Source organism: Periophthalmus magnuspinnatus, chromosome 8 (genome assembly GCF_009829125.3).
Source record: "Periophthalmus magnuspinnatus isolate fPerMag1 chromosome 8, fPerMag1.2.pri, whole genome shotgun sequence".
NCBI classification, from domain to species: domain Eukaryota; kingdom Metazoa; phylum Chordata; class Actinopteri; order Gobiiformes; family Gobiidae; genus Periophthalmus; species Periophthalmus magnuspinnatus.
The window spans coordinates 3,182,023-3,254,111 of NC_047133.1; the positions used below are offsets into that span (position 1 = coordinate 3,182,023).

The 72,089-nt window shown below is 39.7% G+C and overlaps 3 protein-coding genes across 5 annotated transcripts; all 3 read left to right on the top strand.

Annotated features, from left to right (window-relative positions):
- Window positions 1–6,939: 6,939 nt before the first annotated feature.
- emp2 (epithelial membrane protein 2) lies at window positions 6,940–25,794 on the top strand. 2 transcript variants are annotated; one of them, XM_033971872.2, is made up of 5 exons: window positions 6,940–7,122; window positions 20,841–20,991; window positions 21,119–21,227; window positions 21,977–22,117; window positions 23,847–25,794. In XM_033971872.2, exons 2-5 carry the CDS (start codon window positions 20,914–20,916, stop codon window positions 24,014–24,016), a joined length of 498 nt encoding a protein of 165 aa, XP_033827763.1. In that variant the 5' UTR covers window positions 6,940–7,122; window positions 20,841–20,913; the 3' UTR covers window positions 24,017–25,794. The 2 variants fall into 2 exon arrangements, with proteins under 2 accessions (XP_033827763.1, XP_055079369.1); XM_055223394.1 differs by lacking the exon at window positions 6,940–7,122 and adding an exon at window positions 19,554–19,576.
- Window positions 25,795–27,048: 1,254 nt separating this feature from the next.
- LOC117374653 (activating transcription factor 7-interacting protein 1-like) lies at window positions 27,049–31,632 on the top strand. 2 transcript variants are annotated; one of them, XM_033970830.2, is made up of 12 exons: window positions 27,049–27,122; window positions 27,337–27,459; window positions 27,660–27,794; window positions 27,868–27,924; window positions 28,003–28,040; window positions 28,107–28,147; window positions 28,254–28,294; window positions 28,778–28,823; window positions 28,912–28,988; window positions 29,101–29,253; window positions 29,765–29,955; window positions 30,931–31,632. In XM_033970830.2, exons 2-12 carry the CDS (start codon window positions 27,385–27,387, stop codon window positions 31,133–31,135), a joined length of 1,059 nt encoding a protein of 352 aa, XP_033826721.2. In that variant the 5' UTR covers window positions 27,049–27,122; window positions 27,337–27,384; the 3' UTR covers window positions 31,136–31,632. The 2 variants fall into 2 exon arrangements, with proteins under 2 accessions (XP_033826721.2, XP_055079367.1); XM_055223392.1 differs by having other exon boundaries at window positions 27,055–27,122; window positions 27,384–27,459.
- A 118-nt stretch (window positions 31,633–31,750) lies between these two features.
- LOC117374654 (activating transcription factor 7-interacting protein 1-like) lies at window positions 31,751–36,685 on the top strand. Its single transcript, XM_055223393.1, has 11 exons — window positions 31,751–31,955; window positions 32,066–32,138; window positions 32,444–32,578; window positions 32,662–32,718; window positions 32,800–32,837; window positions 32,912–32,972; window positions 33,058–33,103; window positions 33,210–33,286; window positions 33,394–33,528; window positions 34,834–35,024; window positions 36,359–36,685. The coding sequence occupies exons 2-11, from the start codon at window positions 32,067–32,069 to the stop codon at window positions 36,561–36,563; spliced, it is 1,017 nt and encodes a 338-aa protein (XP_055079368.1). The 5' UTR covers window positions 31,751–31,955; window position 32,066; the 3' UTR covers window positions 36,564–36,685.
- The last annotated feature ends 35,404 nt before the right edge of the window (window positions 36,686–72,089 follow it).

The following is a 72,089-nucleotide window of genomic DNA, read 5'->3' on the forward strand; positions in this document are numbered from 1 at the left end:
TAGACTCTCTTAGACTCTCTTAGACTCTGTTAGACTCTCTTAGACTTTGTTAGACTCTGTTAGACTCTCTTAGACTCTGTTAGACTCTGTTAGACTCTCTTAGACTCTCTTAGACTCTCTTAGACTCTGTTAGACTCTGTTAGACTCTCTTAGACTCTGTTAGACTCTGTTAGACTCTGTTAGACTTTGTTAGACTCTCTTAGACTCTGTTAGACTCTGTTAGACTCTGTTAGACTTTGTTAGACTCTGTTAGACTCTGTTAGACTCTGTTAGACTCTGTTAGACTCTGTTAGACTCTGTTAGTACCGACCATCTCAACCTGTGCTGCCTTTAACTCGCCTGTTTTGCTGTAATAATAAAACTCTACAGAACGATCCCTGAGCCTCTGTGTCTGTTCTTCTTGCAGCAGAACAGAAACCGACAATATCTATTTTTTGCAAACCTGACATCTCCACTTAGAATGGTGGCAAAACATCTTCAGTCTAAAACCTTCATCCTTGCAGCTGACCGAATACAATTTTCTTTTACTATGAAACTTGAAGTAAAAACTGCAGTCCAAAGGCGACCACAGTTACACAGTATAGCATTAAACAGTATATACACGTGGACACAGTAAGAATACATGACTTTGAGTGTATTTTTATCAATAAAATCCAATCCAATCCACTTTATTTATATGGCACATTTCACAAACAAATGCTGTTTCCAAAGTGCTGCACAAATACATTATAAATAAAAACAACTAATTAAGTAAATCAACATTTAGACTAAAATTAAATAGCAAAATTAAAATAATAAATATGTATATAAAAGCAATAAAACAATTACCATAAATAAAAACACTTGTCCACCTTAGACCATAGACAGTTCGGAACCTGCCTGGACACTGAGGGAGGACACAGATATAACAACACATGGTAAAAGAAAATACTACGATTTACTGTTGAAAATTTGATTCCTTAATATCGAAATCGAGTGTGAAATTTTAGTATCGTGACAAAACAAACTGATGGCATTACTGTTAAACGAAACACTTTTATACAGCTGATTGTTTCCACGGCTGATAAAACTTTCCTGTCCATTAGTCTACATAAATACTACACTCCCTACTTCCCTGATACTATTGTTCTAGCCGCTGTCAGTCTCTTATAACCGTCGTCTTCTCCGGCACCACCTTGTATCTCTCGAGTGGATGTAGAGTTTTCCTGTGTTGTTTCCATGTTCCTCTCGCTGATCGGCCACGAAAAGAAACAGGAAGTCGGGGATTGGGGGCGTTTTTTGTTTTTTTTTCCTGTCCAGTGCAAGTGAAATATTCCTAGAAGTTAATGCAAGTCACACTAATGAACATAAGCAGACAAATTGTAATGTTACTGATAATTACTCACGCCTCACAGCAGGGAGGTTCTAGGTTTGAGTCCTGGGTCTTTCTAAAAACATGCTCTGATGTCAGGGTTGGCGGTTTGTTGTCTGCGTACCCCAGCGTGAGTGAATAAGTGAGCGGTTTCTTGATGTAAAAGCACTTTGAGAGTCTTGAAGGTGATCATTTACTAAGATAGTCCTGATCAAAACTCGTACTCGTCCCGGAGAAACGTCATCTGCACTGGAGTTTCCTTCCGCTTCTGACAGGATACAACAAACGCACGAATGGGTCAAATGCAGATATGGCACATTTCTTTAAAGATACAATGGCTTAATCTTCTCTTTAACCTTCCAACAAACTCTCAAATGTTTTCTCTGGTGGAAGATACACCATGCACTTGTCTCACTGGCTTTAAACACATCTATAGTATATTTATTTGATTATATCCATCCATCCATCCATCCATTTTCTTCTGCTTATCCCGGGGCAGCAGTCTGAGCCGGGACTCCCAGACTTCCCTCACCCCAGACACGTCCTCCAGCTCCTCCTTTGGGACCCCAAGACGTTCCCAGGCCAGATAAGAAACACAGTCCCTCCACCGTGTTCTGGGTCTTATAGGTGTCTTAATGCTCAAATTACCCTTATTTCTTATTGTAAATGAGCTTGCCTCTCCATAGATCTGACCTGTCACTTAGCATTAACGGCATCTGCTGCTTGTCTCCACAGAGATCGAAAAGTTTACCGTACAATTATGAGAAATTAGGACCAATTTTGTCTTTTAAATGGGGAAAAAGTCCTCAAAATGTTGTGTATTGGCCTATGCTAAAACTCGTAAATACCATCCCCACAAAGACAAGCAGGCAGTATTCTCTCCCCTAGAAAAGTTACGGCGTGCACCTTTAAATTAGTCTCAAACCACGGCTCGAAATCACCTATATCGCAGAAACGTCTTGTGTTATCCGTTATTTTACTGTGCCACAGATACAGATCAGGGAAACACTTATTGTATCCATCTTTGTGCGTCCAACAAAAGGCGGTAAATGATCCACGTCTGCTCAAGTGTTTGTGATGCGGTCGGGTTGTCCTTCACGGGGGGACACCTGACACCTGCACAGAGAGGACAAACCTGTTCCTTCTCGCTCGCAGGTTCATGTGTTTTGGTTGACTTGGGATTGGGGCCCGGGGCGATGGATGGAAGTATATGGTTCTTTTGTTTACACAGGCAAAGTGACTGAAGGGGGGATAAGAGGGAGGAGGGAGCTCCGCTGAAGACGAGAATCAGCCATTACAGCATGAGAGCTACTGTTGAAATGAATCTGGCCTAGTCAATCTGGTCATTTTTGCTGTGATGTTGAACTGTTTATATATAACTCAATGTGTGCGTGTGTTTTAAGGAAGAAAACCTCACCAAAAAGGGATTAAAAGTCAAACAACACTCAATATTATCCAGTATTACTAAAGAAAAGTCATCCTGGCGTTAGTGTTTTGCAAAGAAATATAACACAAAACACCCAAAAGTCACTGACAGCTGAAAAAAAAAACCATAACTCTTTTGTTTCGAAATATATTTCTTTCATTTTTTCAGAGCATTTAGAGTGTAAAAAATAAAATGAGAAACAATTGTGCCTCTTGGAACAATGTGTCTCATTTGAAGTGCTGTTGACAGGTGCAGGAAGACATGTGCCTTTAAATAAAAATAAAAATTAAATAAAATAAAAATAAAAAAATAAAAAAATAAAAAATAAAATACATAAATTAAAATTAAATTAAAATTAAAAAAATAAATATTCTAAACCCTTAAAAATATTCAAAATTGAACATGTTCTTGTTGCTGTTCTTCTAAAAATTTGCACTGTGGCCTAAACAACCCAAAATGTGTTGTCCACAGATGAGGACACTAGGTCTCAGGAGGTTAATCTGAGCAAATACAGCACCGAGGAACGAACCCTCATTGTACAGTGGAACTTTGAGTCACATGGGTCAAATACTGGGTTTAATACCAGAGACGCCCCGAGCGTAAACGCCATTAAAGGAATAATAAGTGTTTTTCAAAGACAGGGGGCAGTATGTGATCTCCACAGACCTGACTAGTCCTGATTTCTTCCTGTGGGGCGATCTTAAAGAAAAGGTGTTAGTGAATAAACCTCAGACGACTTAATAAACGACTTAAAACGTGATATTGAGGATCAAATAAGAGACATAAGCCCGGAAATGCTTTAAATGTGACGCAAAGTGTGTTGGATCGGGCGATTCAGGGCGAAAACGAAAAAATGAGGTCAGTTTTACTTCCTCTAGTTTAAAAAGTGATAAGTTCAAGTGTAAGTGAACAATTATAACCGTATATATCGCCAAAAATCTCAGAAGATTCAGTGTATCTACTGCTAAAATTTGGTGAGTTTAACTTAAGAATTAAAGGAGCTACTGAAGATTTAAGTGTCCAAATGTATACGGTTATGAAATAGTCAGGTCTTAATTGACGCACATACAAAATCCAGAGGGTACGTGATGTTGAGTGAAGCAGTTCAAATAATAACTATAGTTTTTTAGATTTTAAGACATGCCTTGAAGTCTTGAGGACAATTTTAGCATCAAAAATGATTCAAACAAGACAAAAGCATCACATAAAGCTTTGGAGAACGAAGAAAAACTACAAACACGGGATTAATTTGCACATCAATGAAACAAAACACATATCTAGGTGCGATTTCGATGAGGATGAGCGATTATAACGTGATTAAAAGCTGAAAAAAAGACCCTTTAAACAGATGATTTAGCTCTAAAGCAGGTGTATTTGAAAGTCTCCCGATAAACCTGACACATTCCTCTGGGCAGCGGTCACGGCACCATCACAGCCACATGTGGACTCGTGGAAAATGCGGAGAACGATGCGGCTCATAAAGCGCTGGACAATACGCTGTTGACCGTCTCATGCCTGTCCACGCTAATGCTGTCCTTATGACCGCACCAGAGAATCCCCGCTCTGTGTGAGGACGGCGGTCAGACTCTGGGCGTCCGTGAAACCATCCATCAAACAGACAACTGCATTTTTCTAACACGGGCTCCACGGTGCCACTCTGTCACGCAGCACATCCGAATGGGAGATACTTTGCGGTCAAATCGATCCAGCGAGGACAAAACTGAGACTGAGGATGCATCATTTGAAGTGGCATGTTGTGGCGACGTCACTGAGGCTCGACGTGTTGAATGACACAAACAACAGAACGTTTGAGTTCACACGGGGCCTGGTCACAACAGTTTGGTTCTGCTGTGGATTTGTGTGTCAGTGTCACATGAAACATCTCACACTCTGAGGACTTCACCGGCCTCCTGCTGGTGCCAGAGTCAGGACTAAACCAGGACTAAACCAGGACTAAACAAGGACTAAACTAGGACTAAACAAGGACTAAACAAGGACTAAACCAGGACGAAACCAGCACTAAACCAGGACTAAACCAGGACTAAACCAGGACTAAACAAGGACTAAACCAGGACTAAACCAGGACTAAACCAGGGCTAAACCAGGACTGAACCGGGACTAAACAAGGACTAAACCAAAACTAAACCAGGACTAAACAAGGACTAAACCGGGACTAAACCAGGACTAAACCAGGACTAAACCAGGACTAAACCAGGACTAAACCAGGACTAAATCAGGACTAAACAAGGACTAAACAAAAACTAAACAAGGACTAAACAAGGACTAAACAAGGACTAAACAAGGACTAAACAAGGACTAAACTAGGACTAAACCAGGACTAAACCAGGACTAAACCAGGACTAAACCAGGACTAAACCAGGACTAAAGCAGGACTAAACCGGGACTAAACCGGGACTAAACCGGGACTAAACCGGGACTAAAGCGGGACTAAACCGGGACTAAACCGGGACTAAACAAGGACTAAACAAGGACTAAACCAGGACTAAACCAGGACTAAACCAGGACTAAACCAGGACTAAACAAGGACTAAACCAGGACTAAACAAGGACTAAACAAGGACTAAACCAGGACTAAACCAGGACTAAACAAGGACTAAACCAGGACTAAACAAGGACTAAACCAGGACTAAACAAGGATTAAACCAGGACTAAACCAGGATTAAACATGGGGAATCAACGTTTCTACGTTGACAAAATTTAAATCCCGGCTCAGACAGTTCTGTTTAGTTGTGACTCAAAGGGTTTTATTCTTCTACTTTTCTTTTAATGTTCATTTTGTTTGTATTGTTATTTTAATGTCTTTCTTATTTTGTAAAGCCCTTTGAGTTTTTTGCGTACAAATTGTGCTATACAAATAAACTTGCTTTTACTTTTTAGACTTTTGGTTTGGGATAACCTCTAGTTCTGGTTTTTGATGTGGTTTATGACCAAGTTTTCCATTATTTTCCATTACAGAATCAGCTCAGAGAAATGGGGAAGAGTGGAGCCGTGTGTCAAAGAACTGCCCATGAGTCAGATTGTCTCTTATTTTTATTATATAATCTTTATTTCAACAAACAGATTAATGCAATCTGTACAATTTGAGTCTAAGATTGAGTCAAACAAATGAAAGATTAACGCTCGAAATGAAGTGTCAGAAAAGGAATTGAAAGAAAATAAGGCTAAAGTTGGAGTAAAACACGTCAGTCAAGGTCTTTGTGGCAGAACTGTAGTTAATGAGTGTTGTATTTACAAAGTATTAGGTTGTTCCAATGTGATTTCAGACCAGATCACATAAATATAAGGTTCACTCTATTGTCTCCATAGGAAAATTTGTCCTCAGCGTTTGACCCACACTTCAATGTCACTATAACAACCTGGAGAAACATGCAAACGCCGCACAGACCTGGGACTGAAACCCGGAAGCGGCGAATCTCCCAACATTACTCAATAAGCGAGTGGATATTGCCTCCTCTTTGACACTACACACCCCCGGGCACTACACATGTCGGTTTACCCAAGAAAAGAATGTGCTCTGAAGAAGACTCAAGAAGAATAACAGGTGGCCATGACAGAAAATGAGACCGGGTCAAAAAAGCAGACATTTGCAAACACGCAGACATCTCACTCATTCCAAACGGGAGAAATATCCGTCGCACGTCCTGCAGCGCAAATAAAAAGGAGTCGGACTTCCCTGGAGACTGTATTTAGGAAGGGAAAACAAATAAAGGAGTCAAGAGTCGTGCAAATATGGGTCTGTTCCTTTATGGCAGCTTTTTAGGCCACTCTTTGTAATTGACATCACAATTTGGAACAGAGTGTTTTCAGTTTGAGAGAAAAACTCAAGTCTAAATATGCAGGATTTGTGTGTTAAACTTGTGTGAATGAAACAAAAACAAACAAAACTCGGGTATGTTCTTGATGAGGAAGCAATATTAGAGCATAAATATGGGCCCTTTATTTTCAGATTAAAGCTTCTTCACGGTTACTTTTATAGACTCTGTTCCCGCCTAAAACGAGCACTCGTATAAACTGCTGTCAGCGAGCTTCTCAAATATCACCATACACATAACACATGGATGAAGGCCCGTATCCTCTCTGCGCTCCCAGCCACGCCTCTTTCCAAACCCCTACACCTCCCTTTCTCCTCCTCTTTCCTCTTTGTCGCTCTGCCTCCACCGCGCGCTCACCACCCGGGCAACTTCCTAACTTTTTTTTTTTTTTTTTTTTTGGCACAAGACTGAGGTAGAGTGAGTGTAGTTTTATCACTTTCCTTGGCATTATATTCATCTTTCAACAATACTCTTCGCAAGATTTGTCCTGGTTTTCTCCTCGGTCTGAACTTGGTGAGTATCCTTCCTTTTTGGCACTGGTTTGCATATGTTTGAATATTCCTCATGCCGACGTTTTACGCACAATACATTTGCTATTTTTGTGTTACTACATTATATTTGTGCACTAGTTTGAGCCATAAACTTTATTATTAGTTATTATTTTTGCTGTGGTTCGCTTTTACGCACAGCGCCTCCGGGTTTTACGCCCAACACAGTTCCCTCGCCTCTGGTTTTACGCACAACACAGCCTCGCCTCCGGGTTTTACGCACAGTAGAGTTCCCTCGCCTCTGGTTTTACGCACAACACAGTTCCCTCGCCTCTGGTTTTACGCACAACACAGTTCCCTCGCCTCTGGTTTTACTCACAACACAGCCTCGCATCCGGGTTTTACGCACAACACAGTCCCCTCGCCTCTGGGTTTACGCACAGCACTTGTGGGTTTTACGCACAGCACAGTACCCTCACCTCTTGGTTTTACGCACAGCACAGTACCCTCACCTCTTGGTTTTACGCACAGCACAGTCTCGCCTCTGGTTTTACGCACAGCTTAGTCCCCTCGCCTCTTGGTTTTACGCACATTACGCACGCTGCTGGTCCAGGTTGAGCCGATGGAAATGAAAGGGGCGTTGTCAGGCTCCGCGCGTGTGAAGTGTCTTAGTACAGTCAGGAAATATATTTGCTCTGTTGAGAGGAAACCCAGAGCTGTTTGCTTTTACGAAGGATGGACACAGGAAATTCGTTCCTAAAATTCTTGTGGCGCGTACACCTGAGCCTCTGTGCGCCGCAGAGCAAACTCAGAGCTCAATTTCCTCCAAGTTCATTGTTTTTTTTCTTACGAGTTCATTAGATTCATTTTTAATTATCACCTCGTAAAATGTTTGACAGGATTAAACTGGTTCAGATCAGCTGCCAAAAGAAAAGAGCTCACAGCAAACACATGATGTAATGATGTAATGACACGTGCACAGGCCCACAAAGTACAACTACTACTACTACTACTACTACTACTGCTACTGCTGTTACTACTACTACTACTGCTACTGCTGTTACTACTACTACTACTGCTACTGCTGTTACTACTACTACTACTGCTACTGCTACTGCTACTGCTACTACTACTACTACTACTACTGCTACTACTACTACTACTACTACTACTACTACTACTACTGCCACTGCTACTACTGCTACTGCTACTACTACTACTACTACTACTACTACTACTACTACTACTGCTGTTACTACTACTACTACTACTACTGCTACTGCTACTGCTGCTACTACTACTACTACTACTACTACTACTGCTACTGCTACTACTGCTACTACTGCTACTACTGCTACTACTACTGCTACTACTACTACTACTACTACTACTACTGCTACTACTACTGCTACTACTACTACTACTACTACTGCTACTACTACTACTACTACTACTACTACTACTACTGCTACTACTGCTACTACTACTGCTACTGCTACTACTACTAGTACTACTTCTACTGTTACTACTACTACTTCCTACTACTATTACTACCTACTACTACTACTACTACTGCTGCTGCTGCTGCTGCTACTATTACTTTCATACTATTACTTCTGGTACTCCTACTTCATACTACTACCTACTACTACTACTACTACTACTACTACTACTACTACTACTACTACTACTTTCATACTACTACTACTTCATACTACTACTACTACTACTACTACTACTACTACTACTGCTGCTGCTGCTGTTACTACTACTACTTTCATAATATTACTTCTGGTACTCCTACTTCATACTAGTACCTACCATTAGGCTACTTTACTCATACTCATACTACTGCTTCACTCATACTACTACCTACTACTACTACCAGGCTATTTTACTACTTCTACTACTACTTTCACACTACTACTACTACTACTACTACTACTACTACTACTACTACTACTACTATTACTACTTTCATATTACTACTGCTACTACTACTACTTTCATATTACTACTGCTAGTACTACTACTTTCATATTACTACTACTACTCCTACTACTTCTAGACCTACTGAAATACACAGTTATCTCTGTCCTACTTGAAATTACATTATAAATATATTAATTTGTCCAAAATGTTCCGTAAAATACTGGGAAACTGCAACTAGACCCCAAAACTCTGATAAATAACTCAGCATAACAAAAGTACTATAACTGCTGATACACAATACACACTCTGATAAGTTATTTTTATTTCCGTGGTGTTGTTTTGTTCGTACTGTCGTTGTGATTTGACATTATTCTCCATTAGTGCACAGAGGTGGAATTCTGCACCTCGACATGAAGCGTCTCAAACTGTGGGTGGCACCAGACAAACACCATGTGCCACTGTAAAACTCCATCTAAACAAATTACTGCAGTAAAACTTTAAAGTACCTCAAATTTAGTAGTGTTACTGAAACGTGATCGACCATAAATCACTGATAAACAGATGTAAAAGTGTCAAACGAGAGACGATCAAACGGACGTCTAAAAATCCAGATGTTTTGATTTATATTTACATCTGTGATTGTGTGACATCTCCAAATACTTACATACGCAAAGACGTGTCTGTAGTACTGTCTAAAAATGAGTATTCTGAGGTTATTGTATATTGGAAATGACTGTTCCAGATTATATAAGATAAAATAGTTTGGACTCATGACGCAAACGCTATTGTTGATTCACAAAGTATAGTAATTGAGTTTGAATACAAGCTGCCACGTGCAATTCTTGAACTTCTAATTTAGATAATAACAAATAGTTCACAAATTTTAGGGATGCCTGCGTGATTATATGGGAAAAAATGTGACTTTTCTGTCGGTAAAATACATAAAACATTAAAAAAAACATGTTTATGGATGTCTATGTACAGATAGTCCAACTAAATTAACAAATATCCATAATTTTTGTACACAGTCACGGTTTTGCTTAGTCTACTTTATTTTTTTGCCCCACTCTATAGTTTATACAATTTAGATTTTTGTCATTTTGTGGTTTATTCTTTGAAAATACAGTGATCAGTACAGTCAATAATTCAGATTTATACTTTAAATAAGACTTGAAATACAACATTAGGTCTGTATGACGATGTAATGCGATGTTATTTAGGTTATATTTGTAGGATTACTCAAGTTTGCCGTAAAAAATACTTATTATGATCAATTTGGCCAGTTCAGCTGAATGCCTGAGGGCCATTAAAAATTGGTCTGAGGGCCACATTTTGCCCCTGGGCCTTAGTTTGGACATCCCTGATCTAATGTTTTCTCGTTACAATTTCACTAACATCAAAATGATAAATCAGATGTTACTTAGTTTTTCCAAATACTTTATACTCTCACTTGAGCAGCTACTGTCTGATCACTATTTTGTACTTCTACTAGTAATATTATTTTGAAGTAATTGTACTGCGTTGAATTTTTGGCTGATTATTGTTTGGTTGATTTGTCATTTCTTTGCGTTTGGTGAGTGGTAACTGACCATAATGTTGAATACACATTTTGTCGTACAGTAATTAATGGAAACACAAGGAGAATTTGTAATAATATACAGAGTTTTTTTTCCCAATTTGGCGACATCTAGTGGTGATTGAGAAAATGCCACACTTGATAATTGTCAAAGAAGAAGACAAAAAGTTGTAATTATTCATTTTTGCCCGGTTTTAATTCAGTACATGTATGCCAGTTATAGAAATTAAACAAATATGAATCATTTAAATCAGCAAATTGTTCAAATATTTCGAAGTTTCACTGCAATTCCGCAACACAAACAAGACTTACAACCATGTACTTCGACGTGTCTCCTTTACGAAACAGGAGTTGGACAGACATGGTGCCCAGATCCAAGGCCTAGTTAAGTCTGCGGCTTAGTGTTTTAAAAAGAAAAGAAAAAAAAGACATTAAAGTCAGCATTTTCCACCAGTGAAGCGGTCGCACACACGTACACATTTAGCCTGAGTACGAGCCCCCAGCCTCCCATTACAGGGCTGAATGGAGAGCAGGAATGAGCGCGTTACAGGCCGCTGTCTTCTCCGTTCTACTCTGCATGTCGTGTGTTTTGTGACGTTTCTTGGATGTAAACTTAATTGTTGACGTAGTTCTGATGTGCAGGACAATGCAGCTCTGTTAATATGTCGCTATAAATGATCAAAATCACAATCTGAACAGGCAGTTAGCGCATTACAAAAGCCGCGATGTATGACGTACAGTGGTCCCTCGTTTATCACGGGAGTCACGTTCTAGAAATAACCCGCAATAGACGAACAATTTACAGTTATTCTATATGTTTTTTTGCTGTAAAACCCCACACCACACACTTTATACACTTTTCTCACACAGGCGTTAACATTTTCTCACATTTCTCTCTCGTTTAAACTCTCTCAAAGTTCAAACCTTCGTAGGCGTCTTTGTCCGTGCAGAACGTTTCATCGACATTGTGGGTTTTGTCGGTGGAGAAAACGAATTGCAAACGTACAGCACTTCAGAGTCACACTGTGATCCAACGTTTATGTAAATTTGTCTGAACACATTCTGTACTGGACAGGAGACACGGCACGGAGGAGACTGATGGACAATGGTCTACAGTCCAACAGCCAATCAGGACGCACGACACAATGGTCTACAGTCCAACAGCCAATCAGGACGCACGACACAATGGTCTACAGTCCAACAGCCAATCAGGGCGCAGGACACAACGCACGATCAGACTATGTAATAAAGCATGTAAAACTGTACTAAAAAATTCCGTCAAACAGCGACACCGCGAAAAGTGAACTGCGATGTAGTGAGGAACAACTGTATTTGGATCATATATTTGATATGTTCTGTATGTAAAATGTAGAAAGTAGTAAGCATAAAGTAAAAAAAAAACATTGAAGGTGTCCAAACCTTTGACTGTAGTGCACATCACAGACAGAACACTGAAAAGTATCTGAACAAAAGACATGGCCCATGATCCTTTGCTTTGCTGCGGCCCAAATGAAGATTTTATTGTTAGAAATACTAAGATTCGTCCTTGAGATGAAAGTAGAGCAGTACAGTCTCTTAGCCAATCAGGACGCAGAACACAATATATGCTCATACTCTGCAAAAAACATATAAAACTGCACTAAAAACCTGCGAAAAAGTGAACCGTGACATAGCGACGGGCAACTGTACCATAATTTCATACACAAACAAAATATTCTGTCTTATTCTACATAAAAAAGCTGTTTAAATCTGCACAAACTTGTTCTTAAATGTGACTCTTTTACTAGTTTCTCAGTTCAGGTTTCAGTCTTTTTGTCAGTTCCTCTGCACAAATTAAACCGTATCCTCTTATTAAAAAAAACATACACAAAATGTTCTTGTAAGAAATATTGCAGTGAGTTGTTTTTCTCAAATAGTTCAGCTCTAGTACCTCGATCAAACAAAAGCCACGTTAAATTATAAAGACTTCAACTATAAACTCTGTACAACTAAACTTTTACTTGTACTTTGAGACCGGGCAGGCAAAAGTGTTTTCTTCAAAAGCAAGTCATATACAAATACCCCCACACCCATTTAAGTGCTATATTTGTTTAATACCTCCGTGTTGATTGATGGTTTTCACATGTTTCCAGCGCGGGGTAATTGCTGCAGCGTATGACACTTGGCAGCTGCGCCCATAATGCGTGTATTAAGTCTGATGAGGCGTGACATGTGTGAAATATCCCCGTTGTGCATACCAGCGCTAACCTGAGCGTACACGGCAAGACTGTGTGCGCGCATCAGCTGTTACCCGGGGTCAAAGGTCAATGCCATGGTTTTCACATGCTGCCATTGTCGTGGAGAGGATTCCCAAGGCGTTGAATTTAGAGCTCGGAAGGAAATATACAGACGGAATATTAACCTCTCTTTTAGGATTTTATTTGCAAAATCTATTAAGTGCTTGAATTTTGTGTAAAAAAATGAGAAACAATTGTGCAGCAAAAATGAACAATGTGTCTGATTTGTGCTGCTGACAGGTGCAGGAGACATATAAATAAAAATAAAAAATAAAAAAATAAAAAAATAAATTAATTAAAATACAATAAAAATACAATAAAAAAAATAAAAAAATAAAGAAAAAATAAAAATAAATCAATATTCTAAACTCTTAGAAATATTCAAAATTGAACATATTCTTGTTGCTGTTCTTCTAAGTATTTGCACTGTGGCCTAAACAACCCAAAATGTGTTGTCCACAGAAGAGGACACCAGGTCTCAGGAGGTTAAAAATGTGTTGTGTTATTGCCTTACCTGGAATCTCCATGGAAAACAACCGAGTGAGGTTCTCAAAAGTATCAAAAATCAGATAATCATATATATTTAAACTGGTATCGAAACTAGATACGAATTTGAGCAGGTTTCAACACTAAAAAGTCACACTGACAGGACAGAAATCAACAAATATAAGACACATAGACGAGTATACGCCAATGGACCACCAGGGAACCTACCTGGACACTGAGGGATTACACAGATATAAGACATGATGATAATATACACCGCCTGGCCAAAAGAAAGGTCACACACTCTAATATTTGGTTGTTCCGCCTTCTCCAACGTCACAGATTTATTTCCATCCAGTGTTGCATTAATGTTTCACCTGTTGCATTGATGCTGGTCGAGTCTGACGCTGCTCAAAGCTTCTCCAGCTCATCCCAAAGATTCTCAATGGGGTTAAGGTCTGGACTCTGTGGTGGACAATCCATGTGTGAAAATGATGCCTCTGTCTCTCCCTCTCTTTCTGTTTCTCCCTCTCTCTGCTTCTCTTTCTCTCTCTGCCTCCCTCTCTCTCTCCCTCTCTGCTTCTCTCACTCTCTCTCTCCCTCCCCCTCTCTCTTTCTCTATCTGTCTCTCTCTGTGCATCTGTCTCTCTGCCTCTGTTTCTCCCTCTTTCTCTCTCTCTCTTTCTCTCTCTCCCCATCTCTGCTTTTATTTCTCCCTCTCCCTCTCTCTCCCCCCTCCCTCTCTCTCTCTGTGCATCTCTCTCTCTCTGCCTCTGTTTCCCCTCTCTCTCTGCTTTCTCTCTCTCTCCCTGTTTCTCTCTCTCCCCCTCTCTGCTTCTATTTCTCTCTCTTCTTTTCTCTCCCTCTCTCTTCCTCCCCTCTTTCTCTCTCTGTGTCACTCTCTCTCTGCCTCTGTTTCTCCCTCTCTCTCTCTCTGCTTTCTCTCTCTCTTTCTCCCCCTCCCTCTCTCTCTTTGTCTCGCTCTGCTTCTCTTTCTCTCTCCCTCTCAGCCTCCCTTTCTCTCCCTTCTCCTCCCTCTCTCTCTCTCTCTCCCTCTCTCTGTGTTCATACTCCTGATCCACTCTTTCAGTTTAATCCTGATGAATCGTGGCATTTTCATCTTGGAATATTCCCAAAAATCCACTGCTGTAATAACCTGGTCATTCAGTATATTCAGGTGTCAGCTGACCTCACTCTGCTGAACCTCGATCGGACCAACTGCAGCAACACCAACAGATTTGCTCAGTTAAATCCCGGTGGTCGTATTGAGTATCAAGTCTTTTCCTTAGTAACGAAATCCGGTTTGAAGTTTTAGTGTCAAGATCACACGACAGCAAAGTGACACCACCAGGACAAGCATTTTCAGCAATAAAAACACCTGCAAATGAATAATAATAACTAATACTGTGGAACTTTCCAGACAGAGCAATAACATCTCCATGGAGACCTGAATTAAAACATGAATGGGCACATCTATTTAGAAAATCAGTGAAATTGGCCGCTTTATACAACATTTATTCTATAATTTTTGGTATTTCATGTGGATATACAACAAATTTAATCTAACTTTACAATGGACAGTGAGCGGCATGAAGTGAGGGTGAAGAGCAGGGACTAGGAGAGACATTCAGTGTGCTGTCCAAGCTGGGGATCGTGCACGTCTTGATACTTAACAGCCTATGTAAATATATTTTCCACCGTATTGTTGCAACTTTGCTTGGAAGATGAATAATTTCTGCAGGAATGACTCAAATAAACATAAAATCCACAGTTTCAATACATCCATTATTCCTGCTACTAGTTTTACAAAACCTACATGTTTTTGCGGTTCGCTAAAAATCCCTAATGTCCGCTGTGGGATTTTCCCACTGACCACAACATCTGCTAAAGTTCTGGCAGCACCAACGTCGTAGAGCCCGACTCAGCGCTCACACATGGGAACTGGGGAAAAGTGTCGTATGGAAAATGCACTTGTATCACAATGGTGTTTTTTTAAGATTACAAGACAACCGGGGTTTTGGCGAGTGGTGTTTTTTTTTCTTTTTAGATTATAAATACTCCAGTTCTTTCCAAACTTTAAGAGGGGGTATTACACTTCAATGAGGTATTAGTGGTTAACACATATTTAGATCATTGTGTTGCCATTTATTGTTTCGAAAATGTCTTTTAACAACAAAATAACAACATATCCAAGTGTTTAATTCATTTCAGATTAGATTTGGCTGTGTATTATTTTGTATCCTGCTCTTGTATGGTTATAAAAATGGGTGACGTTCGTTTGTGGGTTGAATATTGGACAGGAGGGTTCAAAAATGGCCCGGGAGAGATCACTAAATTACTCAAACACGCATAGATGACATATAAAACCTCTACTGGCATGTTTTTAATGAGGAAACAGCATTATAACGGGGCAGAAAGCTCCAAAAAGTCAAAATTTTGCGTAATACCCCTCTGGAAATGTACCGTAATTTTCTAACTATAAGCCGCTACTTTTTTTTCGAAGCTTTGAACCCTCCAGCTTATACAACAGTGCGGCAAAGTTATAGATTTTCACTGGCTGATGGCCACCGGGGGGCGCTCTCTAGCAGTAAACGCAAACGTGAGACAGACGTGGGTAAAGATTATGCGCTGAAGAATACGCTAGTTTTGATTTTGAACTGTCATTTTCTGCGTCTTTTAAGATAAAGGCAATGGATCTGGCGTCAAAGAAGGAAATAGATCCACCGCACATAAGTTTGGCATCAAAGAATCAATGGTGTGACAAAATCTAAAAGCAGATGGCTCGTGTTGGTGCTGTTTTATTTTCTAAACCTGTAGTATGTTTATCGTGTGTTCATGTTGTGTTGGTTGGTGCCAATTTTCAGGGACAGTTTGAAAAAAAAACCCAAAAAATCTCAGTGCACCGTCTTTTTGTGTAAATATCTCGTGTTACAACATATTTGTAACATGCGACTTATATATGTACAACATTTATTTTATTTTCTAATTTAGTGGGTACGGCTTATATTCAGGTGCAAATAATCCAAAATTTACTGTACTTAAAATGCACTGTCAGAAATGTGGAGTTTCCCAGTTTTTGTGTGAAGTTTTGTACTGTTTTACTAAAATTTGGTCTTGTAAAAGTAAATCAACATAAAAAAAAACTATCAGTTATCAACCACAACAAGGCAAATACTGGATATCAGACCATCCCGTTCAGAAATGGCGACTGAATCTTGGCGTAAACTGTCAAATATGTGTCTCTATATTTGATTTTAGTCCCGTGTTTGTGTTCCTTCCCTCCCTCCGCTCCCGACCCGGCTTTAGCCCGTCTTTGCCCCCCGGTCCTGTGCTCTTCCTCTGGGTTGGCAGGAGCAGACACAATGAGAACCAGCTGTGTGTGTGTTTATCTACATGTCTGACAGATTACGGGCTGCCTCCTGCTCTGAAAACTGATGCAGGCTGGAGCCAAATCAAAGATGCATTGTGTAACTGTTTCTGGTATTCGTGAAGAATCTTATCTATGGCGTTTATTTGATTACACGTGTTTTTATTGCTGAAAACAAACATGAATTTTTACTGTGAGTGCGTCTCTTGTCCACAGATCCAAGCTGCAGTTGTTGTAGTCGTGCAACCTGCTTTTTTTTTTGCGTAAAGATAGAAGTTTAAGGCTGTGTTGTGGATCATTTTAGACATAGCAGCATGTATGAAGATGAAGCAAGTGTCAGAAATGTTACATAGTGATTTAAAATTTGCTGTTAGAGATTCTGAAGTCATATTTTTTTTATTTGGCTTCTGTTTTTAGCGAAGTTATGTTGGCATTGTGCGTTTGTTTTAAGGCAGGGGTATCGAACTCATTTTCACAGATGGCCACATCAACAAAATGGGCCAGATGTAACTAACTGTAAAATAAATGTCACTAAACGTAACTAAATTTAATGTAAAATAAATTGAATCTTGTTAATTAACCGTTTCTATATTTACTACTTATTCAAGTTACAAATATTGCATATGGATTTGCATAGATATGAAAAAATGGCTGTTTAACTGTGTATCTAATGATAATCTGACATTTTAAAACAGTCAGACCTTTTAATTTACTTTGTCGCGGGCCACATAAAATGACGTGGCGGGCCGCATTTTGCCCACGGGCCTTGAGTTTGACACGTGTTTTAAGTGTACATTACTTTAAAATATCGGTAACTTCATCATAATGTTATTTTTTCAACTTACTACACCGACATTTAACACAATCGTACGTTCTTGCCCCATTTCTCCTCCACATCTGTGTCCAAACTGTACACAACCCTGGATCTACCTTCTCTTTCATTGTAGATGTAATTATAGTTTACATCCCCCTAGATCCAAAGTCTATAACTGACTTTGATGCCCCCAGCCCCCCAGACCACATGTCCTCTTACACTAACCGTGGCCTGTTTCCTGTCTGCAGACGTGTTTTTACATGGGCTGCGTGTTAGCGGAGGGGGGTAAAAAGCTTTTCTCTCTCTCTCTTTGTTTATAGGTTTCTATACGTCCCAGTCTCCAGTTCACATCTGCTGCCGCTGTGACGTGACGCGCTCTGCCTCTGTCATTTTTGTACAATCTGAGACTATAAGCAAAAACAAACAGTGGATTTGTGGCATCGTAATGTTGCAGATGTTGTAGTAGTAGTTGTTTTTGTGCAGGCTCATTGTAAATCCTGGTTTATACACAGTCCTGTGTGGGGGGCCGGCGCAGTATTATCTCATCTTATCTCTTTAACTTCAGGGAAAAGTCTTGATTCTTTATTCCTCATGGCACAAAAAGAACATGACCTTCATGACTGTATGTTTTTTGGGGACCTGTGTATGCGCTGATTGTAGCTAAATCCTAGTTTTGACCTGGCGTGAATCTTATTTAGTGTCAACGTTGTTCTGTTTTATATTGATTTTATATTGATTATGACCCGAGCTCTTGCAAGACTTTATTTGCTTGAACACATACATTTTGTGTAAAAAACAAAATGAGAAACAATTGTGCCTCTAGGAACAATGTGTCTCATTTCTGCTGCTGACAGGTGCAGGAAGACATATGCCTTTAAATAAAAAAATAAAAAATAAATAAATAAAATAAAAATAAAAATAAAAATAAAAATAAAAATAAAAATAAAAATAAAAATAAAATAAAATAAAACAAATAAAATACAATAAAACAAATTAAATTAAAAATAAATAAATAAAAATATTCTAAACTCTTAGAAATATTAAAAATTGAACATGTTCTTGTTGCTGTTCTTTTAAAAATTTGCACTTTGGCCTAATCAACCCAAAATGTGTTGTCCACAGATGAGGACACCAGGTCTCAGGAGGTTAACGAGTTGCAAAAAGTTAGATCGTTTATTTTAATTTACTTTAAAATGCCTCAAGACCCTCTCCCATGCCCAAAAAAAACAAAGTCACATCAGAAAGGTGGATCTGATGAGCCAAACAGAACAAAAATATGCAGCACTGGACCAACCTCGTACAGCGTGGTAGAAGCTGGTGCCGACATCACTAACCTCAAACCGAAAACGTCCCCAAACGAACCTTATCAAACAAAAGACGAAAACAGGACAGCCGCTCCCACCGGGTCAAACACAAAAGAGCTAACTACAGCTACTGCAGCCTCGCCCTCCACACCTGGGGCACGACGACGAGCACGCGCCCCAGGTGTGGAGGGCGAGGCGGTAACGCAGTGAGCACGAGCAAAAACGCAAAAGAGCACCCCATGGATAGACGACCTATTTATACGGCGACCAGCCACGCCCCAAAACAAGAATAAATATAAAATACATGTAACATAATGGGGCAAAGGGGCGTCAACACGTGACAACTTCAATGAAAACTGGTGCAAAACTTACACTGGTGATGGTAAGAGTAGTAGTAGTAGTATTAATAGTAGTAGTAGTATTAGTAAAAGTAGCATGCTGTAATGGGAATTTGGTCTAATTTATAAGGTAAAGGTTGGATTATCCTTTTTTAGACACTAGATACAAAGAGAAAAAGTCATTTTCTTCACAAGAACAAGTGTCGCTAGAGCATCCTCTCAGGTGATTTTGTGCTGGTCTTGGTCAGAACGACTTTTGCTGGAGGATTTTACCCGTTGAACTTGTTTTATTTTGATGGAGGAAGAGGAAACCTTCACAAACACAGAGAGAAACATAAAAACTTTGCGTAGAAAGACCTGGGACTTGAACCTGGGACCTTCCTGCTGTGAGTGTGAGCGTTAGTCACTGTGTCACTTCTCTTTAAATACCAATTCTATTTATATTTACCAATTCTATTTTCAAATTGTAGCGCATTTGCTGTGTGTACCAAAGAGGAAACTGTACTGAAGTCATACAGTTTACGCCCGATCGTTTAGGAGAAGTTGTGCAACGCTGACTTTTATTTCTTATTCTGAAGTTCACTCCCGTTATAGTTTGAACAGAAACATTTTGGAGCATTTTCCTGCGTGTTTAAGTCCTCCCAGCTCTTTAGTTTATTTAAACAAACCTCCTACACCGTGCGATTGTGCGTACAGACATAACATAAGCGTTTGTGTGCGTTTACTGTCATCCGTGGGACAAATATTTCTGTAACTGTGATTTGCTAATTGGTGACAGATGTCGGTGCTTCTGAGCTCCGTGTCGCAAAATACTATGTGCCATCGTTAAATTATACAGAGTGAGCGATGAGAATAGTGATTACTTTGTGTGTTTTGTCCCTATAAAGTAACAACAGAAGGAAAAAAACATAAGTGTGAGGAGCTTGTCACAAAACTGTACGCACAATATTAACATAAACATTTATATTATATTAAAATATTCAACAGTCAAGGTGAACGTCGCTTTTGTCATCCTGTTTTTATGAAAAGTACCAACTGAGTCAAACCAGGACTAAACTGGACTAAAATGACTAAACTACAAAGATTTGCTAAACACACATCATCCAGTTTGTCGGTATACGCCATATTTTTATTTATTTAACTCTATGTATTAATATAACTTAATAAAATTGTAGTTTTAGGAGGTTAATATTTATCATGTTTACTTTTTTTGTAGTAGTAGTGGAACTTTTTTGTCATTTTTCTGTACCAATGTAAGATTTAAGGCCCGTGTGTCAAACTCAAGGCCCGGGGGCCAAATGCGGCCCGCCATGTCATTTTATGCGGCCCACGACAAGGTAAATTTAAATATATGACTGTTTTAAAATGTCAGTTTATCAGGAGTTACACAGTTACACAGACATTTTTTTTAATATCTTTGCAAATTTGAGATGAACCTTTTTGCTGATGTGGAACTTTTGTTTATTTTTGGGGATAATCCTGCTCTAGGTTTATTGTGACAGCAGCAAAATAACTTAAAATTTGGCTAAAATCTGGCTTTAAGAAAATCATTATGTTTTTTTTTTTTTTCCATGTCACACAATCCTAAAGCAAATTACTTGTTGTTGTAAATAAAAATCTGAACATTTTGTGTATTTTGTGTCTTCACAGGTTTTCATCAGACCACACAAAACTCCCAGATTGTTGCTTTAAAGAAACTTCCGGTCCAAAGTCTCGCTCCACGATGCTGATCATCTTATTCCTCATCATCCTCTTCCATGTGGCTGCAGCTGCTCTGCTCTTTGTGGCCACGATCTACAACGTGAGCTGCACAAACACACTTCAGGATTATTATTATTATTATTATTATTATTATTATTATTATTATTATTATTATTATTATTATTATTATTATTATTATGTGAGTGATGGTGTGGCTTCTTCTGTAGGCGTGGTGGGTGGTGACACCTACTGGCCTCGATGTGATCTACACCGACCTGTGGTACTCCTGCAACAGCACGTGTATCCCAGTGGAGAACAGCCACACGAGTAGTGCAGGTACAGACACACACGGCACACGACACATGACACACAACACACGACACATGACACACGACACATGACACACGGCACACGACACACAACACACGGCACAAGACACACGGCACACGACACACGACACAAGACACACGACACACGACACAAGACACACGACACACGACACAGCACATAACACACGACACAAGACACACGGCACAAGACACACGACACACGACACATGACACAAGACACACGGCACAAGACACACGGCACACGACACACGGCACACGACACACGGCACACGGCACAAGACACACGGCACACGACACACGGCACACGACACACGGCACACGACACACGGCACAAGACACACGGCACACGACACACGACACAAGACACACGGCACAAGACACACGACACACGACACACGACACAAGACACACGGCACAAGACACACGGCACACGACACACGGCACACGACACACGGCACACGACACACGGCACAAGACACACGGCACACGGCACAAATGACTTTTAATTGTGGAACTGTTGTAATATGCCACAAATGTTGTGCACCTTTATTATTAAAAAACAACAAAATAAAACCTCCATGCATCTTCATCTTATATTTCCAGCTAATATTTATTATTATATTTAATAAAACAATTATCCTTCAAAAATCAACAAAAGAAAGAAAACAAGTGTTAAAGTGTAAATATTTTCCATGGTTTTATTCATTCTGACTCCGTTTCCTCTCCTCCCTTCAGCCTTTCTGCAGACGGTCCAGGCCACCATGATCCTGGCCACCATCTTGTGCTGCGTCAGCTTCTTCGTCTTCATCCTGCAGCTCTTCCGACTCAAACAGGGAGAGAGATTTGTTTTCACTGCTATAATCCAGCTCCTGGCCTGTAAGTCACACAAACGTCTGTCGACTTTTTACAAAAACTGTGTCATCTCACTGCTCAAAACGATGGAATAAAGGCGAGTGGAGGAAAAGAGAACCATAAAACATATTCAACCATTTACTGACATCAGATTTAAACGCTTTTAAGCCTTTATAACAAATAATTAGCTACAGTTTTTAATTTCCAGGGTAGAAATTTCAGTCAGTTTGCTTTTCTATTACAAAGGAGGGACAAATACTATTTTCAAGCCACAAAATTGTTTAATTATACACGTTATATATGCGAACATTTGTCTATTATTTTAAATTATTCATGGGGTTGCTTGTCCTCCACTAAGAAGGTTTGTCTCACTGAGTTCAGAAAAACAACTTGAGTCACTAGGGCGCCCTCTAGAGGAGAGTGCAGCAGAACAAAATGTAGGACGTCTTCCGCTAAATCGTCTTTTGTTGTTGTTGCTGTGAGTCAGTGGAGTAAAATGAGATTATAACATGCACAAATTTTCCAAAGTTTGCACATGTGATAAAAAAATGGCGAATATTAAAGCAAGTTTGCACCGATTAGTGAATGTGTGTGAAAAAAAAGAGGATTTGTATATTGAGTGATTGTGTGTGTGTGAACTGAATGTTTTTAGAAATGTCGTATTTGAGGGGTGAGATGTGTTGTGTTAGATGTATGTACCATATTTTTACAGCTCTTTCCTCCACCTCCACCAAACTGTGACTCACTAAACATCAGTCTGTCCAGGGACGACACGTGGAAATGATTTTTGCTTTAACCTGGGACCAAACATCTTTACTGTTTTTTTAAGGTCTATGTAATGTTGGTCTTTGTAATGTAATGTGTCTCTGTACAAATAAAAACATACCAATATCTGTAGAAATAAAAAAAGAAAAAAAAGAAAAAAAGAAAAATAAAAAACAAAAAAATAAAATAAGAAAAATAAATAGAATGAATGAATAAATAAAAAAATAAATAAAATAAAAATAAAAAATAATAAAAAATATAATAAAATAAAATTCAATAAGAAAAATAAAAAAATAAAATAAAATAAAAAATAAAATAAAAATATAATAAAATATAATAAAATAAAATAAAATAGTGCCAACAGCATTTCTGTACTCATGTGCCCAGTAAAACCTAAAAAAAAATTGGTTTTGCCTCCATCAAAAATGCTCGCTGTGTGTTATAATCTATTTAAAAAAGAACAACAAATAATGCAAAATACAGTCGATATCAGTGAGTTTATATTTACCAAAGCCTCTTGATTTTTCATATTTTAGGATACAGTAAATGGAACCTGTGTTGTCAGAGCTTTAACCTGCAGATAGAGACACATACAAGTCTTTCTCATTCTCAGTTTAAGGACAGGCCTCATGTTAAAGCTCAGAACCTCCAGAATTCACTCACTGAGCTGCAACGGCTGCACTAGCACTGATTTATGATTGTTCTGCAGGTGCTGGGGTTTAGATGTGATGATTCAGATCAGAGCGAGGCATTTTAGGTTTAAACCAACTGGATTTTAACATTGAAACTGGCGGCACAAATGAGAAACTGATCTTCTTGAGAACCAGAACACCAAATTACAACATAAACAATGTCCAATCATGTTCAGTTTTTTGTTTTAGATTAAGACTAAATCAACATGACATATATTTGGTGTAAAGGGTGCACATGAATCACTCCTTATTTACTTATCTCCTGTCATAAACACCTTTTCCTTTCCCTCCTCCAGGTTTGTGTGTAATGATCGGCGCTTCCGTCTACACCGCCCAAAAGGAGAGCTTCCATGTCCCGAGTCTCCGGGACGGTTCCTACGGCGCGTCCTTCATCCTGGCCTGGGTGGCGTTCCCGATGACCCTTCTGAGCGGCCTCATGTATCTAGTACTGAGGAAACGCAAATAGAACGATACAAACGCAACATAACACACGTAGGAATACTTACAAGTCTTTCTTTAGCTTTTGAATTGTGAGTCAGGATTCTGCTGGTGCACTGCTGTCGCTGACGTAAACAAACTCGGCCTTGAATAACTGAATATTGCATAAGAACTTGCTATGAAATTGTTCAAATGTGTCACTGTTGTTATCAAATTTAATGTAATAGGATCGTTCAAAATGAAGTAGAGCTGCAAGATTAATCAAAATGAAATCTAACCGAAATCGCAGTTTGAATGGACGCGATTTTTAGCAAGTCTCAAACTGCAAATACGGGATTTTTTTTACATTTCTGTGAATACTCTGCACGTTTAACTGGGCGATTGATGTGTCAGAGGAGAAGCACTTGATCTAAAAACTCCCGTACACTGTCTCACACAACGTGGCGTTTCGGTCGCTCTGATGGTCCCGATGCCCGTGTGAATAAAAATGAATCAAAAGAGTGAGACAGTGTGCGGGACTTTCAGATCAAGAGTTTTCTAAGCACCAAAATTTCCTCCACAAACAACAAAATATCCCAGTTTATTCTGCATAAAAATGGCTAACGCTATAGTTTAGATTTGTGTAGTTTATGTAGTTGTCAGTTATGTCAGTTTTGCTAATATTAGAACATAAGCTTATCTGAAAAATCGCCAAATTTCACACCTCTAAAATGAAATCCATCGATAGTCGCAATCAATTCCACACTGTAATCTTATTCCTTTATTATTCATTTCTTGTTTTGTTACATCCGTCTCTGCATATTTGAACTTTTTTCTAATCTTTTCTTACCTGGCAACCTCAGCATTCTCACTTCTCCATAGGTATTAACATTTAAAAACTCAATAATTTATCTAACTTCAACTATTCTCCTGCCATTTCTCCTCATCTTTTCTTAAAACTCCAATATAATCCGGTTTTAGCCCAGTTTAGTCCTGATATAGACTCGGTTTGGTCCTGTTTTAGCCCTGGGTTTGATGTGTTTGTGCAAGTGTGAACGCAGCCTAATTCAGCTACTGTTTTAGCCTCATTTAAACTGTTCCAACCTGCCAGCTGAGGGCGCACTGAGTCAGTTTCCTCTGCGCTTTAATACCTCCACATATCCATTAATTATTTTTACTAATTAAAATACCATATCCATCATTTTAACGCCATTATTTCCAAACATGGCTCCTCATTTTTTTAGTCTTCAAATAACATTTTTCAGGTAATTTTGTTTTATTTTGGTCGTTTATTCCAATGCACTGACCCAAAAATCACCTGTACGACATCTATCGTTCATTATGTTACAAATTACCTCTTGCAATATTCTCACAATTGCAAAACATTTAAAGAACCAAATTTTGTGAAGTCATTTGTAAATATTTGCTGTGTCTGTATCGTTTAGATGAATGTCGTTCTCTTTAGTTGTAGTTGTGGCTTTATTTGTAGAATTTGAACTTTCTTGTTACTGACTTTTGTGGGTTATTTTTGTTATTTTTGTTATTTTATTTTTTTTAAATGATGCCAAAGACACTGTGGCTTTTGGGACAACAACATTGAAACATGCAATTTGAAGTGACCTTTGAAGGAACATTGTTGTGTAACACCGAATCTGTTTGACCACTGTATTTTCATGTGATGGTGCAAGAAAAAAGTATTTTGGTCTCACTTGAAGTAGATGATAACATTGCAAAGGTAATATTTTCTAACTAATGACATTTTGTAGCATAATGCTGTGGGTTGTTGCATTGTTGACAATAGTTTTATGTAAAAATAAACTTCATTTGAAAACATTTTTATATTATTTTGTTCACATATAACACAAAACTCAAAATGTATGTCTGTTTATTTAGTTTTCATTAATGAGTTACTTTGATATTTAATAAATGACCTTACACATAACAAGGCCTAAGTCACGTAGTAATAACTGCTGAGGAGATTTCAGTGGATTTCATAATAAAAACTCATCCAAATGTTGCATAATAATGATTAGCAATAACACATGAAGGCTACAAACACTGATAATTGTGGTATAAACTTGTAGCAAAACATCCAACTCATGGTTATATACAGCCCTCAACGTGTCCAATGAAAGAAGCCCAGTTTATTTCTATACACTTTTTTCATTAACCTTTTAAAGCTGTAATATGGAACTCTTTTTTTTTGTGCCAAAAAATAGACTAAAATGAAAGCTTTTTTGTTTTTGTTTGTTTGTTTGTTTTTTTACACAACTCTGACTCTCTGACTCTTATTTTGCCTGAAATATGGACTTCTCTTTGTTTATGTGGAAATGTTGTTCCTTTGGCTATAATATTCCACAATTATGGCATAATAATAATAATAACAATAACAAAAACAATAATAATAAAATAAAAATAATAAATAAAAAAATAATAATATAATAACAATAAAAATAACAATAATAATAACAACAACAACAACAACAACAATAATAATAATAATAATAATAATAATAATATTAATATTAATAATAATAATAATAATAATAATAATAATAATAACAATAACAATAACAATAATAATAATAATAATAATACATTTAATTTATAATGTACTCGTCATTCCATAGAATCTTGGAGTGCTACAATAAAACAAGAACTTTAAACTAATACTAAATTGTTAAATGCTAAAAAATAAAATAAAATAAAATAAACAATAAGCTTTTCTAAATAAAAAAAAGTCTTTAGATTAGCTTTAAAAAAGTTTCCAGACAGTTATCACCTTCATGACCGAACACTGACAAGAAATTAGAACAAGACAAGACAAGAATTAGTAATAAACCTGAAACAGAGCCCAGTTTGAAGATTTCTCCCTCCAGACCTGAGGGGGGCGCTGATGCTCTTCTCCTCCAGACCTGAGGGGGGCGCTGATGCTCTTCTCCTCCAGACCTGAGGGGGGCGCTGATGCTCTTCTCCTCCAGACCTGAGGGGGGCGCTGATGCTCTTCTCCTCCAGACCTGAGGGGGGCGCTGATGCTCTTCTCCTCCAGACCTGAGGGGGGCGCTGATGCTTTTCTCCTCCAGACCTGAGAGGAGAAACATCAAAACATCAAAACATCATCGTCCTGCTGCATGTTTCCACTTTTGTTCTGTCAGGTACATTTCTACATCTGTGTTTTAATAACCGCCATTTGCTTCAATTAAATTACAACTGTTTAATAATCACGCGCCGTTTGCTTCAGTAACAAGTCAGAAGGTTCAGTTAAAAGCATGTATTTTACTATAACATCATCATTATTTTACTTTTCACCGGGATTTAGCCCCAATCAAGCTATTAGCAGCACAGTACTTTAGTCTTTATTCTCTACAGATGGTGATGCAGTGTCTGGTTTGTAAATGCATTTGTTGAACTGTCAGAATGAAGAGTTTCCTCAGCTCCAGATCCACTTCTGCTGCCTCCAATCAACAGAAAATACGACTCTCCAAACGAGAAGTACTTTCTTTTTGCTCTTCTGTATTAACATTTGAGACGTGTGTGCTTTTAGATCTGTCATAAATGCAGGACTCTCTACTCTTGCTTATATTTTCTATAATCTTGCATACACTAGAGATTTCTGCACGTCTTGAGAATGTTCTTTCACTGTTATTTGTTTGTAGATAATTGTCCAAACATGTGTATATTTATGTCCACAGCTAGAACAGTTGGTTGAACAGGAGGTTGCCAGTGCAGTGAAAAAGAAGGAGAACAGTCTGGATGCACTGATAGAAAATATTCAACAACAACTGGATCAGGGAATGAACTATGAGTCCTCCATCAAAACACTGCAGGTGAATACTGTCTGATATATGAGCTACTGACTTTTTAATAGTGTGTGTTTATATTTATATTGATTTCTTCCAGATGCAAATGATGACAGTAGCTCAAAGAGCAGAACGGGCTCTCGCACATATAGCACAGGTATTTTAAGCTTTATGTTTAAACAGCACAATTAAAATCCACATGAAATATCTCTTAAACAGAATTTTTCTCTTTTAGAATCCAACACCTCCTCTTGGTGATACGAGTATGGTCCAGTAAGTAAAATATATTCTTTACAACTGTTATAAACTGTTCCTGTTTTAAAATATTGAATTATTCAGGTCATCTTTAACAACGGACAGCATTAAAGCAGAACCACAACGTAAGTGCTTCACATGTATGTGTGTATATGTATATTATATTATTTATGTAAAATATATATGGTACTGAGTTGTAAGTAGTTGAAGTTATTCAATTGTCTTTGATAGACCTGGACAGTGTGGAAGTCTCCAGTGTCTGTGAGTTTATGGTAGGTTTTTTTTCATCTTTAGACAAAGCTTCTAAATGAGTTCTGTTTTTTGCCTCTTGTTGTTGTTGTGCTCCATGGCCCAGTGCACACTAGATTTGGTTGTATTTACTTCACTGTTGGTTCAGTCGCACTGTAATTATTGTCCCCAAACACCATGAGTCCCGTGAGTGGAGCTCAGCTGATTGATGAGTTTCAAAACAGAGCCCTGTGGAGACACCTGCAGAGAAGTGTGCTCTGGGTCATAAACAAACACACACACACAGACACACACAGACACACACAGACGCAAACACACACAGGCACAGGCAGACGGCTTTACTGTGCAGACAAAAGATTACTGAGATTAACATGATCTGATTCATCTTCAGATGTAGGTTTTGTCTTCTCTGCAGCACACACTCATTAGAGTGAATGCTGCAGACTTAAGGAGTGTGTGGTAAACATGGTCAGACTGAGGCCTTAGTTTTTGGTATTTTTTTTAAGGAAAGGACAAAGAAACAGTTTGAGCATCTTCATGCAGAAAATGCAGGTAACTAAGTATACTGCAAACAACTTATTTTGAGTCAAAATGAAACCTACTAAAGTAAGTAGAAATGTCTGTGATTTGTGGATTACAGCTTTGAAAGCAGCTTTTGAAGATATCAGAGAGCGGACAACTCCATCTCCTACAATCAACACCCGGCAACCAAATGGGGTAAGATATTCACTTTTAACCAGTGGACACTTCACACAGGTTCTCTGAAATCGCAGAGTTGGTCCATTTACGATGACGAGCTCTCTTGATCAAATATAATGTTTTTATTCAGGTGTTTGAGGTATTGGCAAAACTTATCAAAAAGGAACCAGAGGAGCATCCAGAAGACCCCTGCTCTTCAACCCCAGCCTCATTGAAGAGGATGAATGAGGAATCCTGCTCTCCTGAAGTGGGCAGGCATCCCAAGAGGATCAAGATTGAGCCGGTGAGACAAGCACATTACTCACTGCTGGTAAGATTTACTCTTACCAGTAATACTTAGTCTGTGACCCTCATATATTTAACTCGGGTGCTTTCTCCTGATCGTCCTTGAGATGGTTCTACACCTTCATTGGAGTCCAGCTGTGTTTGATTAAACTGATTGGACTTTATTAGGCCACACACCTGTCTATATAAGACCTTAAGTGAACCGCACAGTGCACAGTGCAGGTCAGAGCAAAGAATCATGAGGTCAAAGGAAGTGCCTGAAGAGCTCAGAGACAGAACTGTGATAAGACACAGGCCAAGGTCACAAAAAGAGCACAGTGTGTTTTTCTGTCAATATGGGGAATTGTGCGTACATTAATGAGGGAAAAATTAACTTTAATTATTTTAAATGGCTGCAATATAACAAAGAATGAAAAAATAAGGGGGTCTGAATACTTTCTGTACATACTGTATATAATAATAACTTGGATTACAAATATAATTCATTTGTTTAATTTTTCTTGTCACAGAAGGAGGTGCCATACCCTCCTCTACCTGTGCTCCCCTTCCCCTCCTCTTTACCTCCAGAGGCCGCTACGTACAGCATCCCCCCCAGACTAAAGGTGGATTTAGCCCTGATCAAAAACCCCACCCCTCAGCTGTCTCTGGTCTGGACCCTGGAGGAGGACGAGCCCAATGTCCCGCCCATGGACACCTACAGGTACAGACAAAAAATAAAGTTTGTTTGTCCAGACTCAGGCTTTCCATCATATTATACTGCAGTAGTACAGAAAACTCGATTCAGATGAAAGTAACTCCCAGTAAAGCCAGTAATGATAACTTCAAATGCATTTATGTTTAATTGTATTCATCCGTATGTTTAAATGAGACCTATTATGCAAAAATAGTTACTTTTAAAAGCCTTGAACCATTATATAGTAGTTAGTTCTAGATGTTTCCCCGTTATTGCTCCAGTCAACCCCCGTTTTACCACCACCGGTATGCGCCGCTGTACTTATTTCGTTCTCCAATTTTATTTTATCTTCTCAACCGGCCCTACATTTTGGCTCTCGATAACACCGTGCTTTGTTGACATCTGTATCCATTGGGCTTTGCATTTTCCAACCCAGATGTCAGCTGACTTTGTTGTAGATCAAATGTTGAAAATTACCTGAATGCATGATCTTTTTGTTTTATTACTTTACTCTTAACCTTGTGTTGAATACTGTGTGTTACAACATTGAGGTGAACTTGTTTCTCTGCGACACATGTTTATTTTAAGTCGTCTACACTGGTATCTGCTACTTCGGTTACATGATACGGTTCTTCATTTTCAAGTTGACAAAAGGCCTTGTAATACATCTTTTCAGTGACTGCAAACATCTGATAGCGACGTATTCTACCTCTCTGTGAACAGTTAACGATATGTCCATTTATGACCTTGTACGGACACTATGTAAGTTTAGCTACTTGGTCTCGAATCTCTTCCTTCACAATTACTTTATCCACGGGCATTATAGATTATGAAAAAACTCAGAATATGTCATGATTAAACCGTATCTTAAAACTTAATATTGCTGGCATCAAATTCTAATAAAAAATAATTTAGCATTTCAAATAATTCAACACAAATTTTCAAATACTGCAAACCACATTAGCAAGGATGTACATAAGTTTTCAGTTTTTCTCTTTCCAGCATATACACCTCTACAGAAGTAGCTGTTGGCAGTGGTGTGTTCGACGTGTGGGAGAAGTTAGGAGAGCGTCCGGCGGAGCCCCTCCCCATGTTCTTCTCATACATCAAATTCAAACCCGGTCACAAGATCTGTGTGTCTGTGATCGGCAAAGACGTGTTTGGACGCTATGGACCTCACAGCAAAGTGGCCTGTGTGTATTTATGATGATGTGAAATTTGAAATGCTCGCTAATAGGATTCTTCATAATGAATTTTTAATTATTATTATTATGTGAATGTTTTTTAATGTCAATAAAAACATGTTTTTAGTGTATACAAATACACCTCACCTACTAATGTTTAGGAAATACATTGCTGCTAAAACACTAAGTGAAAGTTTTTGTTCATTTCAATATCAATCCTTGAAACAATTGTTGTAGTTTGGGCTTTTTAGGTACCAATATGAAATGTGACCTTGGTACAGCTGGTATGGCCATGGATTTTAATTTCAAAAGTCACTGATCTGCTCTCTCTATGAAATAAACACTACTGTCTCCAATACTTGGTTTATATACTATACTTGCAGCCAAATGGGATGAATGGGTGTTTAATAGTGCAGATGACCCACATTTTTCACATTTTATTATTGGATGTAAATTATATGTTCATGTATTAATCTTTATGGAAATATGTTCTCTAAGTAAATAAAGTCATATCTGATTTAACTGTTTTTTTTTCTTGCATACAATATTGCTCAGATTGCAGTATTTAAGTGTTTAAGAAGTTTACTCCTTTAATTCATAAACGCGGAACTAAAGTCTCTTGGTGCGTGTTTCACATCGGGCACATTTCCAGTCCGCGCACCTGTTACACGCGGCGATTTCACGTTTGTTTATGTTCACAGGTTCACAGGTTCACAGGGGTCATATGAATTATTACCTGAGGTCTCTGCTCTTTAAATGATCGATTTGTTCCTGTTTTTTTACTCAGAGTAAATCTTACATCTACAATTAAACTAAACCGGAGCAAGCGAAACTTTAGGCAAAGTAAGACAAGACTGTTTATCTACTTACACTGTCCATATAAACTAGTACTGAGGTGATGCTTTGGTTTGGGCTCATTTTCATATCGCCACTGGTTTGTTTTTGATGTTCAGAATGAAGGATGTCCTCAGTGTCACATCTGCTCCTGCCTCAAGTGGACAGAACATCACAATCTCCAAAAGAGAGGTAAAGAATCTCTAAAAGAGATTATGATATGATTTTCTTTTTCTCATTTTTATAGTCTGTCCTTTGAAAATGCCTGATTTTGTGCATGATTTAATGTTTTGTTCTTTGAATTACATTAACTTTAAATTACACATCAGACTTTACATCTCCACATTACTCTTTACGTTACTCTTACTTGTGTAGTAGTTTTTCCCAATACTTTTTTACTCTCACGTAAGTAATTTCTTGGAACACTACTTTGTACTTCTACTTGAGTAATATTATTCTGAAGTAACATTACTCTTACTTTTTGCTTGTGACCACAGTTGGAAATGTTGATAGAACAGGAGGTCGGGAGTGTGATGAAGAAGAAGGAGAACAGTCTGGACGCACTGATAGAAAATATTCAGCAACAACTGGATCAGTGGAGGAACCATGAGGTCTCAATCAAAACACTGCAGGTAACTAAACCTTTATGAAACTCGTAATATATTAACTTCATACTTAAATCATTTACTTATTATCCTTGATATTTTTTCTCCAGACCCACATGATGACCGTATCTAACAGGGCAGAAGAAGCTCTTGCATATATCGCAAAGGTTTAATCATTTTTTGTTTTAAAAATTCAAAATAACTACTCGTGAAATTTCACAAATGTTTTCTTCTTTCACAATAATCAGAATCCAACACCACCTGCTGCTGATACCAATGGAGACCAGTATGTAAAATATATTCTTTCTATGACCAAGTTCTGTTAAAACAGTCCCTGATTTCAAACTTTTGGTCGTTCAGGTCTCATTTGGGCAGCACTGACACGGAGTCACAACACGTCTCCAGTGTCTCAAAGTTGATGGTAGGTTTATCACTTTAAGACAAACTCTTTGCTTTGGTTTTTGTCCTTTGTTCTTCTTATCAATGGTTGCTATTGTTATCTGAAGGAAAGGACAAAGAAAGAATTTGAGCGCCTCCATGCAGAAAATACAGGTAATTAGTAAAACTGTACAGCATGAATCATAATAAGAGACTTATTTTAAATGAAAATTAAAAAAAAAAACAACTCTCCTACTCCTCCTCTAATACATTTTTACAGCTTTTAAAGCGGCCTTGGAAGATGTACAACAAAGGCAGACTTCATCTCCTAAAACAACCATCCGTCAATCAAAGGGGGTGGGGTTATTTCACCCATAAACTGCTCTTTTTGAACGCTACATTATTACATGGAAGATTTTCATAACTTCCAAATATATAAGTTTTTTTTATTTTTTTAAATTCAGGTTATTAAGGGATTAGCCAAGTTTTTGCATAATAAAAAAGGAGACTCTCCAACTCCAGTGCCAGTGAAGAGGACTACAGACGAACTCCGCTCTCCTGAAGTGGACTCGAATTCCAAGAGGATCAAGTCTGAGCCGGTGAGAAATGCACATTACGCAGTGTAAGTACATCGGCATAAGGTCAAATTTAAGTCCAGAATCAAAACCCACACTGGACAACCTGATTTCTGTGAGCGCATTAGCATCGCTCCACTTTGCACAGACATTTTTTTGGATTTATACAAGTCAACACAGGACCAAACGCTGTAAACATACTTCATGTGTGTATGAATGTGTTGTGTGAGTGTTTGTTGTGGTGAGTGCTCAGATCGGCAGCCTTTCTCCTGTCAGTCTACCCCAGGGCACCTGAGGCTACAGAAGAGGTTAATCATCAGTGTAGCAGCGTGAGAGGCTTTGTCGAGCCTGTAAAATGCAATAAATGTGAACCATTATTATTAGTCTTGTCACGATAAATTCGACTTATGTTGTATGTGAAAGATGGAGCAGCTATTTTTGAGGTCAACATTTATCCTGGGTATTTTTTTCTTTTTAATCGTGCAGAACTTTTGTCAGTTTTCTGTGCTACGATTTGATCTGTAGAGGGTTGAATAAATAATTTGACTTATTAAAGGTCTGTATTACGCAAAATGAACTACTACTGTGACATTTAAGCCATGTTGGAATATTGTTACCTCATCGAAAATATACCTGGATCTGTGTTTTCGATTCACACGTTTCAGTAACAATTTATTATTAGTCTGTTACATCTCTAAAGCTCAAAACGCTCTGTTCCACCTTGTGATGTCATCAGGTGTTAGTTTTCAAGTTAACAGCTCCTTTTACCTTTAGTTCAGTCGAGACACTCCGGAGCTGAAGTGATCCAAATGATTCTAGTGAGATGTATGGAGTTTAAAAACACAGTGGAGCACTTCCTGTATTACCACATGATGACATCACAAGGTGGAACAGAGTGTTTTCAGTCTGAGAAAAAAACTAAGAACCTAAATATGAAGGGTATAGAATAATTTTTTGGGAGAAATCCTGCTTTAGGGTTATTGCGTCACTGTGATATTTTCTAAAGCAATATACTTAAATAGTTTATTGTGACAGGTTTAATTATTATAGTTATGGGAGAAAACATCATTAGTAAAGACGGTGTGTGTTGAGTCTTTATTGTTCAGAGATAACAAAGAGTATAAAGTGTATTGTATAGGTTTTGTATTGTCATGCACGATTTAAATACTATATCACAGGAATTTGAATAACAGATTATTTCTTTTACACTGACACTGAGCAAAATTATATCTTTAACCATCGATCGCCCTGTCCATTTTCATCTTTTTGTCATCTGATGTGTTAATCATTGTTCTCATGTGTTTATTTATGTTGTTTTTCCCGTCACAGAAGGAGGTGCCGTACCCTCCCCTGCCTGTGCTCCCCTTCCCCTCCTCTTTACCTCCAGAGGCCGCTACGTACAGCATCCCCCCCAGACTAAAGGTGGAGTTAGCCCTGATCAAAAACCCCACCCCTCAGCTGTCTGTGGTCTGGAGCCTGGAGGAGGACGAGCCCAATGTCCCGCCCATGGACACCTACAGGTACAGACAGTTTATGTTCCATTTTAAGCTGCTCATCATATTAGATTTTTTTAGCTAAAGTAAGTGTCAAACGCAACGATAAAGGAAATGGACTCACTTTGTAACATATTAAAGCGACGTCCCAGGGCAACGGCCAGAAAAAGGTCAAAACATTACACCAATTTTGTTTTCTAAATGCTGTACTCTGTCTTCTCCGCTATTACCAGCAGAGGGCGCTCTATAACTAAAGCGAAAACAAATGCCCAGGCGCTTCATAAAGTTTGTTTTTCATACCTAAACAAACTAAAGGCGTATTCCATCAAAGTCACTTAAAAAGTCCAGGCTTAAACTAAAATCCTGAGCTGAAATTAGGCCCGTCTCCATCTTAAGCCTCAACTCTGTCCATGAAAGAAATAAACGTGGGTCTGAGCGGTGATAAATCAGGTGCCCTCCCGGTGATTCTGGGAAGGCGTCAGTAAAAATGGGCTTAAAATGCGCATCAGTCGTGGTGTTTTATATGATCTGATTAAACCAAAGAGAAGCCAGACTGTGCACTAGCAACTTTAACTTTGGTGCGCAGAACTTCCATTCATCCTGACACGACTGAGACACGACTCCCCTCTCCTCTTCTGTTCACCGCCCTGTCCCGTCCCGTCCCGTCTTGTCTTGTCTTCTCCGTGCGTAGAGAGGACGCTGGTTGTGCAGTGTGTAGCTTTGTTAATGCAGAGAATTAAGCCGCGTGACACTTTTCTCGATGCGCGTCGGCCTTTCTTTTGTGTAATAGTAGGGCCTGGAGCTACAACAGAACTCTGTGGCCTATTCTCACGATCAAATTTGTACATATGGATGCAGTTTGATAGAGAGTAAAAGACGGGGGACAGAGGAGAGAGAGACGGATGTGACGCCCGCAGCCAGAACCCACTGAAAACCTGTTTATCCTCAGAGTCCAAACCAGAGTCGGTGTCTGTGACAAAGCTCTGCCCCTCACACCAGCAGCCACAGAACAGACTTTATTCATGTTAAATCATTTTCATTTATCAAAATTAATCCTAAAGAGCAATTCAGTGTTTCATTTTATTAACAAACAAACCGACAAAGTTCATTTTAATACTGTAAGTTTTAAGCTTTTATCTGATTAGTGCAGTGTCCAGTGTGTGCGAGCATTCAGCATTTCTTTTTTTTTTTTTCGTTTTTCATTTTTAAACTATTCAGACACCGACAAGTTATTTAATGCAGGTTTACAACTTGATGTAACAATTTTAAAAACAGAAAAAACTAGGGAAAACTTTTATATACTTAAATAAAAATGGTGTTAACTGTATTAGTGAAATAATCTCACCTTGTCCTGGTTCCAGCATATATCTCACCACAGAAGTATCCATTGGGAGTAACCAGTTCGACGGGTGGCAACAGCTCGGAGCGTACGCAGCGGCGCCGCTCCCCATGTTCTGCCTGTACACCAAATACAAGCCCGGGTACAAAATCTGTGTGTCTGTGGTCGGAAAAGACAAGTTTGGACGTTACGGACCCTACAGTGAAGTCACCTGTGCCTATATCTGAGAAGATCCAAAAAGTGTTTTAATACTGTGTTTGTTTGTTTTGAGCCAAAAAGGATAATTTATGTGAATTCATTGTATTTTTAAATATAATGAAAATGAAAAATAATATTTGAGTTTAATCATGAGCATCTCAAGTCATTTTTCTGGTCATTTTAATTTAAGCAAAAGAAAAAATACAGTTGCGGTGAACAGCAAGAAAATAGCTGTTCCAAACTGAATTTAATGTTTTGGATTGGAATAAAAAAAAAAAAAAAAAAGCCCTTTGTCACTGGTTCTGTTCATTATATTTATGGACAGAATTTCTAGGCGCAGTCAGAAAACCCCCCAGAGGGTCTGGTTCAGGGGCCGGAGGGGGTCTGGTTCAGGGGCCGGAGGGGGCCCGGTTCTGGGGCCGGAGGGGGCCTGGTTCAGGGGCCGGGGAGGGTCTGGTTCTGGGGCCGGAGGGGGTCTGGTTCGTAAACCACAGGATTTCCTCTGTGCTGTTTGCAGATGATGTTGTCCTGATGCTTCGAGCCCGGACCTGCAGCTCTGGGGCGGTTTTAGCTCCTCCAAATCCAAGGCCGTGATTCTCGACTTAAAAAAGTTGTCTCGCTCTCTCCGGGTGGTGAGTCTCTGCCTCAAGTGGACGAGTTCAAGTATCTCAGGGTCATGTTCACGAGAGCCCGCGCCCCGGCCCCGGATAAGAGGAAGAAAATGGATGGATGGATATTTGAGACCTGCTGAAAAGGCTGAGGAGTTTTTTTTTTGTTTTTTTTTAACACATTCATAGTTTGAGCAACAAACAATAAATGTACAAAAACAAAATAACAACAAAAACCCAACAACTATTAATTCAAATGTTTCTGTTGAACAAAATTCAGCACAAGCCTTTATAAAAATCACTGCATTTGAAGCCTTATAAAATGTCAAAATCTGTGTGAAATACTTTTACCTTTTTACTCTTTAAGTACATTTTTAAAGGGGTATTTTGATATTTTTACTTAAGTCAATTTTTTCATATGATACTTTTACTTGAGTCTTTTTGCTCTGGTATCTGTATTTAAGTAATAACTGGGTACAGTTTAAACTATCATACTGTACATTTTGTTATTGTAAATACTTTCATTATTATAGTTTATCATTTATTTAAGGATTATACTGCACTTCTAAATGTTATTGTGACGGGCCTAGTTTCACTTCAGAGTAAACCGTTTGGAGAGCCATTAGCTGAAATCTTCTCTCAGCACGTCTGTCCCTTCCCAAACTGCGCACAGGCCTCCTCAGACCACTTCTATCGCACAACGTTTAAGTTTTATTAGCGCTGACACGGTGGAGAGCGAGTGCTTATGAATGCAGTGCGGGAGGAGGTATAAAAAGAACAGAGTCACACAGTCCAAATTGGAAAAGTAGAGGTGCAGCGCAGAGGGACACTAAAACAGCTATTGTCTTCTCACGGTGTCGCGTTTTTGTCTGTCCCCCATCACTGTTTAATAGGTTCGTCGTGCCGTTTTAGCTGACTTGTGTTCTCTTCTGTGATTGACACTTATGAATTGGGGAGATGTTGTTTTCAAAATGTGACGCGATCGTCCTAAAGGTGCAATATGAAGCTTTTATTTTGGCGGAGGGTTCGTCGCCCGCTCGTCTCCAGGGACATGTCTCTGCTTCGTTTGAAATGTTTCACAGTATGCGCTTAAACGTACTTATCTCCACGTAGATACGCAGATGACACCACCGGGATTAACTGTCAGATCTGCGGAGAGGCGTCCCCACTCACGGTAATAATACATGTTTAATCAAAGTATTAGTTTAACGGTAAAAACACCAGTAATTTAGATGCAACATACACAAGTTTGTTACTACAGAGAACATTCCAGGTGTTACAACGGTTACAACACCAGAAATGTGACATCGTGCAGCTTTAAGAACCAGTTTTCTGTAGGATTTATGTTGGAAAATGTTCACGTTTAATCCACAAATGCTGAATTCACAGTGCGTTTATTTACATTTAACGACAGAAAACGGGCAGACGACAGACCTGATTGTCTTCATGTAGACTTGGTTTGGTCCTGTTCTAGTCCTGGTTTAGTTCTCCTGATTCAGTCCAGGTTTTGATGCATGTAAATACTTAACCAGGACTAAAACCAAAACGAGACCTGGACTTAAACACAGACTAAACAAGGACTAGAACAGGACCAGGTAGAACAAACCCTTAGAGTAGATCTGGTTTGTTTGTGGTTTGTGTTTATGAGTTTTGCATTGATATGTTCTATTTTGTGCTGGTTTTATCTTTTATACTGGCATAAATGGGTCTGTTTAAACCAGATTATGGTAAATTATGGTATACTTTATCGATCCACTTGCAGAAATGTGTCCTCTGCATTTGACCTGCCCTTCCGTGTCGCTGATCTTAATCCTGACTTGATCTGGACGACTTTATCTGGAGGATTTTGCTGAAACTGAAACTAAGACACAGAAAGAACATGCAAACTCCACACAGAATTACTCACATTTTGGAGTCAAAGCTGGGATTTAAGCGCCAACAGTACACCACATGAGGACAATTGCACTTTTTATACCCGTTCTTATCATAATCTCAGCAGTTTTTGTGGATTTTCTACTTTGATAAACCTTCACCAATAAATCGAGGTGATCTCAGCCTAATTTAAATCGCTGACACGTTTCTTGGTGATGGTTTAACGCTTGTTCGGAGTGACGCTGGCTGGTTCAGAGTGTAATTTCATAGCTCAACACTAGATAGAGATGTTGCACAAAAAATAACCTGAACTTTTGTCAATCCAGTGTTTGGTTTCTTGCAGTAAAAAGACAGAACGCTCCAGTGCACATTTAGAACACACAGGTTCACATGTGTATTTCAGGATCTGCGATTGTCAAGTGTGAATCCTGCTTCAAAAATGTTACTGTCACGTTGATGCGTTTGGTTTATAGGAAATGATGCTTTATACAGTTTGTCAAGATTATACCAGATGCCCTTTCTGACGTCTCATAATAAGATACACAGTTGTCGGTTTGATTCCTGTTACATTTGCTGTTATGTCATGGGGAAAGACGCCTTATATGCACTTTATTTGGCTGATTACAATGGGAAAAACAAAATTCAAGCATTACAGAAGAGCAGATAAAACAGAAAAGCATCATAATCTTTAAAAATATTGTGAATTTTTGAGCTTTGTCTTCACAATATCATCATTTTTCCAACAGAGAACAACAGACCAAGTGTTCAAATCAAACTTTATCAGCAAGTTGTGCAAAAACAAACCCACAAACGCCTGAATGAAACCTGTAAACTGCAAAACGACATTAAATACACTATTGACTTGACACATCAGCCTGTTTTATCCATTGGGCTTTTCATTCCTGATAAAATATGGATCTTTTACCCACACTGCCCCAGTATTTTCTCTACTTTCATATAAAAATCTTCAGGTATGGAAGAAGTATTACATTTTGTCACTTAAGTAAAAGTACAGCTACAGAATCAAAAGATTTACTCAATTAAAAGTATCACATATAAAAATCTAAAGCACACGTGTCAAACTCAAGGCCCGTGGAGCAAATTTGGCCCGCGACGTCATTTTATGCGGCCCGTGACAAGATAAATTAAAACTTAAAATATCAGTTTATCAGGAGATACACAGTTAAACAGCCATTTTTTCATGTCTATGCAAATCCATATGTAATATTTGTAAGTTGAATAAGTAATAAATATAGAAATGGTTAATTAACAAGATTAAAAAGTAGTTGCATTTATTTTACTTTACATTTAGTTACATTTATACTGTCTTAAAGTTGCATCTGGCCCTTTGAGAGGAACCATTTTGTTTGTGAAAATGAGTTTGACGCCCCTGATCTAAAGTATTTTGCACATATTTTCATAGCTAATAAAATGTGCAATTAATAATGTTAATAGTGATAAGAATTGTCCAGATTTTTTGGCAACAGAAACTAAACAATTTCTCAATCTTATGTAGACTTTTTTTTTAATATATACTTTATTTTTACAAGTATTTTAAAACAAAGAAAACCAGCAGACTACAAAACAATACAAAGCATCTAGGGTAAACTTATTCCAATAACAAACAATAAAATACATAATTTTTTTTAACATAACAAACCCATTTCTCCCAATATCTTTTACATCTGTCAGCAGAAAGTCACAGTGAAAAGGTCAGTTTATATTTACATTTTTCCATCTATACTTGTTTAGTTATAAAATAAAATAATAATCATAATTGCATTTTACTTCCTAAATATTCCCTTAAAGGCTGCGTACCTGATTTTTCCTGTCTTTAAAATGTGACAAACAAAACTAGTTCATTTTTGTTGTGGTCCAGAGATACTCCTCACTCACTTTATGCAATCTGAACATCCTAGTTATTCACAGTGATGAGTTTATAAGTGCTTTTCTCAACTTTCAGAGCTGGGGTTTTGCCGTCACAGTCATTTTTAACAAGAAACTAGCATGCTAACTTAACTTTTCCTGATGTTTGAGCAATAAAACCCTTTATAATTCCACAGCGGACTTATTCTGACCTCATATTCTACTAAATAAGTGTACCGTGGCAAGAAATAACATGCTCAAACGCAGCTAAACAGTGGGTTTCAAGCTCTTTAAATACATTTTCCCTCAGCCCTGTAGTTATCCCGTTTGCCCCACATGCCTTTAGCACTTTTGCACCGTGCACCTATACGCCGCGGCTGTAAATCGGATGTGACAGGACCTGCTGACGGTGCTGCTCAAACGCATGGATTATTCTAACTCTATTTGGACTTGCGTATAACTTTCCACTTTCCATACTTTTTTATATATTATACATTCCACATTACATACAACATGGCGTTTTGCAACCTTTGCTAAACCTTTAAAGTGTTGTTTTACCGCGCCCAAGTTGCGTGGGGTAAATTATTAATACCGCTCTGTTTCTGAATACTTTGAAATGGCATTCCGGCAAGAACGACGGAAAACGGGTTTGTGAGACGAGCTTTCATTTTTCTGCACTGACAAAAAACTTCACCTCAAGATTTCTAATGCGGCGCTGATGTTTGACAAGATTGCATATGAATATTTTACAAAACGGTGCTTTACAAGAGGTAAAAGGACTATTTTTTCCATTTTCTTTGTGTAAGAACCACATTTTTTAAGTTTAAAAGCGTACCGTGTGTTTGAGAAGTTGGTCTTGTCCCAGTACACATAAATCCCTGGTTTATTGCGAGGGTTATGTTCTAAAAAATAACCCGCAATAGGTCAAATCCATCAGGGATATCAGGGGTGTCAAAGGGCCACATCAGTAAAATGGTTGCTCTCAAAGGGCCAGATGTAAATGTTACACAGTATAAATGTAACAAAATAATGATAATAATTAAAAAAAATAAATGTAAAACTATTTTTTTATCTTGTTAATTAACCGTTTCTGCATTTATTACTTATTCAAGACATGGATATTGCATATGAATTTGCAAAGATGTGAAAAAACATCTGTGTAACTGTGTATTTCCTGATAAACTCATATTTTAAGACAGTCGTATCATTTAAATTTATTGTCGCAGGCCGCATAAAGTGACATGGCGGGCCACATTTTGCCCGAGGGCCTTGAGTTTGACACATGTTCTCTATGTTTTTGTCTGTAAAACCCCTCACCACACACTTTATACACTTTTTTCACACAGGCGTTAACATTTTCTCACATTTCTCTCTCGTTTAAACTCTCTCAAAGTTCAAACCTTCGTAGGCGTCTTTGTCGGTGCAGAACGTTTCATCGACATTGTGGGTTTTGTCGGGGAGAAAACAAATTGCAAACGTACAGCACTTCAGAGTCACACTGAGATCCAACGTTTATGTAAATTTGTCTGAACACATTCTGTACTGGACAGGAGACACGGCACGGAGGAGACTGATGGACAATGGTCTACAGTCCAACAGCCAATCAGGACGCAGGACACAATGGTCTACAGTCCCTTAGCCAATCAGGACGCAGAACACAACGCACGCTCATATGCTGTAAATTGCACACACACAAAAAACCAAAAAACTTGCAAAACAACAAAACCATGAAAGGTGAACCATGATACAGCGAGGGACAACTGTACAAGAAGCTCTTCAAGTCAACATAAGTCTGCTGTTTATTGTCCATAATGTAAGTATAAAGCATTGTATTGTCAGAAAATGATTAAGTGCGCAGTTGGCATGCTAGTTATTCTTATAAAATACACATTCAATCGCGCAAATGTCAATCTATTTTAAACTATAGCGGTCAATTAACTGTCAGTATAGGATATAAAACGATGCAAAAAGAAAAAACTAATTAAGAAATCACTAATTTTCCAGGTCCACAGGCATCATTTTGCTTTATTAAAACACAAATATTAAATTCAGATAATTCAGTCGAAAACATAATTAAACATTTTATTGTGTATTCAGACCCAACTGGTTAAAATCTGATGAAACATTCAACAGTTTAACGTCCCCGTGGTTTTAACGGGAGGTTCAGTGTTCAAGTGCACTATTTTTATCAGAGAATACTAATTACTCAACTTAGAATAATTTACTTCTGTTCTAAAATATGCAGTATTTTGGAATGTCTGGTTAAATATTTCATTCAGTATTTGCAGTGTAAGTGGCCCCTGCAGCTTTTAACCATGTTTTTGTTTTCTGTTCTCATTTACTCAGAGTTGTGGAGTGATTCATGCATGTTTGAGTGATCTTTGTTCAACACTCCGCACTTTCAAAACGCCCCGTTTCCCCCTGCCCCCAAACTCACCCACGACTCTTTACTTTGTTGATTATTTTTCCGTTATCGCTGACATTCAATTCCGCAGCGTTGCATAGATGTTTTGGCTCAAATAAAAAAAAGGTCCTGGTCAGCAGAGTCCGACAGAGGCACTTTGCTCTAAAGACGTTTAAGACGACATATACTGTGAGGGTTTAGATTATTATTGCTATTTAAAATGTCCAAAATATAAAAATATGATCCCGTTCCTATATATTATTCAAGTACAACCTTGTGCTGAGAGCTGGAGTGCAGCAAAGTTTAAGTTTTCTGCTCTAGTCCACACAACTTTTGCTGTGGAAAATGTACATCGAAAAAAAAAGTCACACGCTCTTATATTCATTGTTCCGCCTTTAGCTTTGATTACAATAAGCTTCTGCAACGTCACAAGATTTATTTCCATCCAGTGTTCCATTTTTGTTTGTTTGTTTGTTTATTATTTAATGAAGGGACAATGCATATTAAGAACAGAGGCACGAGGAACGAATCCCACACCTGTAAATATGCAGGATTATAGCCAGTGCTAATTTTCATCCTTTGTCCCTTGCTGGAAAAAAAACAAACAGCCACACCACAGCTTATAAAAACAATAAGTACAAAATACAAACCCTCTTTCATATCTTAAAACTCATCCATAGACCACTGCCCTCAGATCACCAGGTCTCTCACAAACTTACAGTACATACATTCACAATACAGTCCACTCATGCACCACATCCACCTATAATCACAGCCTACACCTTAATAAGATAAACATTATACATTCATGAGAAACTACATTTGCAATTCTATATACAGTACATGTACAATAATGTCTTGTGCAGACAAAAACACAGCATTACCACTAAAATCCATTCAAGTTAGTGATTATGTGGACAAGTTTGATTGTCTAACAGCCATGACTTGAGTTTTCACCTGTTGCATTGATGCTGGTCGAGTCTGACGCTGCTCAAAGCTTCTCCAGCTCATCCCAAAGATTCTCAATGGGGTTAAGGTCTGGACTCTGTGGTGGACGATCCATGTGTGAAAATGATGTCTCTGTCTCTCCCTCTCTCTCTTTCTGTTTCTCCCTCTCTCTGCTTCTCTTTCTCTCTCTCTCCCTCCCCCTCCCTCTTTCTCTATCTGTCTCTCTCTGTGCATCTCTCTCTCTCCCCGTTTCTCTCTCTCCCCCCTCTCTGCTTCTATTTCTCTCTCTTCCTTTCTCTCCCTCTCTCTCTTCCCCTCTCTCTCTCCCTCTTTCTCTCTCTGTGTCACTCTCTCTCTGCCTCTGTTTCTCTCCCTCTCTGCTTTCTCTCTTTCTCCCCCTCCCTCTCTCTCTGCTTCTCTTTCTCCCTCCCTCTCAGCCTCCCTTCTTCTCTCTCTCTCTCTCTCTCTCTCTCTCTCTCTGTCTCTCTCTCCCCCTCCCTCTCTCTATGTCTCTGTCTGCTTCTCTCAGCCTCCCTTTTTCTCTCCCTTCTTCTCTCTCTCTCCCCCTCTCTGCTTCTATTTCTGTCTCTCCCTTCCTCTCTCTCTTTCTCTCTGTGCCACTCTCTCTCTGCCTGTTTCTCCCTCTCTCTCTGCTTTCTCTCTCTCTCCCCCCTCTCTCTTTCTTTCTCCCCCTCCCTCTCTCTGCTTCTCTTTCTCTCTCCCTCTCAGCCTCCCTTTCTCTCCCTTCTCCTCCCTCTCTCTCTCTCTCCCTCTCTCTCTGTGTTCATGCTCCTGATTCTCTCTTTCACAGTTTAATCCCGTTGAATCGTGGCATTTTCATCTTGGAATATTCCCAAAAATCCACTGCTGTAATAACCTGGTCATTCAGTATATTCAGGTGTCAGCTGACCTCATTCTGCTGAACCTCGACCGGACCAACTGCAGCAACACCAACATATTTGCTCAGTTAAATCGAAATGGCGACTTTTTTTTTGTCCAGGCAGTGTATAAAACATGATCTCCTTGCGAGCTGGAGCGCCGGAAAGTTTAAGTTTTCCGCTCTAGTCCACACAACTTTAGCTGTTGAGTGAAAAACGTAGATTTCCCAACTAAAACTCTGCATTAATCGTTGCCAAAAAGGTGCCAAATGTAAGAAATGAAGGATGATTCTACACGTACATTTAGCCAAAAACGACATTATTTTAGTCTCAAATCTTGCTGCTTTTTGTGATTCTTCTTCTTCTTCTTCTCTGACACTATCAACAGGAGGCATTTCAGACTGATACAGGAGTAAAGAATCCCAACGAAATCCGACTTTTGTGAGAGGAAAGCGAGAGCGTCTTATCCAGGTCTTATTTTAGATCCATAATGCCTCTTCCGGGTTATTACATCCCGCTAATTACGTAAGCGTTTGTTTCTTCTAACGCTTTGATTCTCCTCTGTCCTAGATTTGCCTTTGGTTCTTTGAGGTCAAATATGGAGCGCATTTTTTCACACAAGCTAACGCACGCACACAAACGCTGGCACAAACGCACAAACGCACACACACACCATTAGGGCTCTTGATTTCAGATTGGTCATGCTGTCAGGATACATTTTCATAAGTGCAAATTAAAGCAGCATCAGGCTAATCAATGACAGGCAAAATAAACAACTTCACTGTGGCACCTCTGGGTCAAACGCAGACACTCGAGACTCGTTAAGATAAAACGCAAAAAAAAAACAAACGCGACATATTCCGACGAGCCAGACATGTAAATAAAGTGGCAGTGTTGATTTCACAAAGAGTAGACCGATGTCACATGTGATCAGCGCGCGGAGGTTAGCTTAGCGCGGCATGACGCAGCGAAGATGGACAGTGCGGTTGCCGGCGGACATATTGTTAACGATGATGTACGATGACCGCGGCGCAGATTTCATGAGAGATGACATGAGCGGGTGTGGGAGGGGTGCGCGCGTTCGTGCGGTGGTGCGGGCGGGGGGGCGGGGCTCGTCGTCTCGCGGTCGTCACGTACACTTTGGTGAATGTGACATCTGCCGTGGCTGTAGGATACGCGGGGACCAGCGCTGATACTGATGAGGGGCAGGGAGCGGAGGTTTGGGAAGTAGAAGTGTATTTGTAAGTTTTGATGTATGGAAAGTTAATAATTAGCTTAAAAACGTCTTTAGAATTTCGCTCATTCCTCGTAATGGTACAAGCTACTTCGCCGCAGCTGCCCTGGGGTAGACTGAGGGACGTGAGGCTGCTGATCTGCACCGTCGGCCGCTACAAACCACTGATCACGCACTCAAACTTTCAGGGAGGGTAAAGCGTCTTCCCTCGAGACGCAGTGAACTACCAGTGCGTCCAAGTAATAAGCGTCGAGATTAAATTACAAGCTTAATTACTCATTAATGTAAGATTTTTTGGTGTTTGCTAATGTTGCGCCTGTGTTAGCCAGTCTAAAGCCGTAGTTAGACAAAAATACAAGCATCTTTTTTCATTTCTGTTGTTTTTATTGCTCTGAAATACGTAGAAAAACATGTGTTCTTACTGTGAGCGGGCTCGCATCTCCACAAACCTGACTTAACCCTATAGCGTCGGATGCTAACGCTGCCGATAGACTCACGGTTGTGGACTTTCCATTACCGTAACTCCGCAACCAATTGTGCGATCATGTAAATTCAAACGGTGTCTCAAAGCAGAGGCGTGGGGCTCTTTAAATATGTTACTGTCATTACGGCCATGTGCTTACGTCGTCCCACGAAGACGACCAATCAGAGCGCAGGTGCCGTGGCGATTCTTCCAGTCAGTTATTCGATGCGTCAAAGGGAAAAATAAGGATGGATATGTAAAATTGTTAAGATCCCAGTCTGTCCTGCCATTTGTTGGACTGTTTTTGCTCCTCCCTTCTGTGTCGGAGGCTGGAGCTGGGCGGAGACTCAAGCTCCTCCCACACACACCTGCATCTAATCTTTAATCAAGCTGTACCTGCGGAGGACAAAGGGACCCAGGACCTGACACTCAGCGCATCCACAGTGGTACAACTCTTCTTGGCTCAGTTTCATGATTTAGCATTTTGTTACTCATTCTACGTTAGATATTTTTGCTCCTTCTGCTCCCTGGACTCCCGCTCAGCTCCTCTGTCTCCGACCCAGCTCACCTCGTTTCAGACCCCGCTGCTCGCGCTCAACTCCTGGACCACGTCAAACAACCCCGCTCTCAACTCCCTGATTTATCTACCCACATTTGCACATTTAAAAACTGAATAAACATTGTTAAACTTTTCCCCCCGAGTCCTGTCCCTTTGGTCCCCGTGTCAGTCGTTATGACAAAAATAGAGGTAGTTGTGTGAAAAAAAAGGCAGAAGTACACACTGATACTTCATTTTAACATGATTTTTAAGTCTTTTTAAGTCTAGGCGAGCTGTAGTGGTTATTAAAGGGTTTATTCTTGCTTATTTTGCAGGGAAAGGTTGTTTCTTTGGCTAAAATATTCCACAGTACGGCATAAAACGTGTCTATCTCAATTGCTGTTTTCCAAAGTATGGTTTTAACTTTCTATTTCCATTGAATCTTGCAGGTGACTTTCTAATTCTAGAGTTACATGCTGCACCTGTGTAAAAAAAATAACGCTATAAACTACTATAAGGATTATTAAAGGATTATTTGGTGATTCCTGCGCTTGAAATGCGTCCTGAAGAGTACACGTACCATCCTTTACAATGCGCTTCTTCTGTTTTCCCCACACTAAAAAAGCCAATTCAACGTCTTATTTTTACGATCTCCTCTCTCATATTCTTCAAAAGATTCTTAAAGTTTTCCGTGTTGGTGGTTAAGGTGACTCATTGCTAACTTTGCTGCGTCGGTACTTTGGGCTTGTTTTAGACTCTGGGTGCGTTTCCTCTCTCATCCCTCTCCATTTTGGTGCTGAAACAGTCCTATTAAAAAGGTGATTGTGCCGCCTCACCGCGCGCTCGCCATCGGATAATGAAGCCGCGAGAGACGAGCACATCGGCCGCGACGCTCTAAATCATCTGGTACGTTCTTCTCTTTTCCCTGTCCCTTCTTTCACACACATATATAACATAGATCTACACCGCAGAGACACCGACGCCCTGTTCGCACGGGATTAGTTTCACCTGGAGATCTCGGGTAAATTGTAATATTTACGAATGTTGCCTGTGTTTCTAGTCCCGTGCGGATCGTCCTTCTCTGCGAAAACGTCTGTAAAACTCCCCCTGAATTTTACCTAATGTCAATCTTCAAACTCAGGTCATTCTAATCCCGTTTGAATGTTCACGTTGGTAAATCCGTACGTTTTTAATCCGTTTATTGAAGCTAATAGTGATTCAAATCGTCTCTCCAGCCATTTTAGGTCCAGATCCAAATAAATAATACTAATTTGCCACAGATATTTACTCTAATCCAGCTTTTTACTACAATTTAAAAGTAAAAAAACATAAAACAAACTGCAGTACAGATCCAGACCTGGAAGTACAAACGAAAACCAGCAGCTTGGAGCGTTTTCGGAAAAGTTCAGGTGTTTTTTTTTGTCATAGTTCTACCCGTTTGCATGTTTTTTCCTCAGTCCGGCTCCGTTTTTCAGCCTGTTCCGGTCCTTCTTTTGTTTCCTCCCTGGTTTCGCAGCAGCTGCCCCTCGTTTTGTCAATCAGCTCTGGGTAGTCTATATATACGGCTTCTGTTCAGTTAGTTCTTGCTCGATTGTTGAACAGTCAAGAGCAACATTCAAGCTCCTCTGAAATGCTGATTTACCATATTCTGAATTACCTGCTTAAATTCACTTTCTGTTGTAGTTTGAGACATTTGACTTTTCTCTTTGCGTTGCATTTTAGTCCAGTTTACCAGTGTGACATTTTTGCTGTAAACTTTGGATTGGTGTGTCGTATCAGTGTGAATAGATTAACAAAACGAGGCTGCGGATGTTTTATAAGTGTGTCCAGGTGTAAAATGAATAGACCAGACATGAGCAACTCCAAAAAATAATGTGTTTTTTTATTTTTTTATTTCCCGACTGTCCCCTGCAGGAGAACAGAATTCATTTTGGTTTGATTTGGCTTTCTCAAAACAGTTTTAGAATTCATAAACGAACGTCAGGAATCTAAGTTTTCAACCTATTTTGCAATTCACGGTCACAAGTTTCTCTCTCACAAAATAAAATGGTAATAATAAAAGACTAAAGACAACAGTAGTGGGTTTATCCTATAACAAAACAGACAAACACTTCGTAGTTTACATTCAAATTGCAAAAGTACAATAGAAATCGAATTACGGTGAACTTCAACTCACTTCAAAATGACGGACAGAACAACCCAGCGCATGGACAGACCCTGGACAGCGCCAGCTTCGCTCTGAATGAACCACAAACGTATAAAATCGGTCACAAAATAATAAAACATCTCAACAATTGCATCGAATTTGTATGTAACCCTCACGCCGTCACGTAGCTCAGTGTTTCCTTTACGTGAGCCATTAGATTGACCATCCTGTGAAAATCTGAGTCAATCCTTGGTTCTACAAATTAAATAAACAATAATTTTACGATATGACGCTCGTTACAGCATCGTTTATCAGTATTAAAGACAATTTTTGTGCTCATAAACCCATTAAAAATAACGTTTTACCACTTACACGCTCCGTTTTCTGTCAGTTTCTTGTTGAGGCGCTTGGCTGTTGCGCTATGACGACATCAACCGTGTGACTTCAAGTGACTACTGCGTTACCAATATACTACAGTGACACCTACTGGCTCGGCAGAAAATTGCAACCACTTCTTATATTTTTATATTTGACCCGGCGGCTTGATCAGAATGAAAAGTTGTCTCGTTTCGGTGTGTTTATGTGTCCATTTCCACAACAAAGTCCATACAAACTAATTTTACAGACAAAGGTGTCGTAACGCTGGTGCAGGTCGGACCAAAAAGGTGCAGAACTCGGGGCAAGTTTACAGTGTTTATTTACAGTATGTGAAATGTCAGACAAGTACAGGTTAGACCGGCGAGGGGTGAGGTGCCGGGTGCGAGCCAGAGTCTGGGAATGCGTCGCGGAGAGCAGGAACAGGAACAGGGAGCAACCAGTACTGGAGCGGGAGACAGGAACAGGGACAGAGACGGGGGCAACGGAGGCAGGGAGCGGGAACCAGAGTGGGAATTGGGGTGCAAGCCGGGGTCCAGGACGAGACAGGGTGGTGGAGACAAAACAGACAATACCGGAGCAGGAACACGGGGTCGGGAACAGAGCCGGAGGCAGAGGAGCTGGGACGGTCCAGGGAACAGGAATGTTTGACACGCGGATGATCTGGCCCCGAGTGTCTGGTCCTGGCTCCTCTTATCCATGTCAGGTGGCGGTGATTGCGCTGATGGGTGCAGGTGCGCGTGGGAGGAGCCAGGAACTCCGCCCAGCTCCAGGTTCAGGCAGGTGAGGGAGGGGAAAAGCACACAGGGAGACAACACAGGAGACAGTATAGCATGCATCATGACAAAAAAGGTAAAATTAATTCTGTGCAAATAAAGCTCTAGTCTGCATTGGAGTTAAAACACTTGACCTCTGACCCCTCCTTTAGACCAATGAGAGACGTGACAACACCGAGCACATGCACCCTGACGACACGAGCACACCCGGGATGACCGTCTATAAATAGCAGGCAATTTAGAAGCAGGGACCAAGGGGCAGCTCAAAGATTAATGACTCCATTCTACATGCATTTACTACTTTTGTTCTGGGTCTATCTGCGCTCTGTTTTATGACCTCGTTCTTCTACTGTCTCCAAATGCAATAGCAGCACTGCGCTCATTTACACACTGCCACAGAATCCCACAGGTCGGACCATTTTGTTTTATAGTTACAACAGTTTGAGTTACGTAAGAGGAAAAAAATGTATTACATGTTCTGGATGATTTCATGTTTTCATATCAAAATAAGACGTATTGTAAAAATGGCCAAACCTGCACAAATCTAAAAAAAAAACAACAAATGGAGTCCAATTTGAATTATTTGAGTACATGAAAGCTGCAATGTAAAATCAAATAACCTTGATGTTTTGTCTTCTACTTGATTTGGCAGCATCGCGTAATCATTTTGGTATTAATGAAAGAAAGAAAAACTCTGCTTCTTGCTGCAGCGTTTCACCTGAGACACCGACAGCTGCACAGATCTTCGTTGTGATGAGGTTTACGGCGACGCCAGCTCTCACTGGGCGCCACAGTCATCACTTGTTTCTTTTATTGAATCTTTTTAGATGAATATTGTGCCTTAAAATGCAAATTATAAGATAATGATCCACAGGTGTCATAGATTATGACGAGACACAAGAACATTAGGTCTGCTTTAATGCACTACACTGTGCATTTTCTATTTTATCTACTCTTTGTAACACTTTATATTTAATTATAAACTTGTTTCTTACCCTTCATTAATGTAATGCACTATCCCACAACCTTTAACATTAATATTTCAGCAGAATGTGGTGCAGTGTGTAAAAGCTTTCACCTTCTAACCTCACTCAACTATTATAATTACACAAGTCACAAGTTCATAGAAATTCGTTCTTTTTCAATCACTATATTTTATTGATTTCCACTGAATAAGTTACTTTTTGTTATTTAGTTGTGTACCTGTGAGGCTGGGAGAATTTGTTTTGGTGTTGCCAAGCGACCAGTCTCTGCGCTCTCTGAGGCAGACACACTCATCCAGATTAAAATGATTTTTTTTTTTTTTTTACTAATCGATGTTTTGTAAATAGCAGTTGATCCTCAAATGTAGTTTGAATAACAAGGTCTAACAGCTGGGGCACCAGTGGTAAAAGTGTTGTCACTCACATTGCTGTACGTGTGTGTGTGGGGGGGGGGGGGGGGTGTGTGTGTGTGTGTGTGGTCGGAGGAGCTGATGGCGCAGATTGGCAGCCTCGCTTCCCTCAGTCTGTCCCAGGGCAGCTGTGGTGCAATTCATTAATTATGTTAAGTTACTCTGTTAATAATTTACTTTTATTGTGTATTATGTATCGTGTGTATTGTGTATTGTGTGTCAGAGGAGACACGCCGGACCCTTCACACTCACAGCAGTTTGTGTCATTTGTATTTTTGAAAGAGTAAACCTTCTGAACCTGGACTGAACCATGTCCAAAGCGGTGGACCGGCTGCACGTGTTATTTCAGATTTTTATACAGTAAGTTCCATTGAGGCAAGTTTAGTACCAACGAGTACCACCAGATCTAAACCAGGACTAAAATAGGACCACAGAAATGATGTCGTACTTCTAAACCAGGGCAAAACTGTGCATTGAATTGATTCTAAAATAAAATCTTTAATATGTACCACAGTCTTTTTTTTTTACTTTAACATGATTAATATTACGTCAGAACAGAACCATTTTTGTCCAGCCCACTCCTGCATTTACCTCTTGGTGCCCTCTGCTGCAGCTGATTCATGCACAAACCTGACTTAAATCCCTCTTACCATCTCGTTCACAGTCCACACTTTCCCACCGGGGTTTGTCTTTCCTTTTGTTGAGAAATTGGACTGAGTTTGAGGTAAAGCTTTGCTCAGCCTGTTTCTCACACTCGCAGACTGCCTCCTGGGAGCTCCAGCGCTAATAACAGGGCCTCAGTAGCAGCGGAGACGTGGTCGGCCTCCTCGCACCTGAACAACACAGAGACCAGCTGGGAAGATTCAAAATGGCAAACTCGGGTATAAGTTTTGTGGCTTGATCATTATTTTATTCAAATTGTGACATTTAGAGAAATATTACAGCGGATTGGGTCCCATATGGTTTGCAACATTTGTATTTTAAGTGCTTGAAATTACGAACCTCTGAGTTTAAGTACATGGAGTATGATTGTACTTTTGTTTTATACTGTGGCAATAATGACGCCATATGCAGTAAGTTGAGCAAAAAGATTTAAAAAGCAAATCTAACTTTCCTCCTTTGCAAAGTATTCCCCACTTTCCCCACAACCACAGCAGTTTAATTACACAGGTTGAGTTTACAGCCTAAATGGTAAGTGGTCACATTTTTATACAGCTTTTCCACCTCTAAGGCACACACACACACACACACACACACACCCCCACACACACACACACACACATTCATACTCCAGTGCACGCAGACACTGGGGGGAGAGGTGGGCTAAGTGTGTTGCCCAAGGACACAACGGCAGTATTCATGTGTGGGAGCTAGAATCGCACCACCAACCTGTGGATCAGTGGACAAACACACTCCACACAATGAAGTGCATTTACAGGGAAGGTAAAATGTGATATAGTGGATTTAAGACAGATGTGGTTTACTCGATTAGGAGCAGTGTCAGTGAACAGGGCCGGCTCAGACTATCATCAGGACATGGTCAGAAACAATGTTCAGGAAGCCCGTGGCATTTAAATGATGCCCAAATGGCACTAAGGCTGTGTCCCAATTCGCCAAATGCACCCTTCAAGGGTCCTTTTGAAGTACTCTTCAAAAGTGTAGTTTCAAGGTTCCGGTCGAATCTGCCCTCCTCAGTGTAGCCGCCATCTTGTTGAAGTGGGACAGACCTACACCACGGACCGCACCAAATAATCTCGTCCCACTCCCTCTGCATGCGCAGGTCCTCCCTGTACAGCTGCAGCATGGGATTCTCCCACTTCCTCTTCCTCGGTTGTCTCCTTTGCCGCTCCTGCTGCTGCTCCTCCTCGTCCTCCTCCTCCAGCGGCTGCGGCTGCCAGGAAGTACTTGGCCCTGGTGTGTCCTCAGGGACAGAGGCGATGAGGACAGGGGGGTTGATTGAGGCCCTCTGCCCCAACACCTCATCCATGGGCACAAACCAGGGCCAAGTTTCAGCCATGGCGTTCCCCGCCACACCTTCGCCGCTCTTTGGGTACTTGCAGTCCTTTGACAGAACAAATGTTAATACAGGACATGTGAAAACAACATTAACACAATGGTTTATAAGTACAAATGAAAACAGTACACATTCAGATCATGTACATACTTTATATTTCTTCTGCAGGCTCTCCCACTTTTTTTCTTGGCCCCACTGAACAGGTGCACATTCTCCCCCCTCAGGCGGATGAATTCCTCTGTCTGCTCGTTGCTCCCTAAAGACAAAAGAATATTCTTAAATAAAAAACAATATTAAACATTACGATTAATACACAAATATACAAGTGCAAGCGATAATTCGTTCATTGTTTCAACTACACAGCGATAACTGTAAACTCTATTTTACGGGACTTCACTGAGTTGAGTGGCCTCATACAGATCTGAATTTAATTCTAACAGTTTCATGTAACAACCATTTCATGTTGTACTGTTGAACCAGTTGAACCCACGTTAAACAGTACTTACATTTAAACGTGTACTTGCGTACGTTCTCCATTTTCTTCTGTTTCTTGCGTAGTCGCGGTGCATGATGGGATATAGAAGTGCGTGAAGTGTGCACGGACGCACGCTTCGGTTACGTCCGATCTCCATGGAAACGGTGCAAAGGGAAGGGCAGGTTTGTCGGGCGCATTCAGTAGGGTGGGTTGAAATGGGACAGCCCTTGTCGTGCCGGAAATTACGTCACTGCCCTTCGAACCGCCCTTCCAATGGTGATTCTAAGGCCAGGTGGGCGAATTGGGACACGGCCTAAGGGACCTAAAGTGTGCCAAGAAAATATCCCCCACACCATTACACCACCACCACCACCAGCCTGCACAGTGGGAACAAGGCATGATGGATCCATGTTCTCATTCTGTTTACGCCAAATTCTGACTCTACCATTTGAATGTCTCAACAGAAATCGAGACTCATCAGACCAGGCAACATTTTTCCAGTCTTCAACTGTCCAATTTTGGTGAGCTCGTGCTCGTGTAGCCTCTTTTTCCTATTTGTAGTGGAGATGAGTGGTACCTGGTGGGGTCTTCTGCTGTTGTAGCCCATCCGCCTGAAGGTTGTGCGTGTTGTGGCTTCACAAATGCTTTGCTGGATTCCTCGGTTGTAACGAGTGGTTATTTCAGTCAACGTTGCTCTTCTATCAGCTTGAAACAAAGAAAAAATGTCTAGAATTAAAAAAAATAATCTTTACCCTCCCTTATGTTTGTGTTCTGTTCTTGTGACTGTGGTGGTTTTTGTGACATTCTGGATGTTTTCAGTCTGATGTTGTTCAGATAAACACAAAAACAACTGGTCAAAGTGATGAGAGCAGAGTCAGAATGTGTCAAATGTGAATCACCAATAGTTGAGTCTGGAGGGGGCCCCAGAGACACATTCAGCTTAGGGGCCCCTGAAAGCTGGAGCCGGCCCTGGTAAAGACCTGCAGGTAATGATACAGCCTTCATAGAGGATTATAGAGCTGAAACCAGAAGTTTAAATACACTATATAAAAACAAACTGCACTTTTTTTTTTTTTTTTTAAATCAGAAGCTTCAGATGCTTCCAAAGACATGACATCATCATCATCTGAGTTTTCCTAAATTGTTTAAATGTACAGTATAGTCATCTTACTGTATGTAGACTTCTGACTCTGAAGAAAGTAACACAAAATTGTCTAAAAAAATCCCTCTCTCATTATTCTGGCATTTAGCAAATAGAAATAATTTTGTTCATCATAATTTACCTAAAACAGAAAAAGTTTAGTCTGATTTCATGTCAAACGGTGAGGAAAAAAAAGCATATGTGTTTGTAAAGTTCTGGTTTCAACTGTATTTCAGACAACTTAACCCTGTACCAAAATGAAATAATATCTTTCTCTTTCTCAAGTCAAACCTTTGCACCTGTTTTGTTAAATATATTTTGTTAAATATACACAGACAGTTCAACACTGCCTATGTTTACACACGCACACCGACGAGCATTATCTGATTTGAGTTATCAGATTATGAAATATCAGGTAAACAGCTACATCTGAGGTGAGCGATCTGATTTCTTTCTGATTGTGTCTGAAGTGTGCAGATTTTAACAAGGAAAATAAGGCAAAAAGACCAAACTTAGGTGAAAAAAACAAACATGAAAGAGAAAATGTTAAAGACCGAAAGAGTTTTTATTGCGTTTCTTCTTCCAGATACGATTATTCTAAACAACATTTGATGAAAGGCCAATATTTTCCATGTATTTGAGCAAAATTTGTCTTACCTCAGTACAGATATATTGTATAAGCAGCTCTTGAGGTCAAAACAAGTCCACTGTTTACTGTCCACATCTAATTATGAAGCATTTTACTGTCCGGTAATCAGGAAATGCTCTGTTAGCATGTTGTTAGCTTTACTGTGACGTTCAAACTCCACTCAGGTCTTTTAAAATTTGCGAAAAAGCGCTCAGAATACATAAGGTTAGTGAGGAATAACTTTGAAACCACTGTAAAACTGTTTAAAATGAACTAGTTTGTTTTTCACATTTTAAAAACAGTAAAAATTGGTACCGCGCCTAATTTTGTGCACGTAAACGCACTCCAAAACTTATAATTATTGGGTTATTTGATAATTCTAGTTATCGGATTCTGTTCAGATCATTAAAACACCCACTCTCCAGTCTAATTTAAGTTTAGCATCTCTTGTATCTTTATCGTGGTGTGGTTTTCCCCTCTGACAGCGCGTGGGCCTGTTTAATCTATCAGAGATAATGGAGTTTGACGTTAATGAAATGTTTAATGCAGGAGTGGCCAGAGGGCAGGTGTGGAGAACGCCATGTTAAGAAGCACATCTCCCACACATAGAGACGGATACAGTGATCTTTATTCAGTCGCAAAAAGTTCCACAGATACACGGCGATATTCATGACCAGTAACATATTTATGCTAATGAAAGAGGACAGCAGTGGAACGCAGAGGGAAGGTCAATAAAGTGTATTTTCTGGTGTATATACAACAGTAGATTTGTCATATGAGTTAAAAAAAAAGAACAAAAATGAATACTGATTTGTCAACTATCATCAAACAAAACCATATCAGAGTTTTGTAAAATAACAGTACTCAAAAGGCCACATTACGTTATTTTATGATCGATTTTCTAATGTTTTGCTTCATTTACACATGTTAAGTGCACAAATCCTGCATATTCAGACTGAAAACACTCTGTTCCACCTTGTGATGTCATCATGTGGTGATACAGGAAGTGCTCCGCTGTGTTTTTAAACTCCACACACCTTCATTTCTAGAATCGTTTGCATGATTTCAGCGCTGGAATTACCGATTTCTACTGAACTAAAGGTTAAAAAAAAGGCAGGTGTTAACTTGAAAATTGCTACTTCATGACATCACAAGGTGGAACAGAGCGTTTTGAGATTTGGAGATGTTACAGACTGATAATAAAGTGTGACTCAAACATGTGTGAATGAAACAAAACACAACTCCAGGTCTGTTTTTAAAAAGGTAACAAAGCGAGTGTCGGGATTTGTTTTTTTTTTTGTGCGTCCTGTGCTGTTTTCCTCCCTTCCTTCTCCCTTCCTTCTCCCTTCCTTCTCCCTTCCTTCTCCCTTCCTTCTCCCTTCCTTCTCCCTTCCTTCTCCCTTCCTTCTCCCTTCCTTCTCCCTTCCTTCTCCCTTCCTTCTCCCTTCCTTCTCCCTTCCTTCTCCCTTCCTTCTCCCTTCCTTCTCCCTTCCTTCTCCCTTCCTTCTCCCTTCCTTCTCCCTTCCTTCTCCCTTCCTTCTCCCTTCCTTCTCCCTTCCTTCTCCCTTCCTTCTCCCTTCCTTCTCCCTTCCTTCTCCCTTCTGTGTTTGAGTCTGGAGCTGGGCGGAGACTCTGACACCACCTCCTCACACCTGCATCTGATCAATGAATCAAGCCTCCACCTGTGAATACAAAAGGACTGAGGACGTGACACTCTGGGCCAGAGATCGTCTTGTCATTTTCCGTTTTTTCTTCATGTGAACCAATCTGCTCCTCCGTCTCCGACCCAGCTCTCCACAACCGGTACGGACACCTCAGCCTCTGACCCTGCGACCCACAACCTGCTCCAAAACGACCGCCTACGGAGGTCTGCTCTGTCTACGTTTATTCACATTCATGTATCTGAAAATAACCTCTGTCGAACTGTTTCCTGAGTCTGTATCTTTGGACCCTTTTGTCCGTCTTTACAACAGCGAGTTTAATTGTAATTCCTCTTTTATAAAATGTGAGTGCATGCATTGATATAAAAGACTTAGCCAAAGAGTCATCTCCTTATCGGGTTAGAATGAGGTTTTAATCTGGAGCAGGTTATGATTTCAGGGCATGTTTCCGTGCAGATTTACCCCGATAACACGTAATCTAACTTTGTAGCACGTCCAAACCAGAGTTACCCCTGAACCAACCGACCTCACACTTCAGTCCAGCTTTGTACTGCAAGCTTCAGGTCTTGTGAACTTTTCCCAGATGCATCGGGCCAAGGCGTTTGCTATGCTCCTCACACAATAGACGACTTTGCTGGCTGTGATGGAAGGGCACAAGGTGTAAAAACCCAACGACGAAAAACATTCAGGCTTCTGGTAGACGACCTGAGCTTGGAAAAACCGATGAGACCACCTAGTTTTCTGGACTGAGACGTCATTATAGTAGGATTTCAGTTATGTGGTGAGAAACGTCGGCTACAACGATACAGGAAGTAGCGTCATCAACATTCAACATTCCATCTACAATCCAGGAAAAGTTTAGGCAAAAGGAAGGTATTTTCTGACAGTTTAAACATTAATTTAACCAAATAAAAGTGCTGGTATTTATTTTTATTGCTCTGATCATGACTATTGTGCAATTTAGACTTAGTTTTGGCCTAGAAACATGCATGGAATTAGCTGTTGGCCTATGTATGTGCTGTCAGCTGTGTCCAAACCAGGAAGTAAAATGATAAATTCACCAAAAAATCTGTATATGAACTATATTTTTTAGTGAATTTAGGAGTCTAACTTGTCATGTCCACTTTGATTTAAGTTTTGTCGTCAAGATAAATGCTCTTTACTTCATGCACCGTGTGGTAAAAGCTGCAAAATAACAACAAAGACACTGAAATATAATCTTATTTAGCATTTTCAGGTAATCGCTACAACAGAAGCCACTGACAGGATCATCTTTTTTATCCAATCAGACACGTTGTTACTTACGATCATTAGAAACCAACTTCCTGTCACTATCCCACGCTCTTCTCCATCACTGTGCATTTCCAAGACTGACATAAAACCAAATAGTAGGTGAGAACTATAAGAAAACCACAGAATGACACTATCCCAGACTGTTGTTTCTGCGGCACAAAGGGCTGAAAGTTAAAATTAAATCATGTTCCTGACTCCTGGTTTGAAATCTGACAGCGTCTCGTTCGTATACTGTACATGCGCCGATGCTGAGCTCAGACATCGGGCAGCTGCAGTTGGCGAGGACCAGATGTTCTTGTTCCTCCACGGTTCAGCGCACCGGCCCGTCCTGTGTCGCGTTAAACCATGCGTGGTCCTCTCTATCTGCATCAGTCTGTCTGTGGACCATATGCTCTAGTTTTCACTCAGAACCTGTTGAATCGCTCTAAGCTCTCCGCTCCGTCTCACGTTGAACTGTGACCCCCACCGTAGCAGATGTTTGAGTACCAGGTCTCCTCGCTAGGTACTCTCTCTCTCTCTCTCCTCCATGTGCTGATGATAACTGGGGTCGGAGTTGTGCTGACAGGTGCGGCGCTCGTCAAAAGGCTAATGGACAGGTGAAGTGCACTTAACGACGTAAGGAGATCAGATTAGGTTTCTGAATGTCTCATTAGGGACTACAGTGGTCCCTCGTTTATCGCGGGGGTCACGGTCTAAAAATAACCCGCAACAGGCGAAATCCCCGAAGTATCAGCGTTATTTTCTATAATTAAGTCTGTAAAACCCCTCACCACACACTTTATACACTTTTCTCACACAGGCGTTAACATTTTCTCACATTTCTCTCTCGTTTAAACTCTCTCAAAGTTCAAACCTTCGTAGGCGTCTTTGTCGGTGCGGAACGTTTCATCGACATTGTGGGTTTTGTCGGGGAGAAAACAAATTGCAAACGTACAGCACTTCAGAGTCACACTGCGATCCAACGTTTATGTGAATTTGTCTGAACACATTCTGTACTGTACAGGAGACACGGCACGGAGGAGACTTGTCGTAACGGCTGGTGCGGGTGCAGACCAAAGGAGTGCAGACTCGAGGGAAGTTGACAGTGTTTATTTACAAAATGGTGAATTTCAGTTTTTAATAGTTCATTTAACACACACGGGAAGCCAGGGAGCGGGAGGCAGACCAGACGGGCGTAGTGCAGAGTGGGGACGGGAAAGCCGGGACCAGAGCGAGGACAGGATCGGGACGAGACCGGGGCAGGCCGAGCCGGAGTAGTGCAGAGAGCGAGGGCAGGAGGCGAGAAGCGAACAGGAGGCAAGGCAGAGGGGCGACTGTACCGGAGCTGGAGCACAGAGGCAGGAGCAGGAACGAGCGAGAGCAGGAATCTGGAAGGTGGCAAAAAGTCCAACGAGTAACAGGCAACAAAATACAAAAACTAAGCTGGAGCATCACGTTGACACGCAGACGGTCGGGCCCCATATACTCGGCAGCAGGTGGAGGTAATTGTGCTGATGCGCTCCAGGTGTGCGCGAGAGGAGTCAGGAACTCCGCCCAGCTCCAGGCAGACAGGTAGGGGAGGGGGAGAGAGCACAGGAGGACAGGAAAGGCAGGCATCATGACAAGACTGATGGACAATGGTCTACAGTCCAACAGCCAATCAGGACGCAGAACTCAATTCATGATCATATGTTTTCTTATGGATAAAGGCTGGGCCAGGGATGTCAAACTCATTTTCACAAAGGGCCACATCAACAAAATGGTTGTTCTCAAAGGGCCAGATGTAACTAACTGTAAGATAAATGTCACTAAATGTAACCAAATTTAATGTCAAATAAATGCAACTACTTTTTAATCTTGTTAATTAACCGTTTCTATATTTATTACTTATTCAAGTTACAAATATTACATATGGATTTGCATAGACATGAAAAAATGGCTGTTTAACTGTGTATCTCCTGATAAACTGACATTTTAAAACGGTCATACCTTTTAATTTACTTTGTTGCGGGCCACATAAAATGACGTGGCGGGCCGCATTTGGCCCACGGGCCTTGAGTTTGACACATGTGGGCTAGGCTATAATACTCCCTACAATGGCAGCAGGGTCAGACTTGAATGGACAAAACTACCACAGTGTATTGACTTTGATCAGATGATAAATAAACTGGTCCTGGGATGTTTTCTCTCTGCATCTGATTTGTTTAATGAGAAATAAAGAACGTCACTTTTGCTTTAGACATTGAGTTGAATTAAATAATCCTCATTATTTTTCACATAGCTCATGAGTCAATGGGAAATAATAATTTGGAATTTTACTTCTGGAGCCTGAGAAGTGGGTGGAACTGTTGAGTTCGAGTGATGATTGCCAGAAAGACTTTAGCCACACCTCTGTCAGTCCGCCCCAGGGCACGTGTGGCAGTGTCGTACAGTGTGGCCCAAAAGTCACCGACACTTTTAAATCTTCAGTAGCTCCTATAATTAAGTTAAACTCACCAACTTTTAGCAGTAGATAAACTGAACCTTTTGAGGTTTTTGGCGATATATATGGTTATAATTGTTCACTTACACTTGAACTTATCACTTTTTAAACTAGAGGAAGTAAAAATGACCTAATTTTATCGGTTTGTCCCTGAACAGCCTGATCCAACACACTTTGCGTCACATTTAAAGCATTTCTGGGCTTATGTCTCTTATTTAATCCTCGATCACGTTTTAAGTCGTTTATTAAGTCGTCTGAGGTTTATTCACAAACACCTTTTCTTTAAGATCGACCCACAGGAAGAAATCAGGACTAGTCAGGTCTGTGGAGATCACATACTGCCCCCTGTCTTTGAAAAACACTTATTATTCCTTTAATGGCGTTTACGCTCGGGGCGTCTCTGGTATTAAACCCAGTATTTGACCCATGTGACTCAAAGTTCCACTGTACAATGAGGCTCGTTCCTCGGTGCTGTATTTGCTCAGATTAATGTCAGAAGAGTCGTTCTAAACGCTCTGAGAAAATAAAAGACAAATATTTATGAATTTTTTTTCAGCTGTCAGTGACTTTTGAGCCTCTGGGTAGTTGACAACCACCTGCAATTGTGGACTATAGTACTATAAAACACTTTCAGATGCTTGTCACGTTCGCAAAGTACTTTTTTTAAACAATGGTTGCATAAAAATGTGGTATGGCTACAATTTCTTTCAGTAAATTAAAATACCAAACACAAATTATTTAGAAACCACACAAGGACGCAATAGTCAAACATGCTGAAAAGAAGAAATATGAACATTTTTTAATAACATTCTCAACAAAAGAAGCACAGTTATTCTACTTTTTGCATCATAAATCCAGTGAGGCAAAAACAGGTGGAGGTTCAAACGGCTCCCTCAGAGTCGACACAAAGACCATCGCTCCGTCTTTAATAAGAAAACACAGACTCACTCCTTTTGTCTCGTCTCTGCTGTTGTTTCCCTCCGCTAATAGTCTTACTGGTGCCATAAGGTCAAGCAGGGCAGACGTTAGCATAGCGCTCATCGCCGCCAAATCCGTTTGTGCCGTGCAGTCCATTAGCCTTAAATACCAGTGAGCCGCGCTAACATTTTCCGCGCAATATTTATGCATAGCTGTGAAAGAAATGACCTTCACACAGCCAAAACAAATCAGCCACTCAATACCTTCCTCGGCACAGCGGCGCGCACGGATTCAGACTTACAAAAATTATCACAATCGACAAGCAGTGCATTTTTACCAGATATTTCTATTGCTGTTTGTTTTGCTACATTTCGCGCTAACATTTTAAAGTCACAAAAGAGTCATGAAGTTTGTAGAGGAGCCGATAAAGTGGAAAAAGCCGTTCAAAGGTCTCGTATCATTATTCCGCTAATATTTTGGGCTCCTTCACGCTGATGTTTCCAGTAAGTTCAATAAAGCGTCTTTATAGCGTAGCTTTAAAAGTGCACCGTCTCCATGGAGATGTTATTGTTTTGGAACAGATGGACATTAAACTTTCATTAAACATTCATTTAATTGCAGTTGTATTAATTGCTCACTTGCAAAACATGCGTTGTTACTGTTAATGCCATAGTGTGGGACATCCCAGACAAATCAGAATGATCTCGAGAGACAAGATGTTACATAGTGCACTGTTAATTTATATAAAACTTGTCTATACAATAAACCAAGAGAATCTGCTAGAGCACATATGTCAAACTCAGGCCCCGGGGTCAAATCTGGCCCGCAGTGTAATTATATTTGGCCCATGAGATCATATCCACTAATACTACAAATCCCAGAATGCTTTGGCACACAGTTGAGACCGGCCCCTCCTTTTCTGTTAACACTCATTAGCGACAGAGCGACTAGTCACCTCAGCCAAATGAATTACCACAAAGAGAAACATAATTTATTTTATTTAATTGAATAAGAAATGAATACCACCGATGTGCGTTTTATTTCAAATTTAATTTCTCAGATGTTTGTAATATCTTCAGTTGTTTCTGTATGAAAAGGTTAAACATTTACACATCAGGTGCAGCCAATTTTTCTATAAATATTAAGTTTGGCCTGTGATTTTGTCTCAGTTTTTAATGTGAATTTGAGTTTGACGCCGCTGTACTAAAGTAGTTTGTATTAGTGATGGATTGATACGAAATATCGATATCGGTACAGACAGAGGTATCAGAAAGTATAAATTCTCATGCAAAAATATTTATCCTTATTATTATTATTATTATTATTATTATTGATTTTTTTTTTTTTTTTTACACATTTTATATATTTTATTTTATCTGCTCATATATTTAATTTGAGAGTATTTCAAAAGTATTTCAAGTATTTCAAATAATATAAATATCAGATTGATATCACAACACTGAAAGGTTTTTTAGCCGTGTTATAATCCTGTTACCTCATCAAAAACACACCTGGAGCTGCGTTTTGTTTCATTCACACGTTTGAGTAACACTTTATTATTAGTCTGTAACATCTCGTTCCATCTTGTTGAAATCGTGAAGGAAGAGATTGTAGACCAGGTAGTGAGTTGAAAGAAGTTTATCTGATCAGATGAATGAAGTTAGACAGCAGCACATGCGTTGTGTTTCAGAGAAGTTTTCCAGTACTTCAAGGTACTATCTATAGAAGGCAGGTCTTATAAGGACTTAACTAATCTTACATACTGTCCGTACAAGGTCATAAAGGGAGGTATGGTTAGCTGTTTACAGAGAGGTAGAATGCGTCACTAGGAGATGCCTCCAGTCACTAAAAAGATGTATTGCTGGGCCTCTTGTCAACCTGAAGAGGAAAACCAGTATCCAGTGACCGAAGCGACTGGTTCTAGTGGAGACATCCTAAAATAAGTTTTGTGTCACATTCCTACAGAGAAACAAGTTCACCTTCATGCGAAGACACAAAATAATCAACACAAGGTTTAAAAGTAAAAATCATGCTTTCACTTGTGATGTCATCAAGTGGTAGTTTTGAAGTTAACAGCTCTTTTTACCTTTAGTTCAGTAGAGATTGGGAATTCTAGCGCTGAAATGATCCAAACGATTCTATAAATGAAGATGTGTGGAGTTTAAAAACACAGTGGAGCACTTCCTGTATTACCCCATGATGACATCACAAGGTGGAACAGAGTGTTTTCAGTTTGAGAGAAGAGCTCAGCCTAAATATGCAGATTTGTTTGTGTTTTAAACATGTGAATGAAACAAAACACAACTCCAGGTCTGTTTATGACGAGGAAACAACATAACAGATTAAAAAATAGAGAAACATGAGCCTTTTAATTGACATTGTACTTTGTGTCACATCGCAACAAAAATCACTAAAATTGCCCATCACTGTTTAAATGAAGCTAAAAGAATCGTCCATATCTAAGAGCGTAGTTAATTTGATTAGTTTAATAGTCTTTAAAAACACGGAGGAGCATTTAACTGCACGGGAAACGTTTTTGAGTCGAGTAAATAAGCTTAATACTGAAACTTTTTGGCACAATTCGCCTGTTTAACATAATATATCCCCTTTAATGCAAGTCAAACCCAGATATATCGACATTTTTTAAAGTTATTTTCAAAAAGCGCTGATACCAAATGCTAATTTATGCATGCTTCTATCCAGCACCGCCAAAGACGAAGCGCAGCGGGACGACGCAATTAGAGGAGCAGTGGTTTAAACAAAGTAAAAAAAAAGGCCATAGGAACAAGCTTAGAGTGTAGGAGATAACACCGTGAGCCGTCCACTCCTAAATCCACTCTTGTGTTTAGTCTGCACGGGGCAAACGCGGCGTTCTGGGGCAGGTCTATAAGGGCCGGATGCGCCTCAGCTTTAAAATGAAGGTGTTTTTTTAAAGAAACTATTATCTATGTTGCTGCAGCGCACAGTGTTTTGAAGGACTTTTGACGTCAATCGGAAAAAAAAGCGATTTGTCAGTGCTCAAATAATAAGAAATAGCTAACTTTTCACATTTTTCTTACTATAAATGTAGCTGTACTGTAACAAAAATGAAACAAAGAATACAAGTCTGTTATTGAAAGCTGAACTATTTGACTTTTTTGCTGGTTTCCGTGGAGATGGTGCTGCTTTGTCGGAAATGTTTTACACAATGACATTTATTTTAGATTCAGGTTGTTTGTGTTGCTAAATAAATACCTTAAAAAACATGTATTCTTACTGCGAGTATGTAACCGTTGAATCGGGACACGGACCGAACTTAAAACCTCCCATCACCCGTCGTCCAATCACAGCCTTTGCCTCTCGACCAATCAGGTTTCAAGACATTCCTTTCAAACGTTCTCCTCTACAGCTCTGCGCCGAAACAGGCTAAGGCTAAGAGAACGTTTTCACAACACCGTCCACAATCTAAATACGAAATACCCCGTAGCCACAGCCATTTTTAAAATAAATATACAAAAACATGACACAAAGCGATACACTGTCACTTTTTGCTGAAGCGCAATTTCAGGATGTATTTCATAATAATTTGTCATGCAGCGTAAACAAAATAAGAACAAAACTGATGTCTAATTATGAAGAGCAGCGGCTGAATGGGATCTTGGTTGCAAACGTACATTCAATTAAAAGATGCGTTTAAGACCGAGTTTTATGTCAGAGCAAATTTGAGCAGGAAGTAAAGATCATGGATGGCACATTTACACACAGAGATCCTTCCCCTGGACTTAGAAACTGGGAGGTTTTTTCAAATCCCTGAAGAAGAAAGACTTTGTGGTTTATGTGAGTTGGGCGAAGTAGAAATTGAAGTTCATTTTTTGTCGTATTGTCCATTTTATGATGAATTTAGAAATCCTTTTATTGATGAAACGTTCACCCAATGCCCTGAAATGTTCTGGTGTGACGACGACGGCAAAATGAAATGGTTGTTTAATTCTAATGTTTATAAGTTGACATCATTTCTATATAAAGTCGGCAAATGTTTAACCCTCTGATGCATGAATTATGAAAGCCTTGGTCAAGATTTTTTTTTTCTTAAGTGTTTTTATTCTTCTCAGGACATGAAACAACATTGTGAACTGCCTGTAAAAATGAATTAACTTGTGTTCTATTGTAAATATACAGACAGATGTTCTTTTTATGCTTTGAACAGCTATGACATTTCAACATTTTTGGGGAAAATTCAACACTGTTTAGGCGCAATGTTTAGGCCTGAATAAGAAAACCAGAGGAAATTTACTTGCAGTTACACCGACTGACCACTGAATTGACCTCAATGGAGTGTGGCAGCAGAGAGCACTCTAGAGGCTGATGTGCAGCTCCACCACATAAACCAATGCATTAAAGAGAAAGTTCTGTTTTAGTAGCTGTCCACTGCAGTGACCGCTGTGCACCAGAGCGTTAAATGAGTTTATTGTTGTTTTCTGTTGTATCACACGTCTGGACTATTGTATTTTTGTTAATGGTGGTGTCTTATAAGTCCATTAAAGGGCTCGGCATTCTTTGTACGCAAGACACAATAATAAACTAAATAAATCAAAAAATAATACACTACAACTTTATAAACTCTGAATGTGAATGTGCAGTGATTGTGGCAAAAACAAAAGTGAAACTAACACATTTTAACGCACTGTTTTTGATGAATATGCATTTTCAAAACGGTAAACGGTAACACGATGATCAAAATGGTCAATGCTAACAGGTAAAGCAATAACATCTCCATGGAAACAAGTAGGCGGCAGATCCTCCACCAAAAAAAAGCAACACTGTGCATCTTTAACGACTTTAGCCCATTCAAACGATGAATCTCAGTGCCATTATTTCTCCTATTCTCGTCCCTATAAACAGCGCACATTACAGTTTCCACTATACCGCACAACGAAAATAAAAAGTTACAAAAAGTGCGACATCACAAATAAAAGTAAATAGTACTTTTCTCCGACGTAGGCCTGGACCCAAGGCGACCAATTAGAAGCGGGATAGACGAGGTAACCGTCTCAAATGTGGACTCCCTAATTGGTGTGAAGTGGAGAAATGGCTGCGCTCTCCGCTCCGCGTGACCGTACAGTAAAGTCATTAGGTTCTGTGGAGCGGACTTCGTTATACAGACCTAATTAAGAAATCACCTGATGTATATGAGTCCGTGTGAGAAATCCACGCACAAAATAATACACATTTAATACAAAATATACTCAGTTTTGTACGTGCGGTCGTGCAGTAGTAGTAAAATGTCCAGGGGATGAGTGTAGTACTAATTACTGCAGCACTTTTGTTGGCTCATTATCTCACCGGGTACAATGTGAGCAATTTAAGAGGAAGTTAAAACACAGGTGCAAATAATGAGAGTGAGACCCTGCGATGAGCGACGAAAACAACACAAGCACTTTTAAATATTTGTTCTATTATCAGACAACACTCTCTCTAATAAAATGTTGACATGTTGAAATGAATAGTTCTGTTATTGTAGGTTAGAATATGTTCTTTATAACTTACTCGATCAAATGGCTCATGTGGATTTCTCTGATAATGCAAACTGTTATTGTGTCCTTGGGCAAGACACCTGTGATTGGTAAAAGTGCTGAGAGTCGAGGCTGTTGGTGCAGAAAAGTCCAGGGCATGTGGTTTATTTACAGTTAGGACCTGGGTTAATAAAACTGCATTGATAAGTTAAACCCGAATAATTTATCCTGGTATATTTCATGATGATAAAACTGACATAAACAATAAATAAATAAAAATAACATTGGACTAACATGATCTTTCTGTGTCCCCAAATATGAGGTGAACATGTTTAAATCAAACATTCATTTTACTAATAACAATTAAAAAAACATTGAACATGATGGTTGTTTATGTTGTAGTTTGGTGTTTTAGTTTAAGACGATTATCCAATCAGGAACCAGAACAGTGTCACACAACTCTCCTGTTTGTGTCGCCAGTTTCTCTATTTTGTCTCTATTTTGTGAGTAAGAGAAGCAAAAGTTACAAGTTTATTTTAGCCCTTGAGGTTCAGTCCAAGTTTATTCCTTGTCCAGTTCCAATCAACTCATTGACTTTGTGCTCAACAGCAGTAATGTTAGCATCACTGCATTTTAGCAGAGTCCTGCTAAACTGAATAAATATTTAAAGATGAGACGGTGGACAGAGCTGTGGGTGGATGTCACTGACATGTTAAAAACTACACAAATAAAACGACACGTGTTCAGAAAGAGACGTGTGTGTCTCAGTGCTAAGGCTAATGCTAATTTTGAGGTATAATGAATGGTAAAATAATGTCACAAACTTAAGTAGTTTAAATATAAAAATAACTGGACAGTCTTTATTTTAACAGAGTTTTAAGAGGTTGTTTGTTTTCACCTGGAGGCGATGGAGTTTTCTTTAGTCTTCGTATAACACGCTGCTTCATAAGAGACACTGCTCTGCTGGACTGTTAACCCACTTACCTACTCAATGTCTGAATCATTCTTAATAAACTATTTGTTCATTATGAATTAAGTCTTTCTTCATGCTGTATTAGGCTAATTAAAGTAGGTCCTATAGTTACAGTTAAGTAGTGATGAAAATCTTGAGCTTCACTAAAACCTCAGTCTGATTTTGCAGCAGCAGATGATTGAAACAAAAGCCTTAAACTCATTTCTGTGACGTGTCTCTGGTTTTAAACACAAACTCCAGCAGATGGCGGCTGACACATGTTTCTTGTTAACACTTTGACACTCGTCTCCTTTGTTTTGAGCCTATTGAATGTCAATGTGCTTTTGTGTCTCTGTCTGGGACGTGTGCAGTTTGTGAATATGTTTCTCTGCTTTTACCTGGTTAAAGAAAGGTTAGATAAAATACAATGGTTTTGGATATGGGGATAAAAAAAAAATAAAAAATAATAATAATAATAATAAAAATAAATAAATACATACATGAATAAATAAATACCTAAATGAATGAATCAATAAATAAATAAATCCAATTCTAAACTTCCTTTGTGCTTTATTTTGCAAGTTTTAGATGAAATTTTGTTGAAAGTTTTATAGGACAAAAAAAAACCTATTGAAAAAATAAACAAACAAAAAACATACAGAGTTCATACATAGTTACCCTTTAAATGTACATGTTTACACTTGTGGTGCTCCAGTCTCACACACCTCAAAGTTCCTGTTCTGGAAGTAAATTTTCCATAATTTTTCCCATAAACCTTTGGAAAAGTTGAAATATTAAGACTTCAAAGACGTTGTGGAGGCTAAGCAGCTACGTGCTAATATCTAATATCCATAACGCGGCTGTTTTAAGTCCAGAAAGGATGTTTAAAACAAAAGATTCAGCTAAATTTTAATAACTTGCGGGTTTATAAAGCTCCAGAAGCAGATTTTTACATAAAATTATAGGTCATTAGTTACTACGTTGCTGATTATCCTCGAGCAAACTTTCATACTCCTAATATAACAATTTTTTTTTGCAAAGTGTGAAAAAAACTCAATGGGAAACAACACCAAACAAGTTCACTGGTAAAAGTTTGCGCAGCCTCGTGGTAAAACATACCACCTCTCTGCACCGTTACCCTCACGTCCACACGTCATGTTAAAAGTTCTCGTGGACACCTCCTGCTCTCATCCCTCCTCTGCTCTCTCTCCGTTCGTTGTCCTGTCACTTTCTCACCCGCAGCCATTCCAATGCGGCACGCTTCTCTGTATTTATTGCACTTGGCACTTGCTGAGGCCCTGTTCCCAAATTGCCACAGCAGCTGAAGCCTAATATAGATGTGCGGGATTTGGGCTGAAAAGTGCCTGAAGCGAATCCGAAAGCGCGGCCCGTAGGATGGTTCCTATCACACTGCGGTTATGGAGACATGCTCGTCTTTATACTGTAAAGAAGATGGAGGATGGCGCGGCGGAGAATGGGTAAGCAAATGGGTGTTCAGTCGTTTACAATGAAGCTCTTAAAGTGGGAGCGGATTAAGATGGAATTTTGTTTTGAATGTAAGGATTTTCAGTGTAAGCCATTTCACGAAGCATATTTCAAATAGAAATGTGACGCCCAAAAGTGTTAATCTCTGGGATTTCGGTTTGTCAATAGTGTGCGTGCCAAATTAAAGGGGAACTATTATGGTGAGTCAAGATCTATGTGGGATTTTAATGGTGGTGTAATGTCCAATGTCTTAAATCTTGAGAACCAAAATTATACAATTATAACATAAACTTGGCTAAATCAGGATTACATTGTTCTCAGTAAAAGCTGTAATTAATCTGGTCATTGTCCACTTTGTATCAGGAGACACACACAGTTTATCATCATGTTTATGAAGTTTATAAAAATCGTATGTACTGTTGTTTAAAACCTTTTATAGTATTAATCCTATATTCATTTATATTTATGTTAATAAATTATGTTTGGTGAGGTCCCTGTCAAAAAAAACAACTTGCCGCTAATTTGTCACTTCAAAATACTTCACTTCCTACTATCACCAGAAGAGGGCGTGAATCATCCATTTTCTTTCACTTTATCCGGGGCCGTGTCGCAGAGGCAGCAGCCTGAACAGGGAGGCCCAGACTCCCCCGTCCACACACACTTCCTCCAGCTCTTCTCCTAAGATCCCGAGGTTCCCAGTCCAGCCAAGAGACATAGTCCCTCCAGCGTGTCCTGGGTCTTCCCCGGGGTCTCTTCCCGGTGGGACGTGCCCAGAACACCTCCCCAAGGAGACGTCCAGGAGGCATCGTGAGCAGATGCCTGAGCCGCCTCAGCTGACTCTTCTGGATGTGGAGGAACAGCAGCTCTACTCTGAGCTCCTCCTGTGTGACTGAGCTCCTCACTCCATCACTAAGGAAACTGATTTTGTCGCTTGTATCTTGTCCATCTGTTCATGACCCAAAGCTCATGACCCTAGGTGAGGGCAGGAACGTGGATTGACCTTTTAAATCGAGAGCTTTGCCTTTCGACTCAGCTCCTTCTTCACCACGACGGTCCGATACAGCGACCGCATCACTACAGACGCTGCACCGATCCAACCATCAACCTCACGCTCCATCCTCCCCTCACTCGTGAACAAGACCCCGAGGTACTTGAACTCCTCCACTTGAGACAGAGACTCTCCACGCACCCAGACAGGACAAGACACCTTTATCCGGTCGAGAACCATGACCTCGGATTTGGAGGAGCTGATTCTGATCCCGGCTGCAAACATGTCGCCACCTAAACCTCCGCCTTTAAAAACATGACATTTTCATTGAAGACATTTTTGGCACAATATTTAAACATTATTCTAGACTCTGCAACTTTTCTGATGGAAAGGCCAGCCGTTTACTCGTCTCCATGGAGAAGTTATTAAAAGTACGGCATTAAACTGATGTATCTACATGGAGACAAGCAGGTGACGCTATGGGGCAACTATATTTTTTAGCAAAAATACATAAATAAATGGATAAATGCCAGATAGATACGTTTA

Excerpts from the sequence above, each read along its gene's own strand:
- emp2 (XM_033971872.2), top strand. The coding sequence starts at position 20,914 with ATGCTGATCATCTTATTCCTCATCATCCTCTTCCATGTGGCTGCAGCT. Across the intron at positions 20,992-21,118 it reads TTGTGGCCACGATCTACAAC|GCGTGGTGGGTGGTGACACC; the intron begins GTGAGCTGCACA and ends CTTCTTCTGTAG. Across the intron at positions 21,228-21,976 it reads CAGCCACACGAGTAGTGCAG|CCTTTCTGCAGACGGTCCAG; the intron begins GTACAGACACAC and ends TCCTCCCTTCAG.
- LOC117374653 (XM_033970830.2), top strand. The coding sequence starts at position 27,385 with ATGAAGAGTTTCCTCAGCTCCAGATCCACTTCTGCTGCCTCCAATCAA. Across the intron at positions 27,460-27,659 it reads TACGACTCTCCAAACGAGAA|CTAGAACAGTTGGTTGAACA; the intron begins GTACTTTCTTTT and ends TTATGTCCACAG. Across the intron at positions 28,295-28,777 it reads CCAGTGTCTGTGAGTTTATG|GAAAGGACAAAGAAACAGTT; the intron begins GTAGGTTTTTTT and ends ATTTTTTTTAAG.
- LOC117374654 (XM_055223393.1), top strand. The coding sequence starts at position 32,067 with ATGAAGGATGTCCTCAGTGTCACATCTGCTCCTGCCTCAAGTGGACAG. Across the intron at positions 33,529-34,833 it reads AGAGGATCAAGTCTGAGCCG|AAGGAGGTGCCGTACCCTCC; the intron begins GTGAGAAATGCA and ends TTCCCGTCACAG. Across the intron at positions 35,025-36,358 it reads CCGCCCATGGACACCTACAG|CATATATCTCACCACAGAAG; the intron begins GTACAGACAGTT and ends TCCTGGTTCCAG.